The sequence below is a fragment of the Mercenaria mercenaria genome, unplaced genomic scaffold (assembly GCF_021730395.1).
Source record: "Mercenaria mercenaria strain notata unplaced genomic scaffold, MADL_Memer_1 contig_3358, whole genome shotgun sequence".
Taxonomy (NCBI): Eukaryota; Metazoa; Mollusca; class Bivalvia; order Venerida; family Veneridae; genus Mercenaria; species Mercenaria mercenaria.
This window is the reverse complement of record NW_026461487.1, coordinates 1-64,228: the sequence shown is the minus strand read 5'-3', so window position 1 is coordinate 64,228 and position 64,228 is coordinate 1. Positions and strand designations below refer to the sequence as shown.

Genomic DNA, 64,228 nt, shown 5'->3' with positions numbered 1-64,228 from the left:
AATCATTTTAAGTACAGAGTACTAAGAATCGATTTGGCTCGATTGTGAATTGCATCATTTTTTACAACAAAATAATATGACTCACTTATGTCATTTTTATTGTTTTTCCCTCTAAGACGGATAACATTCACAAACCTTAACGCAAGACTCATACCGACTCCATGTTGGTGCGCTTTATCTTCTGTGCCTTCCGAATACCGAGCAAAATGCTCGGTATATCTTCTGAGTAGGCCTTCTGAATTAATCGAGTGTTCAGAATGGTAGGCTGGAGACCATTCCCTTGTTGGAAGGCCTAAATCGAGTCCGTGTACGGTTTGCTTCATGAATATATAATCCTCAGGCTTGGCGGCAAAAATACAAGAAGTCCTAGCATAAATTTGCCACGCTCTCTAACCAGTTTGCTAGGTGAAATCGTCCGAGTCGATAGACAAATGCTGTAAAATGTTTACCTCATGGTATGAAAATTCAGCTGTATCGTTAGTTGGATGTTATTCCGGAGAGGGAATGGTTGCTGAGAGACTTAAATGCAGATAAGTTTTATATAATTTCGTTGTTTTCATGCGTAACAAATTATTACGTAAAAAAATTTATAGAACTATGTTCAGCGTTGCATGACCATTCATTCAAAATTTCATTTATTTGGTTTTTACGCGTTTTATGCTAGAATAACATTAGCGCATGTTATTTTCGTGTAATAACATCTACAGAATCCCTCAGAAATGGTTGGTACCGGGCTCGGGTACCAACCAATCCCTCGGGATTCTGGAGATGTTGTAACACGAAAAACATGCCTTATCCCTACACAATTACTTGATGTTTGAACAAAATGCATTTAATAATAGCCATTAATGAGTGAAACTGTCTGAAATTCCTTTAAATAATTCAAGAAATATTGGTTCGATACCACACTTCAGTCTGTGAAATCTGATCTTAGATGCTGACAGAAAACAAGTTGGATAGCTCTGCATATAGTTTGTACAGACTAGCTAAAAACTTAAAGCTACTCTCCCAGTTTGGGTGAAAGTTTTCAACATCTTCATTTCAAAAAGTTTAGCAGAGAATGTTTGACACAGAAATGTGATTTAAAACAGTGGAGAATAAAATTTAGATATTGGTAAAAATGCAACAGGGGTGTAAATTTTCTGCAATATTTCAAATTTAGTATACAACATTCTGCACAAGATTTATTGTTAGTTAATGGAATATCTATCTTAATCATTTCAATAAGTTTGACTGAACCAATTTCCAACTTCAAAAAAGACCAAAATTTATCCAAACTTGTTGACAGAGTTATCTACTCTTGCCTATAGATGGAAATCATGATAGTAAGTAAGTGTTCAAAGTTTTAAAGCCATATGTCAAATAGTTTTGACAAACACGTACTTGTACGCAAACTGAACCAATTTCTAAGTACAAAAAATGCCATAATTCAGCCAAAATAGTTGACAGAGTTACGAACACTTACTTACAGATGGCGATCATATAATAAACAAGTGTTCAAAGTTTCAAAGCCACACATCAAACAGATTTTACAAAACATAGACTGGTATGAAATTGTACCAATTTCCAAGTCCAGAAAGAATCATAATTCAGCCACAATACTTGTCAGAGTTATGTACTCTTACCTACAGATACAGACTATGATATGAACCGCGCCAAGCAGAAATATGTCTTAACGTACATTATGACGAAATCGAGAAACGACGTCACAAGCTGCAGGTGCGATTTCAAAATGGCGACGCCCATGCTTTGACATGTTTACAATTTAATATTTGACATGGATACGTTTGAGGTATGTTTCAGTCTATAATATTACATTTTGATAATGTTGTAACATATATTTGAAAATTTATTCAGAATTATAAGCAGTTTTATTATGAAAATATGAGAAATCCCTTGCTATAAAAAGTGGTGAAGGTCAAGTGTGTCGTCACTGTCGAATCGATTGTTGTGATGTCATCAAGCTATATTTTGCATTGAAAGAAATATTGAAACAGAATCTAGATCTACATGTAACAATTTTGAAACGACATTTGTTCTCTTAAATTATTAATCAAGATAAGCCCTACAGTATTGCAATTTTCGATTCAACTGTATGCGAATGTTTCTGGCAATGTTTGTAGATTTAGATCTATTTTGTCCATATTTTTTTTATTTATTTATTTAAGTCAAGAAGCTTGCACTGTCGGCTACATCACATTTCTTTTTGTATATAAACATATATGTAAAAAATATCTCCGCCGATGACATCATTGTACAATTTTTAAAGAGGGTATGTGTTAGTTTCATATGGGTAATTATTTAAACAATAAATGCAACCAGTAAAATTGTCTTGGACGGAATGGCGCAGCGCTATCGTACCCGATTTGCAATCTTAAGACTCGCGTTCGAGTCTGTCTCACGTCATGTTTTTTTTAACTATTTATTTTATTTATTATTCAACCTACACATATTCCATTCTTTTTTTTTCTCCATTCAGGATTTAGAAGATTTACTTGAAGTGTTTGGATTGGGAAGTAAATCTAGTACATCAAACAGCCAATGTACACAGGAACTTGCAGAAGATGGAACTAGATCTACAAATGGTAGTGACTATTAAACTATTATTCACTTTTTAAATGTTTTTATGTATAGCTAAGATGCAGGCTATAATAACGATACATATGTTTTTAAAGTTCACTTAAACAATGTTTTTTATAAATTTTCTTTAAAGCTCTATATACATACACACTATGTATGTGCGCGCGTTTGTGTGCATCATGATCATCATCAGTATTTACCTTAGCTAATAATACCAATAAATTAAATCTTACTTAGATGAAAATGATTTATTTAGAAGAAAGAATTAAAATGAACGTCTTAATTATCTCCGATATTTTTCTGTTATGAAATTACATCACTAAGATATAAGTAAGCTTAACATTCTATTTTCCATGATTACTTTAAGATGATGCTGATAATGAAATGTCCGTGGAAAACCTGGTGGAAAATTTCATGGCAGCTAGTGTTCAAACCGATACAGCTGGCGATGAACACAACGATGATACACATCTAAACCAAACAGATGAGTTTGACGAAGATGATCCCCAAAGAGATCTCGCAACTATCAAACATAAACTTCAAGAGGGGTGTGGCTGTAAACTTTATTGTTTCAAGGGTGTTACAGTAGGAGTTGTTCTAGATAATATTCTTAGAATGAGAGAGATGTCAAAAGACAATAAAGAGTTATTTGTCATGGGAAACTTGCGTGAAAAACTTGGTACTGACCGGTGCAAGGAGGGAGAACGACAGCGGGTGCGCTTTGAATACAATTTCCAAGGAAAAACGGTTTGCCAAAAAGCATTTTGTTTGATATATGACATGGGGAAAAGCACTGTGAAGCGTATTCAGAAACACATTTCCACAAAGGGCGTAGGACCGCGGGTTCATGGTCTAGTAGGAAGAAGACCGTCAAATGCATTTTCCTCTGACGTCATCAAAGATGCAGTGCAGTACTTAATAAACTATGCAATCGAAGAGGGACTTCCACAGCCATCACCACCGAGAGGCCGAGATGATACACCGCCCATTTATCTACCTGCATCAAAAACTAAGATCACGATTCATCAAGAATATATGGAAGCTTGTGTACAAAGTGGTAAGGTTCACGTTGGAAGGTCAACATTTAAAAATGTATGGAATCAGTGTGCCCCTCATATAAAAATCATGAATCCGCGAGACGATGTATGCAAGACATGTGAGGACTTTCGCGATACCATATCTATGGCTAGAAGTGAAGATGACAAACTAGACGCCACTGCTAGTTATCACCGACATGTTTTGTCTGCACGTGCAGAGCGAGAGGTGTATCAGCAATGTGTACAAGAATCTACGGCTCGTTTCCGAGGTAGCTCACAAGATCACAGCAAGGTCCATTATACATTTGATTTTAGTCAATATGTGAAATTACCTCATCACGCAAGAGGGAAAGGACCTACCTTCTTTATACAGCCACGCAAGGTGCAGATGTTTGGCTTTAGAATAGATGGATATCGCCAGTACAACTATTTAATAGATGAAGACCAGACAATAGGTGTGTAAGTTCAAATTAACATGATTAAGTACTAGTAACATTTGTTTTGATTGTTAATAAAACGTAAACCATGTTTCTTGATTGACCAGTATTTCTCATTTCTCCGCATGTAACTGACAACTTCCAAACAAACGGTTACTTTTAATTGTAATGCATGCAATTAAAAAATCAGGCAAAAAATATATGCTTTGTTCGGGATTCGAGTCCTTTATCTGTCTGGTTGTTAAAAGTATTTTATTCTTCCTACTAAACGAACCGGACAGGCTCATTGCATGTTACTAGTATATATGCTCGTGATGTCTAGGTCCTGCGCATGCGTTTCATATTGATTTTAACATTATAAACATATTGTAAATTTGTTACAGCTTGTTTTAAATATGATAAATATAATAGTTATAATGAAACTTTGCATTACAAGTTTCCATTTCATTTTCAAGGTGTAGACGGACAATTGGCACATGGACCCGATTCTGTGATCTCCATGTTGGACCACGCCTTTGGTACGTTTTGTCACCAGGGAGGAGATTGCACAATACATGCTGATAATTGTTTTGGTACGTGTCTATTACTGTTCAGATAATAAAAAATTCAGATCGAAAACAGGCCACCCGTTTCATTGAAATATTATAAATTTAGAAATTGTAATTGTTTCTCATTCTCTGACCGCTAATAGTAAAAGTAACCTTTTTCTTTTTTGTGTAGGTATTAGGTTAAAGCATAAATTAACTGGCAGTTACTAGTTAAATAAACAATGGTTATGAATGGAACAATGCAAATGATAATAATGATAAAAATAGTTATAATGATAATTATTCATAATATTAGATAAGTCATACTGATGAGATTATAATGATGATGATCATAATAATAATGTTGATGATAATGATGATGATGATCATAATCATGATCATGATGATAATGATGATGGTGATGATTTGATAATGCGGGTGATGATTGATTTGGTGTGGGTAATAATTGTGAAAATTGTATTTCAGGTCAAAATAAAAACCGCTACGTGATTGCCTACCTCTCATGGAGAACTATGACGAACCGACACGATAATATCAAATATATGGTGCAGTTACCTGGCTATACTAGGTAGTACAATTTACAGATTACCTAACAACTTAGTCAAAGTGACATTCCTTTATACTTAGGGTGATATTCCTTAATAGTGCATAGGAATTCACAAACAGATTTTAAATAAAGAAATACTATTTAAGTTTAAAAAGATGGCTATCTAAATGTATTTACAAAAGAATTTTATTTATTATAAATATACATTTTGGGATTATCCTTGTTACCTTATTAGCTTGATCCGTTGTATATACCCTAGACGGCCTGTTAGTTTATAATGATACACTTTATTATATATGTATGGTTTGTTTAAAGATTAAAGCAGTAACTAAATGATTAACTGCCGCATTTTCCAGATGTTTGATTGACGCCGGTTTTGGTAGAATAAAACAGAGGTATCGTAGGGAGGATGTTGATACGCTTCAACACGTAGCGGATCTTGTTGATCGGTCATCCTGTAGCAACGTCTCAGTTGTGTATGACAGGGATACATGGAAATGGAGGCAGTGGAAGGCTTTCTTCGGCGACAGATACAAAAAAGTTCCGAATATATCCAAGTACCACTACTTCCGGTTCACTTCAACAGACCCCGGAGCCGTATTTATGAAAATGTCTGCGGTTGACACAGAGGAGACAAGGTTTGTCGTGTGCAAAACAAACCTTCTTGCTATGGATTTATACGACATTCCCCAAGAAATAATGCCAGCTGGACTTAGCCGAGAGCGACAGCGCTACCTTTACAGCCAGGTTCGCCCGCTTGTGAGACTTCAGTTTCAGGAAGAATTCTGTGCAGCACCAGCTCAAGAATAGTGGACATGTGAAAAGCAATGTCTTTAAATGGGAGCTTTTTAACGCTAGACGTTTGTCGTCTCGTGAACAAAGTGTTTACAAATGTGTACAAATGAGTTTTTTAATTTGGTTATATATCGTCATAGTAATAAACAGTGTAAATTTGAAAATTGAAGTACATACTGAAATACCGGATGATGGACTTCCTTCACTGCTGTTACCATGGGAACGGATAGATATGTGTGCTATTTCAGATATGGTGTTTGTTATAAGGGACGGCATTTAATGATTTATTGTTCTAAACAAAAATGTTTTGAATTGATTTCTATATGTTGCTTTAAATTTTATGTAAATAATTCCTTTTCACTACCGTTGCATGCTACTGATGTTACTAAGTTTACATAGAAAACTACATTTCTTTCAATCATAACAAATTTGTAATAACTGAAATTTCGTAGGATATTTTTGTAAAAGTGGAAAAAATATTTAAAACTGTAATGTTGTAAGTTTACCGGTGTAAAAAGTACTTAAAATGTCTTGAAAGCCGCATAATTCTATTCGCAAGTCAGTCGTTTCCACGACAACAAATATTTATATAAAAATAAATACTTATATTTTAGAGAAAGTGTTTGTCTTTACATATGATATTAAATGACCGTTGTAAAATCACTATAATACAGTAGATAAACATATAAATCCAACTGAACTGGTACCAAAAACTTATCCAAGGTGTGACGCAAAGCTGATGCCGTATGGAGTAGGATAGCTATTCTTATTGTTCAAATAGTCCAGCTATAAAGGTCCAATTGCGGCATCTTTTATGCAGTTTCTGAAACTGATTTTAATAAAAAAATCTTGCAAAAAAGTTCTATGTAGAACAATCTGAACAAAATACATTTTTTTTTTCATATATAACCTTCAGTCAGGTCATTTTGATTTATGTGACAAATTATTTTAATTATTCTCAAAATCACTACAAATGGATAAAGTCTGCCCATCACTTATCTGAAAATCACATAAATTGGAGATAGGCAACCTAAAACTTTATAAAAATCCGTCGAATAATGAGGAAACATTACAAAGTACCTGTCGCGTATATGGTACCGAAGTTACGTGCGTTGGTTTTAGTTAGGTACACAGTACCAAGAAAACAATGCATTAGCAGTGCAAGTATTGTCTCAGAAAAAAAGGGCAAAGTAACGATCACATATAACACTGACTGTTTTTATTGGATGGTAACTTAAGGTGACGGTATATCATTCTTAATGTTTGACATACTAAATTCTTTATTTTATCACAAAGTTTATACGGCAATATGGTTGGTGGGGTAGTGCCGATGTCGTGAATTCATTTCGGACCTATTGAATTTTCTGTGACAGTATATCATTTTTAATGCATACCATACTAATTTCTTTACTTTATCACACAGTTTATACGGTAATACAGTGGGTGGGGTAGCGCCGATGTCGTGAGTTCATTTCGGACCTATTGAGTTTTTTAAAATTTCTGGAGCCCTGAATACATTGGACGGGTTCATTCGAACGCTAGAATTTCTATTTTTACTAACACCATTCGCACGTAATTATGATGAAATATTATTTCTTAAATATTTACCCTTCTAGATGGAAAACAATGTTGTCGTTTCTTCTCCCAGTTTGCTTTTCCACTGATGTTAACATGGTCATTAGTTTCATTGTCATCAACCTGTGAAACAGAATGAATTTGGTGATAAAAATGTTAAAAAAATGTACAATTTGAATCCATCACTAAAAATTAAATCAATAAGACAAGTATGCCAAGGAGCAGAATGTCGAGCCCACCAGTTGTCGTGTGACCTTGACCTTAGACCTTTGGACCCGGTTTTTGCGCATGACACTCCGTCTCATAATGGTGAACATTCATGCCAAGTTACATCAAAATCCCACCATGCATGAAGAAGAACTGCTCCAAACAAACTTGACTTCAATATGACCTTTGACCTCCAACTGTGACCTTGCCTTTAAGATAGGAACATGGGGTTTACATGACACACCTTTTCACATAGGTAACCATTCATGCCAAATATAAACAAGATTGGTTCATGCATGTATAAGTTACGGTCAGGACAAAATCAGACGGACGCAAGTACATACACCGAAAGTGGCGACTATATCGAGCTCACCGCAAGTGGGCTCAACAAAAACTCGACACAAGATAAATACACAACTCTTGCATAATCATTATTTTTCATTCTCTTAAAGTATTCTTCTAAATTTAAAACATGCACACAAATGCTTGTGAAACGCGATTCTGATGAGTTTCTGTTCAATTAACACATATTTTGTTCAAGAGGAAGTACAAAATAGGTAATTTCTGTATGGAAACTTTATTCTAATATTACTTACTTATCAAACACCATGATATCCTTGTACAGCTAGAAATTGTGCCACAGGCCCATGAGTAAGTGTTGTATATAAGCAGAAGATAAAGATTCTATTCACACTCCCTCAGAGATGTTCTTCCAACAGCAGACAACATGGAAACCTGTAAACAGCAAAAAATTTGAAATTAGAGCTACTTTGTAATAATCTACATTTTAAGCACACACAACAGTAGTACACCCATGCATAAAATAAATTTTGGAAATTTTGACTGTCAAGATTGCATTTTAGATGTAAACAACTTTGAATCATTATCACAACTATTTTACCGTTAGCCTTTAGCCTGCTAGCAACAAGTGATTCTGCCTTTGCGACCAGTGCTGACCAAGATCAGCCTGCACATTCGCTATTCAGTCAGTAAATTTTCAGTGAACACCCCTTTGAAAAATAGATGTACTGTCCAAACTGAACGACGGACCAGTTCATTTTAGAAATTCAGCAGGGTAAAGGTTAATGAAAACTTATGCCTGACTAAATTCGGACATACCAAAGTTTTTGTAAAACAGATCCTAGGTTTTCTGCACGAGGCATATATGTTACCAGTCAAAATAATTCGCCGTTCAGATTGTTTTATATTTGTGACGGGCAATCTAAACATCAAAACTTTGAAGGACCAAAATAATGGAAGATAAATCAGAGTTCACAGTCATGTAAAGTTATTGGTTTCGTTTTCGCATATTTGCATGTAGAGACAGGGTAAACTTTAATCGTGTACAGTACAAGCATAAATCATTGAGGAATTGAATCCCCGTTCAATACATGTAAGTTTATTTGAATTTATGACTAATTTGTGAAAATAATCGGCATTTAAACCTATAGCATGTAAAGCGTTGGCAGCGATGAAAATTTCATCGGAAATTGCTTCAACTATTTTGGTCTTTCGAGCGTTTGACGCAAGTGGGGATACTGCCCATATGAAAAATTATCCCAACATTTCCTTGGATCGCGTCAAATTAGTTGGACTATTATGTTACTTCTGAAGAGAATCATCAGGCGTCAAACGAATGTGAAGCAGTATAATAAATTACATTATATGGAGATGTCCAAATACAACGTAACAGGATGTTTCGGGACAGTGTGATAACTTGACTGTCGCTGTCTCAACATGTCTAAACTTATATGGCACGATTTCTTTCAGGAAATCTCTAAAACATGTGATGTCACGCAATGGCTTCGACTACTAACAAAATGTTAAAACTGTTGATTTTATGTTAGTCAATAAGGTGACAGCGACAAGTAAGCATAGTTCCGGGTATATTTTTGTTAACTTTAAATAATCGAACCACCCGTTCACACTGGCACTTCTGTTTTTTTTTTTTTTTTTTAATTTTCTTGTTGCATGGTGGATGGGGTGTGAATGCATTGCATGTTATTATATAGAATGGGGGTCATCATGGGCGGGGACTTTTTTCATATACAGACTTTTGGTGGCTTGATAGAATTTTGATCAGCATTGATAAAAAAAATATTGATAGAATCTGTGTTTTAAGAACATTTATGCAGTTAGAAAAACATCACTGTTTACAAAAAAAAAACATGGACGACTGGCCGATCACTGTCTTATCAGTTCTAAAAATAGAAACTACAACCGATTTGTATACAAACACGATCTCTCCTATATCATGGCCCGCATAAAATTAGTTTGACTACCAGACTCCTAGCCGCTTCCAAAAAGTAATGCTGTTTGGTGACAGATATCAACATACAAATGGCATGTAACTGTTAGACATTAAGCATGTGAATTTATAGACTAAAAACCCTTTGTCATTTAACCTTTAATTTATGGAAAGTTCGAACTATTTTAGCACTGTAAACAGTAAAAGACTGGAAAATGTTGACAGTCTGATCTTCATCGCAAAGCCAGATATTTAAAGTAAGTCTAAAATGATTAATTATTAATTTGTCCTCATGCAGCTAAATAACAACATATAAATTACCGCGAAAATATATGACAGTATAAGTTAAAGCTATAACTTCAACAGTTTTAAAAACGTCGTGACAAAAAAAAAAAAAAACTACTGTAAAAACTAACAACATACCTGCAGGTGGAGAAGCCATGATTTGACATATAATCTGCACAGGGCGCTTTTTAAATACTTCCAAAGTTTTCAAAACTCCGATCAACAACATGAACGAGTGGGGAAAGGCACCTAGCTAGACCTGTTTTGATTGGTCAATTTCGAACATGTCGGAAATCATGGGACAAAACTCTTTCGAGTTAATGTTACTAAACTCACGAATAACGCTAAACGACAAAAAATGCAATAAAGTATTCACGCAATGAAATTATTTTTGCAGCTTGAAATATTTTAAAGTTACAGTAGATCTAATGACGTTGTTCCAACGTTTTTACAACCTTGGAATAGCGACATCGGATTTTGGTCGCTGTAAAGCCGTTGGAACAACGTCGGGATAGCGACGTCGGACTTTTGTCGTTGTAAAGCCGTTGGAACAACGTCGGATTCTGGTCACCGACGTTGCGACCCCAAAACAACTATAAAAAGACGCCTTTGCGACGTCGTGTGTTTGCTGGGAATGGCGAGGATGATGATGATGATGACGAATTAATGATCTATATAATTGTAATAATGCTCAATATTACTAATTCGTTTTAATGTATTGTAATCATTACGTATTTCAATTGGTGAGCGATACTCAAATACTAGGGGCGATAAATCAGTTAAAATTAAAAAATAGTAAAAAAGGTAAACGACAGGTAAAAGGTAAGATTACGTTTGAGTTGGTTTTGAAGCTCTTTGAAGCCCGTTTACATTGTTAAGTATTTCAGGAACTTAATTCTAAAAGAAATGATAATAATATATTCATGAAAATATTACATATAATGCATTTAAGTACATGTTGGCCGTTGCGGTCGACAAATTATGACACAAGGTACGGATCACTTGTCCTTTTCTGTTGGGTGTTCAAACCACGTTCAGGGTTAAATGCAGCATGTAAGACGCAATCCAGCTTGCTTACAAAAAGAAGGAAAAATCAAATCGATTGCAGCACTCGCTCTTGTCTTTATCCATAAGTTGTTTCTAACACGGACAAGGCTGTTCGATAAAGAATATCTGTGACTTTAGTACGCAGTTATGAAATTGCACGCATTCGGATTTGAGCTTGAGGGGCTTATGATGTTTGGTTTCGTACTATTTGTGTCAGTAACATTAAAATAGAAAAAGTGGACACATTACAGGTCGCTCAAAATGATTAAAACGAAAATGTTGCAGGTTCGGTTTGATTGAGCCTGTTCATGCTACCTTCCAAGCCCTCTAGCCCCAGGTTTAGCAGAATTCAACATTTAAACATGCTTAACGTACAAAAAGCAATATAAAGACATCCGCAGATGTTTTCAAACGGCGGTGCAGATAGAACCTCCAATGATACACGTGTTGTGGCGTGTAATACCATGAAAAGCGGCGTTTGGTCCTCAGATAAAGTAATGCCACAAAAGAGAAAAAAATGGCAGAACTAAACAAACTTGAATTTAGGAAGAGGATCTGAGGTTATGGAGCCTGCATATCACATGAACTGTCGAAAGACAAAATTAAAAGGCAGGTACCATATCCAAGGGGTGATTATACAATACCCAAGACTATGAAAGCGGAAGTATTCGAACCACCAATACCGAAATGGTCATGCTGAGAAACTAAACCTCAATACATATTAGCAGGCCAGGCATTGGAATATGTTTTGAGGACGTCTGCCTCTTTGCGTTGCCTGTAATTCCTGTGCCATTTAACCAGTGATTTTTCTTATGTTCATATTCATTTGTATGCCATAATATCAATGAAGTAAAGTCAAGGCCAATTCTCATCTACAAGTGTGTTTATTGTTTGTGAATGTTAATTAGAATAGTTAAAGATTATTTAGACTGACTTCGTGCAACGACATAGATACATTGAACTTCATAAAATCCCTATGTTCTACCTTGATCTTAACCGGTCTTAAGTTGGTCCTTGCATCAAGACTAAGGCAGCCACCTGCATTTTGCACCTGCATGAGTTCCTTTGTAGTTTTGTACTTGTGCGGATACGAAGGTTTAAAGAGCATCTCATTTGACAAAAATCAGAATAGTACAAGTTGTGTATCTGGTCAAAAGTCTTTGGCAAACGCTGAAGATTACGTATACGTGTAGAAATTTAATTCACATTATGTTTGCGCCTGTGCATGATGTCGCTATCTCTCTACTGCTGCATACTGCATGCTGATCATTATAGGTTCTACCACCGCCAATAAAATAAATCTGGTGGTATAACACTTTTATTGAACGGCAGCAAGAGAACAAATCTGTTCGAAGGGAAGATGTTGTTTGTTCTCAGTATCGAACAGAACATACCTGTTAGATTGATTATTATCTTCAGAAGAAAGATGGCGAACCTGAATGTGAACTATGTCAAGCACCGCTCGAACGACATATTTTAACTGATTGTGAGGACTTTGCTCCACTCTGCAGTTCAACCTTTAGAAAAAAATGTTTTAAAACCGTTTTTATTGACAATACTTAAGCATCTTTAAAACAGACGGCCAATAATAATTATAAAATCTGTTCAAGTAATATATTTTAATTACGTCTACGAAGATACAACTATGTTTACTTAATCACTATATATATGTTAACATAAATGTTTTAGGGATGTTTATTTCAATAAACATTTTAAATATAAATTCTTCTTATTGTGCTGATTTATTGTAAGTTCCAACTCACTCCAACTGGTCATAATAACTATTTGTTTATATACTCCCAAAACGAATTTAGATTTCTTAATATATCAAGTTGACTTTCGGAATGACTTTGGTTCTATACAGCATTTTTAGTTCCCTGCAAGTTGTTATCTATTCCCCTTTGTTGTTGTTGTTGTTTTTCTTGATGTCTTTATAAAATTAAATAGCTCTTTATTTCGCTATCATAAAATCAATTATAAGTTTCATCTGGCTCTGCACATTTTTTCTTACTGAAAATTATGGCCTTAATTTGGAAACCGAAAACACTTGTTTGAACTGGTAAAGGTTATCTCTCTCTTTTTTTTCTATGGAACATGTATTGCTCAATAGACTTGTCCAAATAACATCATAAGTTTAGATTCAGAAGTTTGCATTTTCATGTGATAATATCTGAAGAAATGTCTCATTGGGTTTCTTCAGTTTACGACTATGTAAAATTTCATCAGAGGTATATTATAAGATACTTTCTATACACATAAGTGTTTTCATAAACGTCTTAAAGTAGTTAAGTAAAATAATGAAATAATTATATTCTTGTTCCCTTTGAAAAATTCTAATTGTTAAGGAAAATTAATATATAATTTTTCAAACAATTCAGCAACATTCGGCTGTCAGTCCTCTTATTTCATTCAAAATCAATGTGTGTTCAACGTGTAACGCAAAATTTTATCTGGTCGTGGGAGGAAATTAATCGGATGTTACTTCGGAAACGTGTTTACTTAAATATTACTTGATTTGTCTAAGATGTCTTACATTACTTTCAAACAGAAAATGTTCACTTTCTACCTAAGTTTGCCACCGAATTATTTCATTATTAATTTATAACCTATATTTTGAAAATTAAGTTTTGGTTTCAAATTAAAGATTCATCGATTCAATAGCTCGATCATCAAACCAACTTCAACAAATAACTGCATTTCCATGTGGGAGCTGTTCAAATGCAAGGTAAATAATTTTCAACTTTTCAATTGTATTTGCCTTGTTATGGTTTAGTTTTCATTTGGGTGGGTTGCTTTTGTTTTCAATAATGTACTATCTGTGTTATCCTCTAAAGTCATGTAAAACATGTTGGTAGTTTGTTTCAAGTGCCTAATATAACAATTTGTATTTATTCAATGGTAAATAATGCTACTGCCTTTTTTTTGGCACTGTACAGTCATGGTATAGTTTATTCTTTAAAGCACACGAAATATTTATTTTAACTAATCTATGTTTCAGTCACTGATCACTGTTCTACTTCTTATGAAATATTTGGAGCAACCTCGTTGAAAATATTTCTTCTGAATGCACTTCCTGCATTGGTATAAGGTTCTTTGTTATCCAAAAATATGTCAGAGTTTTATAAAGCTCTGGTAATAGTCACATGTAAATACCATTTAGACCTTTGTGTATTGTTTATATAATGTATGTGGTAGCTTAATCTGCCAGTTTCCTTCAACAGCATGTGCGCATTTTAATCTTTAGCCGCCGTCCACCGTATGAGGAAACCTAATGCAGATCCAGAATAAGATATTCCTAGCAATAAGCACCAGAAAACGTTCCAAGAACGCCATTTATTACAGCAGCGAGTACAGCGATTACAGCAGCAAGTAAGGCAGTCACAGCAGCAAGTACAGCAGCTGCATTTCTGAAAATAGACACAAAAATGTAAGACAGAAATGCAAATCAACTCATTTCATTTTAATCAGGCCACCTGGCATATATGCAATTATAAGTACAATTTAAATGTAGCTTTACTTAAAGCGTCACAAGTTTTGGTGAATGTTTTGAATTTGTTTGTCTCATTTTCAATGCAAATAATAACGAATTCACATAAAGAATATAGAAAGATAAATATATGCACTGGTTTTACATAAAATGCGTGAACCAAGTTGTTTGAAATCTGATTTCCGATATTATACAACTGCTTCTATGCGTCTATCTAAATCATCTCATTAGTTGTTACATATGTAAGCAGCAGTGTAGACTTTTAAAGCTGATTCTGTTAAGTTTCAGTTTTTTACATAATGCAGACACTCGAGTTTTACATTAGTTTCCGTGTATAAAATTTGTTAAAAACACGTGCTTTGAAAACTTTCATATTTACATTAAATAGAATAAAGGAATAAAATATTGTCGTTGCTCTACTTGTTAACATAGGACAAAAGTATGAATAATATATCATAACTCGTCTCAGAACACAATTTTTATATTCGTTTTTGTTAATGTCATAAGAAACATAATGGGCATATTCAATACCTAACAATGAAATAGAAATGCAGCACAGTCGGCTTTTAATAGAATACGAGCAAAATCAAAATGATTTCTGCTTAATGATTTTAAACAGAGTTATGACCCATAGAATTAAAGGATATTTTGGCTTCTTTTCTTTTCAAATACGGCGGGATTTAATCAAATCTTACAGGAGTAATCAGTGGCATGCCTTATGATACATATTATAAGCATAATCCGGTTCAGTGACTTTCAGGGGACATATGGCGCTTTATAAATTTTGTCAAATCTTATATTTTGAAAACGTACTTTACACCATAAAGTAGATTTCCATCAAACCTTACAGGAATTTTCAGCATCGAGTCTTATTATACATCAGCATGTTCACCGGCTCAGTTGATTTGAAAGCTATGGCCTTTGAATTTTAATATTTTACATTAACAAGGCTGAATTCACCAAACCGCACGGTTGATTAGCTTACATGTGCATATTATTGTCATCTTCTGATAAGATTATGATACTTTTTTTTTGTCGAATTCGTGTGATCCCCAATATCACTGGTTGAAATTAAACAAAAGTTGATAATAGGTATCATTGCCAACCATACTTATGAATATAGTTGAAATGTTATGATTCGGTGATTTTCTTTAGAATTATGGCCTTTAATTCGCAGCGATTTACAATTCATGTGTGGTAAGTGGTCGGAGACAAACGGTTTTCGTGAAAAAAAGGTCTGTACTATTGTATTGACATACGTTCAACACGAACCATAGAGTACACGAATGTCTTACCTTTTTACAGCAACATTGTAAGCAGTTTTTGCTCCAATACTCTAGAAAAAATTGCTTTCCGACGTCCTCATTTCCAATGACTTCATATCGAGGATCATGGTCTATTATCATCTTTGCTCGTCTCCATGTTTTAATTGTATTCGCTTTCTCATCTAACAAGGTATGAAAATCTTCCTTTACCTTCTGGAAAAAAAATATTTCACTCTTTAATATATATTTCATATTTATTTTCTATTCTTGTAGAATCAATTATTTTCTTATATAATTGTACATGCTTATTTTAAAGCTGAAACGTAAGTTCATGTGTATTAGAAACAAGACAGTTTTTATTATTTTTGTCATAAAATGATGGACCTACTATATGAGAGTTTATTTTTTTTATTTGATGCGCGGTTTACAAATAACATACATATTTTCACCACATATACAGTTTTGGTTTTGATTTGGATATTGCTATTTGTTAACTCTTTTCATTATACTACATACGATGCGAAACACTTAAACAAACGAATAAAATACATATAAATCAGTCATTTTATGTTACAGAAATATGTTTGTTGTTAACAGTTGTTCGATAACTTTATCTTATCTTGATAACAGATGAAAATAGTATTAAGACGGAAATAGTATAGTTATATTTCACATGTATGTGCAAATAACTTTATTGATACTTTTTACATTATATGTCTAGCTTGCCACATATGTTTCTTGCACAGAATACACATTGTATGAATAATGTTGTTCGTTTTGAAATGAGATATGCATTTTCTTTGAAAAAAAAATGGATAAGACTTATAGGTGTTTTTGTTCTCTTTAAATGACTTTGATGCAAACGGTTTTACTCCTAAACGTATTTAAAAACTTTCGAGAAAAAGAACACTTGCATAGCAACCCGGAGCATAAGGACGCGCACATAATAACTATCGAATGCCGCAGAGCATCTATAAGAATATTCGTACAAATTATTTTATACATAAATGATTTCATTCCTTTCTCGGAAAATCCGGTTTCTGGTGCGTTTTCATGCACTTGGCCGAATCATATAAATACCACAAAATTCGTGCACCTACCACTTGGTTCAATTCCGTCCGGACGAACAAAACAAATCTAGCTTATGCACATATAAAACTTTTTGCCTCCCTCTCACTCGAGTTGTTCTCACACATTGCCGTGTTTTTTTATTCTTCATTGTCTTGTGCTGCTGTGTTTAGCTTTATATTTTCATTTCCTGACCTTAATCAGAGATGCACATGCTTAACCTTTCAAGCCAAGCTGGCAGAACAATGTAACTGTGGAACATAAACTTTCAACGAACAGTGCATGCATATTCCTGATCGTAATACATTTTTGCTAGCACGAAAACACAGTGTCACTGGTTTGATAAACCGGAAGTGATGACATAACGTCATTTATCCGGAAAACGTAGAATAATGCCTGGATTCGGCGTACGGAAACAAAAATCAGTTTTTGAACTAATTGAGTAAATTTATTAAATTGGCACTGTTACCATCTTTCTAAAGTTAAAATATGATATTAAAACACTTTAAATGATTCAAAATAATGTCTTAAAATTAGCTTTTTTATCATAAGCACATGGATTAGTGTGTCAAATGGTCTACTGATGCGTCTAGTGTGGTGTGCTGGGTGTTGTGTGCTTGTCACCTTCCGCTTTCAGCCTCTGCCGCTGGCTAGCCCCTTGGGCAAAAAGGGAGCCGAGTGCGTAAGTCTTCCCTGCCAGTACATAGCCTCTCTGTAGACAAGCCCTATGCAGTGCCTTCTCGTGGCGACACACGGATACTGAGCACCCTGCGGCCTCAGGCAGAACTGTATAGGACTCGGAGGAGGTCTGCCCCCAGACATGCGGCATGCAAGGCCCACCGGTGCGTGGATATGTCCTGCTGCCCATGAACAGATCCCCTGTGATTCCAAGGTAGGTTTTTGGCCAGAATCTAAGGGAGAGGTAACCCCGACACAAAAACCTACAGAGCTGAAGACAGATGTACCAGGCCAGTTGGCGCTCTCTAACAAACCATGGTACAATGCGTTTACTACACCATGACTACACAATCACCTAGATTTAGTTGTGATGGCGCTGGTTCTTTGAGATCCTTCCAGGCAGGATCAGTGCCGGGCTCTGAGCCTCGACAGAGCCCACCTCATACTACTGGAGGTAACTCCCATCGCCTTAGAACTAGGAGACGAGGGAGGAAATCTACTGACCACACGGGAACAAAAAAGAAGCCAGTGCAACCTTTCAAGGTTATGCATTGGAATGCAGAAGGACTCCTCAATAAAAAAATTGACTTAGAGAACATCTTGTTTGATAAGGACATTCAGGTCTGCTGCATCCAAGAGACTCACCTTAGCGAGGAAAAATCCTTCAAGGTTAGAGGCTACCAGTGCTTCCGTTGTGACAGGTTGGGTAGGAGCAAGGGAGGAATCCTAACACTGGTGAGAAACAATATAGCAGCAACGTAGATCACCGTGCGCATGGATGACTCCGAGTATCAGGTGTTACGCCTAAAACTTAGAGATGTGGAGTTAAATGTTGTCAACCTCTACTCCCCAAATGACAAAGCTCTATCCCTTGACACGATCCCAGTGCAGGACTCAAACTTCCTAGTCATTGGCGATTTCAACAGCCACTCACAGAGCTGGGGATATGACCACATAGACAGGCGGGGAGAAGAGGTAGAGTCCTGGCAAGATGATCACAACTTGTTGCTGATCAACTACCCCGACGACCAGGACACTTTCTATTCCAGACGTTGGCACACCACCTCCACTCCCTGATCTTGGTTTCTGCACTGAAGACATCCACAAGAATATTGCAAGAGAAGTAGGACAGCAACTAGGTGGTAGCGATCACCGTCCTGTTTACCTCACCTTGCAATACAGGACCATACAGGAACCAAGCTTACCTCGCTGGAACTACAAAAAGGCTGATTGGAAAAAATACAGAGAGCTTACAGATGAAACCTGCAGACAGATTGGAACTGAAGGCAGGGACATCAACAAAGTCACAAAGGACTTCAATGCAGCCCTACTCCAGGCAGCCAAAAAATTTATTCCTAGAGGTTCCAGGAGAGATTACAAGCCATACTGGAACAAGGATCTAGAGGGTCTTCAGGAAGAGTTGTCAGAAGCCAGGCGAGAGGCTGAAACACAACCGTCCCAAACCAACAACATTAAACTTCAAAAGGTAAGGGCCAAGTTTCTGAGAGCAAAGATCCAGGCCAGAAGAGAGAGCTGGAAAGAAACAACTGCCTCTCTCAGTTTAGAAAGAGACAGTACAAAGCTTTGGAAACTTACACGGCAATTGAATGATGAAGGCGGAAGCGAAAGAGGCACTACATCTGTAGACGAAAATGGTTCTCTGCTGACTGGAAAACAGGCTGCAAATAAGTTTGCTGAAAACTACGAAAAGTAAGCAACATCACAGTCAACAGAGGACGGCAAAGAGAAGTTAGAAGGGAGGAAAGAGAGGGAAGATCCAAAAAGTCCAAGGAAGAAGTGATGGAAACAAGCCTCACACTAAATGAGCTACTTACAGCACTGAAGAAGCTCAAGGCCAAGAAATCACCAGGACCAGACCACATCACCAATGAGATGCTGACCCATATGGGAAGTTTTTGCTACGAAAACACTTCTAGATGTCTTCAATCTTAGCTGGAAGGAGGGAAAACTTCCACAGGTCTGGAGAGAGGCGATCATGGCACCTATCCTAAAACGTGGAAAGGACAAAAAGAAAGTAGCCAGCTATCGCCCTATTAGTCTCACCAGCACAGTGGGGAAGACCATGGAAAGCATCATAAACCAACGCATGAAGTGGTACTTGGAAAGTAACAATATCTTGGCCCACCAACAGGCTGGCTTCAGGTCATTCCGGTCAACAGAGGATCAAACAACATACCTTGCACAAGAAATCGAAAATGCCTTTCAGGCAAAAATGGTTACTCTAGTGACATGGGTAGACCTTCAGAGAGCATTTGACAAGGTATTGGCGGATGGACTTCTGGTGAAACTACAGAGGAATGGTATTAGAGGCACCATCTACAGATGGATAAAGTCCTATCTCTTCAACCGAAGGGCTAGAGTGAACCTTGATGGAACCTCTAGTCATAAGTTTCTGCAGAGAAATGGAGTTCCCCAAGGAGGAATACTCTCTTCTACTCTCTTTCTTCTCTCCATCAATGATCTGGTGGCTGAACTTCCAAGAGGAGTCAAAGCTGCTCTCTACGCGGATGATTTGGTGCTTTGGTGTTAAGAGGAATATGCAACAACTGCTAACTACAGGATGCAAGAAGCCAAAGACAGGCTTTCAGCCTGGGCAGAAGAATGGTGTGTTCAGGTCAACACTGAGAAGTCCTGCACAACCCTGTTTTCACTGTCACCAAAGCAGACAGATGCTGGCTATATTAGGATTTGTGAAACCCCACTTGCAGAAGTGGAGGAGGCAACATATCTGAGGGTAACGTTCGACAGGCGCCTTACATGGAAGGCACATCTAACCAACGCAGAAAGCAAGGCACGAAAAAAGCTTCCCATTCTACGGAAACTTGCTGGTACAAACTGGGGAGCACACGAAAACATACTCAAGACAGTATACCTTGGGACCATCAGACCCATCCTAAAGTATGGCTCCTCAGCTTGGATAACAGCAGCCAAGACAAATCAGCAGAGGTTAGACAATGTGCAAAATCAGGCTCTTAGGATCATTACGGGAGCATTGAAATCAACACCCATTAAGGCCATGGAAGACGCTTCCGCCATCCTTCCACTTGCCAAGAAAAGAGAGTCCAAAACTCTGGTACAAACCAGCAAATACCAATACCTGCCAGATCATCCCATAAAAGCAAAATTAGAAGGGCTTACCAAAAATCGTTTAAAAAGAGGCAGCTTTGCACATGAAGCCTAGAAGCTCAACAAAACCTTAGCAGAGCATCTTGGACAACCCACTACTCCCTTCACCGTTCAAGATCTACCAGAGCCATGGAAACATGACCAATCCAACCTGACTATACGTACCAATGTTCCTGGTCTTCCCCCAGGTACTTCAGATGAAATGACCAAGCTATCCTTTACACAGGCCATGATCGAAGACACATATCCGTCAGAGACATGGACACATGTGTACACAGACGGCTCAGCCTCAGCTGCAATAAAAGACGGAGGAGCTGGCATCTTCGTACTGTATACCTCGGGAAGATCAGAGACAAATAGTCCAACTACAGAGCAGAGGTTGAGGCCATCAAACAAGCTATTAAACTAATTGAGGAGTCTCCAGAGAGCTGTCCCAACGTGGTTATCTTCACGGATGCTCTGTCAGTACTCCAAGCACTGGAAAATTCCAAACAAACATCCATCTCCAGGGCACTGTTCAGTCTATGCAAAACAAGAGTTGTGTCCTTACAATGGATACCTGCACACTGTGTAGTCTACCTGGAAATGAGAATGCAGACAGATTAGCCAAGCTTGGAGCTACAGATAACCAGCCACAAAATGCCATTACTCACGAGGAGAAGGTGACAATGATCAAAGCACTTACAAAGCCAAGGCCAACCAAGGATGACTACCACATACTAGAAAGATGGGAACAAGTCATCATCTTTAGGCTCCGCACAGGACATAACTGGTTAAATGCCCAAATATGCACAAAGCTTAAATTGTCTCCCTCTCCGATGTGCCCCTGTGGTCTGGAACAGCAAACTGCTGAGCACATTCTGCAGAGATGCTCACGTCTGGAAAACCAAAGAAAAAGTGTGTGGCCAAACAGCACCCCAATGAAAACCAAAGTGCACGGCAAGAAGGAGGACCTGAAGAAGACAGCATCCTTCATTGCTGGATCAGTGGTGACAGTGTAGGCGGTGAACGCCAAGAAGAAGAAGAAGAAGAAGAACATGGACCTATACATTTTATTTCACCATATTATAGGCCATATATTTATTAACGACTGTGAGAAGTTTCATTAAAATATACATTGTAGAAAAAAAATATTTGCGAAAGTGTTTTGAAAGTTGTGATTTTCCCATAGACTTCCATTGTAAAAAATTGCGTGAGATCGAAATTTCTCAAATTAATGTAGCAAAAAAATCAAACACACGACCCTATCTTTTTGTTTATTTGCTGAATTTTCTATGTATATTCCGACGTTTTGAAAAATTAGAGTTTAATCTAATTCTACATTGTAGAAAAAAGTCGATCTTAACGTGCAGAACTACCTTAATTATGCAAAGTTCTAAGTTCAAGTATACATATAAACTACGTAAGGATTACTTGTTGAAAATAAGGTAAAGATATAACGTTTCAAGTTACTTTTTTCCTTAAAAAAAATGAACTACAATTATCACTTTTCAAGCGGAAAATGTCTGTCTGTCGAGGATCTAGCAAGCCAGTCTTACAAAATGCGCCGTTCATTATGTTCAAATTCAGTATTTTTGCATTAACCATAACGGTTGTGTCTGCTCAGTAATCGACGTCGAGGCTCCGGATTCATTCCCGTCGGTCATAGGGCAAAGGCGGCTGGTTTCCTTTATTGTAACTCTGTGTTATCGGGTTGACTTTATCTAGATATCTATTGCGTTTGCTCAGTTTCCATGTTGCCTTTCTAGGTTTTGCCCATAAAGTGCTGTCAAACCTAGCTTGCCTGTACTGTTGCCCTTGCCAAATGACGTGCCAAATGGATTTTGTACCTAGGTGTCGCCATAATCGTAACACCGTCGCCTTTGCCTAAATGAATCCGCAACAGTATTTGCTTCTAGATAAGTTAGTTGCCGGTATTTCGTTGTAGGCTTGTTCTCCTCTCGGATGATAGAACTTCTCTTCAGTTGACTGTTGCTTCGGCCTTCCCTGTCATCTGTTAAGCGTTCAGTATCTCCATACTCTTTTGATAATTATGGCAGCTTGCTATTTAGTATTCATAAAGTGTAACGTTACGAAACCTTGGCCAGGAAAAGCCGTAATAAATTATTGAACTTAAAGAAATTTGGTTTTGTGTTGTGCCAATTTTGTCAGCGTCTATTCATCTGTCCGTCCGTTCATATATAAAGATCTGTCGTGAATAATCAAAGGGCTTGACGTCAGTCTTGAAATAATTAAAGCTCTTGTCACAGATTATGTTTACGTTCAATGAAAGATCAAACCCTGCCGGTGGCTGTTGTACGTATGTCGTGTGTCTTTCATCAGGTTTTCGGAATAATGAAATTAAAGGAAAGACGAATGTTTACAAAATGCAGCTGTCTCATAAATCTTAATTGCATTATTTATTATATCTTAATAATATATCATTTTCAATGTTATGTATATGGTAACAAAAACCTTTTTAACTAAATACATAAAGTAACTGAGACACAAACCGCAACTATTTTCAGTGACAAAGTTTATTATGAAAGGTAAAGGTTCAACTACCTTGAAAATTTAACTAGCCGTAACCCTGTGTGGTCATAACAAATCCTTTAGGTTCTGGTAAGTATTCCATAGTTTGATTTAATATTGCACATTGTTCAACAACATAAAGATCATTGGCACATTGTTATATGTATCGTTTATATATTGTGTTGTATATTTTATAATGACATTGATAAGGAATGTGTCATTTACTGTGGTGTACCATTATATAAATGTTTACCTCATATATGTATTCCGTGTACCACTGTGGCACTTTATCAGTAGTGCAAGCGCGTTTATAGCGTGGATCGTCTTCTACAATTGTTTGTGCAATCTCCAGTTTTGTTGATGTTGTAATGTCTTTATTATCCTTGAGAAGTTGAAGGAAATCTTCTTTCAGTTCTTTCAGTTCATTTTCCTGTAAGTCAGCATAAGGCATATAATCCGTAGTAACGTAAAAGTCACTTAATATTTCATATGGGTCTATATTACCTGACAAGTTACCCCTATCTACTGTCTAAGCTTACTGAATTGTACCTTATTTCTTTTCATTCTTCTTAAAGCATAATCGTATTACTTTAAACTAGATATTTTATTTTCAATTTACATTTCTTTATAATTTGTCCCAATATCTAAAATCTAATGCTTTATAGAGGTTCCTTTAAGTTCGTTTCCTAGTCATAGTAGCTAGCCTTTTGATATGTTTTCTGCTATAAAATGTTGACCTTTTAATTGAAACAGTTTCCATATTATTGAAATCCATCTGCAAAATTAATTGTTTATGACACTTGCCTTTCTGACTTGCACTGCAAGCATATATTTCTATATCAAATCAACGGAGACAAAGATCAGAAGCAGTCATATTTACAATGTGTTAACTCTTTTTGCAAGCTAGTTATTGTTCACAAGACAAATAACTATGACGATTTGTAAGTACATTTGTATTGTTCAATATTTCTTTTCAAAGGGTATCGCTTTATAATTTCAGACAGGCTGTAAAAGATTTTACAATGCTAAAGAGAGGTTACTGTATTTTTGTAATTTAGACGAAGTGCCTAGCAGGTAAAAGCCTTTTTAAATATGTTTTTTTTTTCTGTACGATTTTGCGAACTTAGATTATAGAACTTAAATTACAGATATTAATGAAAAAAATGCATTTCGCAAATAACAAAATATTACCAATTTAAATATTTGACATCTTGAAGGATTATTTGAATTTATTTATTTAAATGTGCTTTTAAACATTTTCTTTGAAGAGAGGAACAGGATCAATTCAAATGACTTGTCTACTTTGAATGTAGGTTTTATATGTTTTAAAAAGTAAGTCAACCGTGAGTGAAGAGCATTTCAAGAATGCTCTGGTCCTGACTATATCTCTATATCTAATATAATGGAGCGGTTGTTCGGCTTAAAATAAATAAAAATGAAGACAATGTAAAAATCGTATAAACCCAACTTTCGGGACGTCACACAAAATGTGTTTCGAATGTACCTCTAGGTATCGTGTCTTCAAACAATACAAAACCAGCTTTACACAAATTAATATTTGTTTCACAAAAGCATACTTGACTAAGCAAAAATTTATGGAATTTCCTAGATAATAAAGTAGATATTAGACTTTACAAAATCTTCATCTGAAATATCTAAGCTAAAAAGGTGATGATTCTGAAAATATTGAAATAAAGACACCTCGGAAATGTAATGTAATATTTTACTATGAGCAAGTACAGAAATTTATGCTTTAATATAATAAATGATGGAGATGGTAATTGGCTTAATAAAAACTTTAACCAAACATTGTCACTAAGAGGAACTACAGAATTTTTCTCATCCATATCTGAACCCACCCGCTTAGCTCGGTAGGTAAGAGCGTTGGTCTACGGATCGCGGTGTCGTGAGTTCGATCCTCGGGCGGGGCATATGTTCTCGGTGACTATTTGACAAAAGACATTGTGTCTGAAATCATTTGTCCTCCACCTCTGATTCATGTGGGGAAGTTGGCAGGTACTTGCGGAGAGCAGGTTTGTACTGGTAGAGAATCCAGGAACACTGGTTAGGTTAACTGCCCGCCGTTACATGACTGAAATACTGTTGAACCCAAACCACAAACAAACAAACAAACATCCATATCTGAATATTGTTGTTATATTATCAGGCCCTTTTGGATCATAAAGAACAATCGTGCAACAAAGAATTCCGCTTTAGCCGACGCAAGGGAGCGTTAGAGTTGTTAGAGTCGTTGCACTTTTCACAACCTTTCTTGACAGACTCAAACCAAGTTTCTTATTATATTGTTTGGTTGCGCTCTGGAACAAGTGTAGTGAATTACTGTTCATGAATATAAAGTTAGCGATTTTTATTTAAAATGGTTTTGGATATATACTACAGCACTCACAAGTTTGTTTATTCTGTAAGGATTATATCGTAATATTTTCACTACTGTACTACCTTCTATACTTCCAAAGGATTGTTTTAAAAGTTTAATTTATATGAAAAAAATAACCAACGCAAACTTTGACGCCGATTCCGGCGCTAGAGTGAGTGTAATTGTCCTCTTCGAAAATCGAGCTAATTATAAAATTAAATGATATATTTGCTTTCTAGGGTCAGGAACATCATGAAAAATGCCGTTGCGCAAATCAAGATTCTCTTTTTAAATTTTAAAATTACAAATATATTATCAAGTATAGTTGAAAAAATAAAGTTTCTTGAATTTTTTATTTTAATTCTACAATGATCATCAAGATTTTAGTTTTAAGAATGAAATATTACGGTGGGATTGTACAAGATAAAACAGTATCCTATTGATATACCAAATAAATTGTGTAAAAAGATTCTTTGGAAGCAAATAATGCAATCAAGAAGAAAAATAGCAGACTCGGTTTGACTTAGTCTATTCATGAGAAGTTATGAAGTGTGCAACACTTCTCTCGCCCCCTAGCATCGGCTTAAGCTACTCACACTTTAATGAAAAAGAAATGGCATTTTTTTCTTTAAACTGGATGACCTTATTGATGTAAATCTGGACAATAAACCCACAGAAAAACTCAAGATTAAAAACTCAACATCACCAAACCGCAACCCAGAGCATAAGGACGCGCACATACTAACTTCCCAAGTTTAAGGCAGACTTGTCACGTGTGAACATGCCGGATATTGAAACTGGCAAAAATCGAAATAAGCAAACAAATACTTCACATAAACAATATTCTACATTATATTGTAGAAGTAATTGATAAATAGGAACTACGGAGATCTATCTCTGTAATCAAAATGTACAAACACTTGGATCTGGTTCTATTTGGATAATCGGGTCGTTACTCGGTGCTCTTGACTCGTTCTGTAAAAATAAAAAAAATACATAATGTTGCTTTTCATCCTATCATATTATTTATTCAAATTGTAAAGCTTTTCTTTGTGAGAAAGCCCTCCATATTTTGCGCGCCAAACTTCCTTCTCAAGACAATATACCTCTTTACTAAACATCAAACATGAAAACTTTCTATGGTTCAAACCTTTGAGTATAATTGTACTTCCGGTATTTTTTAATTATTCATAGCATATCTCATGCAATAAGATTTATCTTCTATTCCGTAATAAAAAGGTTACACCGAGCATACAATCATATGAAATGTAAAGTATAGTCAGCGAGCTTTAACCTTTGTAAACAAAAGCGCAATATATTTGATTAGGAAATCTATGTGATAGGAAATGTGATATTCAAACTGTATGCACTGCGAATTTGTACTTCATATACTGGAAATGATTTAATTCCTATTTAACTTTTTACGACATAAGTTACAACCATATACATATTAAAGGTTACATCACATTTCATTTTCTTCAAACAAGATAACCAAATAGATATATTGGTACGATATTATAAAACATTGGAAAATATACTTCTTGAAAGATCTTTAAAGTATTTCTTCATTCAGCGAGACTTTTACAGATCTGGTTATATTTAAACTTGTGTATACGTAGCAAAAACGGGTGCTGATACTTACATTTATGCATATAATCTAACGCAAAATTCAATGTAATGTTTTCCCGTAGTGTATATACTGACTTTCATCAAGGCGTCATAAATAAGGGAATATAAAATTAGGAAGATATTTACAAGAATGTAAAAAAAAAAAAAAAGATAAAAATGAAAAAATAAAGACCGAGATAAAATATATACTTAGTTTCAGCAAACTATCTACCTCACTTGTTCCATCTTGTCTCTGCTGATTCTCAAGAAGTGGCATTTCATCGTCTTTAGTGGATCTTCTTGTTCTTTTAGTCTGCAAAAAGAAGGCTGTTCCTGAAGCTCAAAATCGATATTCATTAATCTAATTTGGTTCATTTTGATAATTTTCCACAAATGCTGTATGAAATTCTGATCTAGTTTGTTTACAAATCAGACAGGCAACGCTGAAGAGGAGCAATACTTATTGTCACATGACATCTACATGATGGATCAATATGGAGACCAGTGCATGTTTAAATTGTCCATATATTACAAATCCGAACATTTACTTGATTGGTTGATTTTGCAGTTTTATTTTTTTGTATTTAATCATTTTCATATATACAAACATAATATACAATACATATGACAACTTGATTTATGTATTACTAAATGGGTTGGGCCACAAATTTTTCCAACATTAATTCCAGTCCTCCCTTTAGGTAAGATAGCTACCAAATGTGTTATGTGAAAAATCAATAGTACTATGTAAATGTTTTACGTGAACTCTATTATAGTTACTTTTGAAACAAAAGAAATGATTTATGATTTAAACTTAGCAATAAAATGGTTAAAAATGATGTTTTGTTCGCTTTTCGCGATCCCAATACAATTTTCTTATCACTTAATATGAATTAATTTGTTTTTCATTTCCGTTTGGATCCTACTGATGCCGTTACTGCTAAATTAATCATTATGCTTGACATAATTGTGTACATGAGGAAACATCTTAGCACTGACTTCATCTTTTCAATTATCCCAGCCAAAAATAGTTTAGTGCATAGAGAGTGAAATAACTGCGTGTTAATCAACAAGTGTCGACGCACTTAATTTTATTCTTCAAAGAAATAAACAAGAGAGCCAAGATGATCCTAGGTCGCTCACCTGAGTAATATACCGTAGCAGTGTAAAGATGTCCTACCTAGTGTTTTCATAAAAACAAATATTCTGACAAATTTTCATCAAGATTGAACCGAAAACGCGGCCTCTTGAGTGCGAACAAGCAGTTTTTTACCCAGTATAACCCAGATTCGACCTTGTCCAAAATTACATGTGAACAAACATTCTAACCAAGGTTTGGGGTTGTTGGAGCAAAATTTGGCCACTATAGTGTATACAAGCTTTTCCTTTAATTTGATCTAGTAACATATTTTTGATGCCATGTGACCAAGATTTAAAATCGTCTAAGACTTTATAACAAACATTCTGACCAAGTTTTATGAAGATAGAACCAGGGTATCCATTGAAAAGCACCTTGTTGATGTATGAATTACTCGCTTTCAAATATGCCTCATCACCCTTTTCCCGTGTTTGTTTCATGATCGGAATCTTTTTTTTTTTTTTTTTGGTTTCCATGATCTCCTTGTTGAATTGTACGCTTATACCGAAAGAAGTACCACTTAGATTCTGTGCCGCTTTTCTAACCCTTTCTCTATCTGGGTAATATGCAAATTTAGCCACTGTTGGTTATGTTTTATTATTGCATTATTTTCCTAATTGATGAGCCCTGTGTAGTTAAATAGTTTCTTTCCATCGTCAATAATTAGCTTTTCCTCAATGACGTTTAATACCTTTCTTATTTTACAATCTCCCTCTTTCTTTTCAAAAATCTTATGAAATAGCAAATTGTCCCTCAGACTTCGGTATTTTAATGTGAAATTCGCAATTTCTGCATGCAACTGTGACAGTCGTCTTTTTTACGATTTTCATCAGTTTTCAGGGTCTGCAGCATCTTCTCGATTTCAGATTGCCGTTTGCTTATATTTTCAATCGACTCGCTGTCAAAGAAGCGACTGTTTTGAATGTTTCATAGCACTGGTCGTTTAATTCATTAAATCCATTTTCACTGGTGTTGACATTTAATTGAATGGTTTCTAAGTGGGTCAGTTTTTCGTCCATTGAATCAAGCCATTATATTATGACAGACAACCAATCACCTTGAACATTTTTATGTTAAAAGCAATGTTCTTGATATTATTTGTCAAGATAAAAGTATTGGTCAAAAAGAAATCATATATGCCAAGAGATATGATGAAACTGATAAAAAAGATAAACCACGTATGGTGCTTATAAAACTTAGTGAATTCATCCTTAAATTAAAACTGTTTAACGGACGTTATGAACTGAGGGAAAATGGCATTCGAATTTCAAATTACCTAAAAATAAGGCAGCGTGCAGTCCAAAAACATGAAAGTATAAACACTAATAACTAGGAATTAGGTCAAGGCTCTATACCTACTACTAATCATAAAAAACTTTCCTTTCTAGAGTGGAATATGTAGAAGATTTATCTAACAAATTGACAGATGCTGATTTCATAAAGTATTGCCAGACGTTTGACACCGTTGGTTTAATTGAAATGTTGCAAACAAATGTGGAGAAAGTGATTCAATATTTTGATAATTTTAAAGCATTTATATTTGCAGCCATAAAATCTAAAAGAGATGGTCGGAATATGGGCGGTGTAATGGTTTTGATTACAGTCTATATGGCCAAATATGTCACACAAGTTAGCCTAGATTTTCAGTATGGTGTTATATTAGAAACAGACAAACATGTAACTGAGGTCGAGAAGAAACTCTCCTATATGTGTGTATATTTTCCACCAGTTGGATCACCTTCCTAAGACAATAAGTCACAGAGCCTCGAAAATGAAATTATTAACATGGAGAATCTGCATGAATTTGAGCTTTTTTGTGTGGTGATTTTAATGCTCGCACTGCAGAAATGGATGATTTTGCATTGTCAAACTAAAATGTACCACTATTCCGAGAATATTTTAATATTCTTAACGATACAATTACAACAAACAGAGTATCATGTGACGGAAGTAATAAACAAACAATGACAAGAATTAATAGCATTTTGCAAAACATATGGCGTTTTAATTCTGAATGGGAGGGACGATAAAGATGCTAATAAAGATAATTTCACATTTATTGAATATGTAGGTTATAGACTATTTTGTTGCATCAAAGGCTATATTTATTAAGGTGGAATGCGCCTAATTTGAAGTTGCTGGGTTCCATTTCGAAATTTTGTTTAATATAAAATTCAGCATATTCCCCATAGAATGCGTATTTTACTTTTTTGATATTTCTGTAACTTTTTTCTCTACAAACCTTCAAACACGACTATTGACGTCCATTTTTGATGAACCATTATTTTCTGTTCAGTCAACAAGTATCGATTTGCTTGTTTCTCATTATATTTCATATAACATACCCCTCGCACAAGGATCAAACTCATGACCGTAGAACATGTAGATCTGCGCTTATCCTGCTGAGCTTAGTAGGTGGGGCAAATAGTGATAAATCAAAAAATAAAGAATACACACCACCATCAATGCTCTTGTGGGAGGTTTCATTCATTTCCTCTTTAAAAGAACATGGCCAACATATCGATCATAGCCACTTAATAAATATTGATATTTGTCATGTGACAATTTTTATTGCACAATCCTTTTATACCCATTTACTTCTAAACAGCTGACCGCCTTTATTTATTTTAAGAAATAATCAAGCTTGATACTGTCGGTATAAGTCTCCCCCGTTCTTAATACACAGGGGAAAATGTGACAACATAATTATTTAGTATGAGTATTTGAAGTTGATTGTGCTATATGTTGGACTTGCATTTTCTGCTATTATTATCGGTATTATTTAAAAGTGATGAACAACCGGCTAATTTAGTAAACAATGTTATATTTAGACAGAGATTTGAATATGAATAATACAACTGAATTCCTGCATATTTTGAATGTATGTTATACCGAAGTGAATGTAAGGTTTTATTATACCAGAATGACCTGTCATTTCAAAATCACCCACGTCTCTATTTCTTGAATCAATTTATTTGAACCGGAACATGCTTCGTGATCTTCTTTTTGCAATTTACTTTCGCCATAAGTGACATTTTAAAAGTATTTTCAAGATGAATAGTTTCAATGTAAATAAGTTAAACTACGTGGCCGTGACCACAGTTAAAATGTGCGTATGACGTCAACTAAGTTATGAGTCATGGAGTCAGCATTTAAAACTACGGTTGTTTATCGGATCTCAACTGATTAACCCCGTATCATGCAACAGTATGCTTATTTTTATAGTCAGGTGCGTTTTACAGGAGAATAAAACCGCATCCCATTGCTATGCTACTTCCATTGGATAAGTTTCTGAAAACTGGATCTGCCCCCCCCCCCCCCCCCACCCCCCTCGACCGTGATTCGCATATTTTTCATCTGAAATAAAAGTTGTGAATACTCTTTTCATGCAGATATTGTTTGTGATATCTTTAACAGAGTGATATTTTGGGTAATATTTAAATCTTTCGATTACAGAAAGTTTGATATACATTGGGACATTTCATTGTCAAAGTGGTGTCATTTTTACAATGCATAGAGACAAGTGATCAAAATACTTACACACTACATTAATGGGATGTAAAGATAACAAAAATATAAAATGATGTAGTTCTAAAGCTATTACTTCTGCCGAAGGGTCTAGCGGCCCAAGTGCAGCGCTTTCGGTATACACATTTTAGTAATGATTTAATATTTCACACTAATCACGTGACGCATGTCTTGAACACACTTTAACACTAGAGTCTATATCGGCAGACAAAAGTAATCTCCTTAAATGCGCATTTGAATTTAGATTTCATTTTCCATGTCGCTAAATTGGTATTTTTCATAAATAATGTAGCCATATAGTTTACAAACCAAAACATCTGAACTACGTATAAGAGGGTCGACGATTTCCTAACGCTGAATTTTGAATAAATGGAAAATTCCATTCCATATTCTTTATTGTTATTATTATAAAAAAAAATATCCTAACTGTAAGTGCACAGTGAGACATAACAGTACTGGCTTCCAGATCGAAAGGCAACAGAAAAGAGAAAGTTTGATTGTACAGTTTTAATGTATCACGAAATTGCTGCTATATTTTGAAACTTAATTACGAAACGCATGAGGCTTAGTTGTTTATGTACTAATATTTTACACCGAAAATTAAATAGCATTTGTAACGCTTTACTCAAGGTAAACCGCTTTAATTAGGTTTATCTACCTTTGTGTTTTGGTAATGACATCAAGAACATTTTTATTCCGGTGAAAGCCGGTGTTCGATTCTAGACTCGGACACTTTTTTTTTCGTGAATGGACATTTTCAAACTAATTTAGAAACAAGACCTCATATTCCATCCATGTTCAAACTGTGACCAAACTTTTAAAGAAAGCTCACGTTTAAGCCAAAATGAGCAGGCAAGTGCTTTTAAAACGCGTTTCATACTCAGCTGAAAAAAAATACAGATACCCACCACACTCCCTCCTGCAAAAAAATAAAAATAAATAATACCTAGAATAGCCACCAGACTGGTAATATATATATTTCTATATTTTTCCCCTTTTTATCGAATTCATTTTCACGGAGACAAAAGCAAGCCTATTTTAGACATTTTCATAGAGGAATGATGTTAAGATTATCAGTCTAGTACAATCCGAAATGCTCTTAGAGAGATGACTGGCACCTACGGCTATTAGATTACCCATTGATAATTTGGTACATCATGCTAGTGGTCAAATGTTACACTACTGATCCTACATCTGTTTATTTAACTGATTTTTAAATTGTGATAACTGAAGAACCGTTCTCATCTAGAATAAACCATTTTTCTACCTTTGAAATCTTGATGGGTCCCTTTGCCAAATATTTCATTTACAATGATATGTTTATTTTATTTAAAGGATTATTATAACCAATTAAATTCTGAGCCTGAAGAATTGATCTTACGGTTTCATACAGCATGTCATTATCAAAAGCAGACTGAAAAAGATATGTTGCTGTCAAGTTTATTCCAATGATAAAGAAATTGTTTTATCTAATATGTGGCAAAAAAAAACACAACTAAATATAAAACTTTCAGAAGTGTTAATAAAACCGAGTTTTGTTGTCCTAATAAATTATGTAAGAATTGACACAAGCATTTTATACTGAGTAGTCTAAACTCATGCATATAAACAAATTTATGAGAAAGCTGTATCATAATTTAAATAAACACACAAGTGTCAACTAAACTTATTTCTATTCAGTGACCAGAACCGTATCGCAGTCACTGCTGTACCAAACAAATAAGAGGTTTTATTTTCTTAATAATAGTGATAAAAAACTATTTAAGGTTGATGCATATATGGAAGGCTGATACGATACACAATTCTAATTGCCAGATATCTAGTGGTAATAGCTCTAGATATCTGACAATATCATAATAAATGCGAACATTTCAAATATCTTATGTTTAATGCTAAAAGATAATGCTAATTGTCCACTGGTTTTAAAAAATAAAGCTCTGCATTATGTCTTTTGAGTCTGATTTGAAGCACTTGCATGTCAAGCCAACATCGGACATGTAAGCATTCAGCTTGGTTTGGACGGCCGGTACGCCATGCTAATTGCTTAATGTCAATTTTAATGTTAAATGCTAATATTTTTATTGTAAATACCAAATTAAAGGGCAGGGACATAATGTTAACCTCCTTATTCTATATATTTTATGCCAAATAGCAAATGATTACTGTATTTAGAGTATATAGAATTTTTGGCGTTAAACTGAAGCATTTGGTATTTTTTGTTTGCCAACTGATATAATGAACAAGCATTTTCTTTTATCAACTAAATAGTTCATAAAGTGGTCTAATAAGACAAGATAATCAGCGCTTTCAAATAATATATTACTTTATAGTATACATAAATCTTCATTCCCTCCAAGTTCTCTCTATACAGGGGATTAATTGAACAAATGTACATGGTCTCAGGTATTAGGTATGGATATAAAATTTTATTTCAGGTAAAGGACATTGGACAGCTGAGAATGTGGTGTGGACAGCTGAAATGGGACGACTGAAATTGGACAGCTGACATTGTGGTTGAAAGAGATGAGGTTGTGGTGAGGACAGCTGAGACTGTGGTGTGGACAACTGATATTGTGAGGTGCAGAGATGATATTGTGGTCTGATGGTTTGAAGTAACAGAGGTATAAAGCATGTATTATATTATTTCATTTCATAAGTTTGACTATACAAATAAAATGTTTTATACTAACCCTGATTTCAACAACATTTAAATCTTATGTAAATACTCTGATACAATTCGCCCATGTCATTTGACTCAATCATAATACCTAATTGACCTAATTGAAAATTTTATTTAAAGACATGGCACAGGAATAGGTAGTAACTAAAACCTTAAAAAACAGTGTTAAATAGTTCTGTCTGATATTAAATTGATAATAACAATTATCATTTAAAGGTAAATTTAGAAAATTAACACTTTTTCAAGAGAAACAAAGTTTACTCAAATTTAAAGATATGACTGACTCAAGAAATTAGAACATCTAAAACAAATCAATTGTCCATACTAATTATGTTAAGAAACTTAAGGATAACTAATAAAGCGGTTCACAGTGTCACTGTCAGTACAGTTGGTTTTTGAGTATATTCAATTTGACAGAATTAACAAAATTATATGTATTTCATATTTGGAGTTTTGAATGCTGCCTTTTTAACATTATTATGTAAAATATTCTATTCAGGTTAATACCTGTTAACATATATGGGTCGTTCCATTTTAAAACCTGTGTTAGTCATATGATACAATTATTGCAGATTAAATACTTTAAAATCTTCTAATTCAGTGTATTACTGCTTCTACGAGAGGTGTTCAAATATGAAGGCAACTTATCAAGCAATGCCAAAATAATTCATCAAAATACTCACCAAATGCAAAGTTTCAGTCTTTTAATCTATATTCATAAAATTTTCGAGGTATACTGTTCAGACCCTGGCCAAACCGAGATTTTTGCACGTCTGATATTTTTTCCAGAAAGGTGTATTTTGAGCCTCGGAAATAGGAAAAAGACACAAGGGACAAGATCTGGCGAATAAGGAGGGTGAGGAAGCTCGATAACTTTTTCCTGTTTCAAATATTCGCATACAATTGCCGCTTTGTGTGATGAAGCATTGCTATGCAGCAACGTGACACCATGAAGACAAGTTGCTTGTTGACGGTTTGTGAAATATTTCTTCATTTTATGAAGAATATTGCCTTAGTAAAACTTGGCATTTACAGATTCACCTTTCTGTATAGCAATTTGAAAAGCAGGACCTTGATTTGTAACGAAAATTACAAACATTACTTTTTCGTTGTTTATGGCGCGTTTTGCTATGCAAGGTGTTTGGCTTCCTTTAGTTTTTAAATCACGTCTAACATTTAGCTATATGCCTAGTTGTAAATCTTGCATCTGTAGTACATTGCTGCAGCAATCAGATCCTTTACTTTTCTCAACTATTTTTGGCGAAGTTGCAGTTTTTGACGGCGTGCATGAGGTGCACCTTTTACTGAATCTTTACCACTAAGTCTTTTAAATTTCTTCGTGTGGTGGATGAAAAAGAAAGTTCATCATTCCAACCACATGAGATATTTGACTTATTATATTTTTCGCCTGTATACCCAGAACACAGTGGTTATTGATATAGGCACGTATTTGGTCAGTGAAACCGTGCCCGCCCGCTTAGCTCAGTAGGTACAGCGTTAGTCTACGGATCGCGGGGTCGTGAATTCAATCCTCGGGCGGGGCGTATGTTCTCCGTGAATATTTGATAAACGACATAATGATTATGTCTGCAATCACTAGTCCTCCACCACTGATTCATGTCGGGAAGTTGGCAGCTACATGCGGAGAACACGTTTGTACTGGTAAAGAATCCAGGAACACCGGTTAGTAAAACTGCCCGTCGTTCTATGACTGAAATACTGTATAAAAACGGCTTTAACCCCCCCCCAAAAAAATAAAAAAATTCACAACCATTTTAGATTTAGTGTACACATGTAGATAGTGATAATCGAGCTTTTGTCAAAGCTAGACTGAACAGATTTGAATATCTATTGTATCGATGGAGAGTTTTCACAACCCTCTATGCGATACAAGTACCCTTTTTTGTGCAAATTGTAGTTAAAAGCGAGATATTGGCCTAGTTGCATTCATAAAACTAAAAACTATTATATTGTTACTTAGTAGAACAAAGCTAATTCTATGATATTTTACATTTAAATGTTTTATGTGTACTCATGACAATTGTGATCAAAATCACAAGTGAACAATGATGACAAACATATTTTATTCAGTTAGATGTTTCAGTCTACTAATAATGAATTGTATGATGTTATAGAGATAAACAATATTTATGGCATAAATGACAACTAATATTCAGTAAGTATTGAAAGAATAAAATGCTCCCAATGCTAATCACATAATTAATCAAACCGTAAAGAAAAGCGATTTGTATATTAAAATTAAGATCGATCTTTTGTTTGACTTAGATACAGCTTTTGATGTAAATTAAGAAAGGAGCTCAAACCAGACTAAGTCTATTGATGAATTGAATGAAGAAAATGAAAAACGTTCCAGTAAAACAACCGAACCTAGAGTATTTTAATTTTGAATGAATACTGAAATCACAGGCATGCCTCTTGATGACATTGTAATGGAAGTTTATTATGATTTAATAAGATTGAATGTAGGAGTAAATAACATTAAGAAAGTCATTTCAAAAGTGTTAAAATTAGTAAATGTTAAAACAAGCAATGTTCCATCTGAATGGATTGTCAGAAATTAACCAAAAAGCAGTTGAGTTAAGTTATGATTAAAAGTGAAAATTCAAAAATACATCCGGATGCAACTACAGAAAAGGGAAGATAGTTTTATTGTGTAGTGATATCTGGGAGTGAAAACGTTAAGAGACGAGTCTGATGCAAAATCTGAGACATGTTAATGTAACCAGTGATAAGTCAAGTCAGTGATAAATCAGTTTACCCTTTTTTGTTTGTTTGTATTTTTGGGGGTTTTTGGCTGTTTTTTTTTTATTATCATTATTTTATTTCTTTTTCTTTTCAAAAGGTAAAGGACTCAATGACTAATAGATGTGCAAGCAAGAGCAGAAACAAGATACTATCAACAGAAAACAATATAACAATAAGTTCTTATAGTGTTCTGTTCATTCTGTGTTACAATACCGAGGCATATATGAAAAAGAAATCATTGTAATAGCAATAGAAAATGGTGAAAATTATAAAATAGACATATCTACTGTAAATTGTATAAAGGGTACATCAAAGATTTTTCTCAAAGATGGTACAGGAGTTCCAAAATTGGCAACAGCTTATATTAAAAGTAAGGGATTTGAGAGAGCACCTATTGACAATATTCGGGGTAGTCGCTTCAACATCTTTTTTTCAATGCTTTAGTTATTTTTTCGCTTAGATTTATTATCTGCACTAAACAAAACTCCATTCAGAAGATTATAGTCGAAGGTTTAAACAATTAGTTAATCATTAACATGGACTGTCCAAAGTGATAACTAAACCTTACATGAAAAAGACAATAAAAATGATTATAGTTCTTTTCAAATGGCTTCATTTTATCAAAGGTTGATTGATGTTTTATTTATTGGAGTAAATGGTCCGAGCTAGAAGAAGGATAACCATTTTTAACAAAGTGACCGCCAACGGAATGTGATGTATGCATTTCAAATGAACTTCTTTTAGTGGTAGTAATTACCTTTTTCCTAAGCAATGTTGTTATTAGATTTTCAAAAGTTTTATTTAACAAGGGTAAAGAATACCTTTGCAGATTACGTAGATGGTGGCAAATTTAAAAACAGTTCAGAAATTGTCATTAAAGAATCTAAAGTTTGTCAAAATATGATATTACAGTTGAGAAGCGTATGAAAAAATTGGATTCATGACTCAATAAGGCACAAACTATGTCATAGAAAATCTAGAAGCAAAGCTAATTTATCACAATAATAAAAAAGAAACGTGAAATGAAAAAAAAATACCGAAATACAAAATTCAATATCATATCAACGAACTGCAGTAAAGACAATCAATCAGATAACAGAAAATAAATTTATGAGGCCTCTATCAACAATTAATGAAAGTGAAAGACAAAACTTAACAGTGAAGGAAGAAAAAGTACAAAGGCAATAAAACTACATTGCGCATGGTATAACAAATGGTGAACAAGAAGTAGAGAAATTAGATACTATTCGAAACTAAAAAGAATAGCTAAATTATTCAAAGACATAAATCAACAATTCAATTTATAGGGCTCTATATTTCTGCAGAATAAAAGCTTAACTCAGTTTAGCAAGGCTTAAAAGGTGCTTAGTGTTGATAAAGTGAAAAATGATATACATCTATTACATCTCTTAAAGAAGAAAGACTCACAATCATAAATATCTGATCCTGTGGAATGTATATGAAAACGTATTTAACACGTTTGCACAGAGGAAAATTGAACTGATAAGGTTTTATTCAGGCAAAATTCTGTCTTAAATATGAAGATCATAGTGTGTTTGAAGTAAACACAGACGAGGTATGTGAGTACCCAAGGGTTATAAACTTACATTCAGATAACTAAAAAAAGCAACGAAACATCAACAATTCTCAAAAGCTACGAGTAAATGTATGGCAATAAAGTAGCCAATGTGTAAAAATAAAGTTATATCGTTTATCTATAGGAGTAACATATTCAAACCAAACTTTAAGAGCATTAAATCAACGATTATTTAAAGAAGCATCATTTCTTTGTGAATTATACTTTGCATATCTTTGATGTGTTTATTTAGTGAGTGTTATTATATTCACTTTCAGATTTTCATTGGTACGATTTTTGACATAGGTTTGAATAGCTGACAACCATGGTAAAAAAATTATTAACCCTTACCGGGCCAAATGTCTGTAATGATCGTATCCATTTTACAATTTGGTTAGTACAATTAACTGAAAGGGATACATACCAAAAAGAAACTGACTGAATGTAAACAAGGCAAATCTTGATCAGTCTGCACGAATGTGCAGGCTGATCATGATGTACACTTGTCTCAAAGGCAGTATAAATCTTATCCAGCATGATAAGGTTTACATCCGTTGTTTTACTACCTCCCTTTTGGCTCTGGATTTTACAGTTACATTTAAAGCATTGAACAATGTGCTTTTCTAACCATTTAATAATGCTAATGAGTGGTTTTCAAAATAAAGAAGCTTCAATTCAGGTCAGTTTTCGAAAAGGTTTTGGGGCAAATTGTATTCAAATTAATTTATTCAATGAATGTCTGCAAGTTCAGCTGAATGGCTCTATCAGTTTTATATTAAATTGTATAGCTAATTGTGTCCCATGTGCACCCAAGAAAGCGTGACATTTTACATGAAGGGTAGCTTTCATCTTTGTTTTATTTTTTTCAAACAAAGCTTTATTGTAAAGGTCTTTTTTTATGTAACCTAAACTCTGCACATTTAAAGCAAAATACATTTTAGCAGAATATTAAAAAAAAATCTAAATGTAAATGTCAACACTACAATTTCCTAAACCCATTGCTTTTCAAACGATCTTATGTTTTTACAAGATCTTAATAAATTTCAGATTGATATGACATTGTTTGCTAAATTAACTTTATCAGTAACTTGATGAAGTCTTTACTCCCTAAAATGTCATCTTTGCACCTTTTCAGTAGTTAAGTGTCAGATTTATCTTTTCTTGAAATGAGATGGTATCTCATATTATTTGCCCTTGAAAAGGAGTTACAATTGACATAAAAGCAAGTTTCAACTTCACATACAAAGGATTGTTATACATTCACAAAGCCAAAGCTGATGATCACATTGCACCCTTTAAAACATTCATAATTTACTTTAACATTATTTGAATATGTGATGGCAGTTCTATATTCTAAGCAACCTGTACTCAAAATTTATGTATAACTTGATGATTTAGCATTATGTTAGAAAGCTGGACAGTTTCGAAATTTTGCCGTTGTTGTCAATTTTCAAGTTCAAAAGTTGTAACATCAATTTTATTGTTTCTGAAGCTGTTTTCTATACAAACATATGTTAATGTTCACTTGTGGCTATTTTGTAGTTGAAAGAATTTTATTTACTGTTAATTATTCCTCCAACACGAGATTAACAAGATGGTCTCCGTTGATCCGTCGATTGCATGTCCGCTCTGATTCTCCTAAATCCCTTGGAGGATTTTCATAAAACGTAAATTAACTGATTATTTCATCAAGACAATGTGCAGAACCTATGAGTTAGCCATGTCGGCTAAATGTCAAGGTCACAACTCAATGTCAAATGTCTGAGCCTTCCATTTCGTGTCCGCTTTGTATCTCATAAACCCTTTGGAGAATAATCATGAAACTTGGATCATTAGCACTCACATTTGAACAATTTTTGAACATTTTTTCGCAGATTTGTTTTTAAATTGTTATGGAAGAGATCTCCAGATGCACAGACACACATTATTACTGCATAAAGTAATACATCACGCTATCTAGCTATGTCTTTAAAGACCTTTTCGGCGTAAATGTATATGTATGCGACTGCAAACACGTATTATGTACTTCGGTCAAACTAAGGGGTTTTCTCAAACATATTTTAGATAATATATTACTATACTAATTCTCATAGTTGGCATATCCGAGTTTGTTTTTTTTTTTTTTTTGTTTTTTTTTTTGTTATAGTTGGGTTCACGTCTCTGCGACACAATATAGGTTGTACGGCGATATTTCAGCTTTGATGGTGGAGGAATACGTCTCCGTGTATTATTTCATCATGTGCACAAGTTTACAGAAGGACTGAATATATGATCGTAAAAATGGATGACAAGTACTAAATGTTCAACGTGTGTAGATAAAAGAGAAACGAATCTGATTAAAAATTGTCATCCCAGGCTCTTCTGATTTCCTACATTTTAATAAATCGTCTCCTTATTGTTGAATTGGAACAGAACTGCCGCCACCAGCGATTTTATGTTTTGTATTTGAGAACCCGTGAGACATACAATATTAGTTGTTTGTCCGTCCTTCACAATACCTTTCGGTTTCATCGTCTTTCACTGTTCTCATTCAATTCAAACATAAAATTATTTCAATCTTTAACATCAGGTAAGCATGCATCCTTTCTCTACACAACGAATAATTTTGTATTTTAAGTATTTGAAGTTAATTATTTAGAAATAAAGAAATCTGACAAATAATATAATAATCAATTTCGTCAAGCTTCTACGCAATTATCTCCCTTAACTATATGGAGATATTTCGTAAGTTGAAGGAAAGCAGTTTGATAGCTCTTAAAAATAGTCAAAATAAGAAAACTCATATTTGAAAAAAATATTTCTTCGTACTGTAAACAGGAACAGTTGATATATTGGGTTGAAATCTATACTTTCCTCTGTTGTTTTTACCCAGACATCTCTTTCAGCTCATTTTCCTTCAGCTTGAAAAATGCACAAAATTCCACTTTAATATTCAAGCCATTTTCGTTATCTTGGCACGGCGGAGATGGGTGTAGACTTGATGTCAGACTTTTATTACGTGCGTGCCGAAAAGGTCTAATACGGATAATCATTTTTTTTTTCTTTGCTCAGTTGTTCTATGCACATTATATGACTCCGGGAGCTCCAATTATACAAAACTATCAATTCGGATACTGCTGCTTTATTTCTAGATATACATCTATCTATTTTAGACGATTATACACGTACCATGACAAGAGTTATGATTTTAATTTTAGTATATTAAAGGTACCCTATTGGAATGGAAATTTTTCACTAGTAACCTCTTACAGGAAGACAATTTCTCCTTATGATTTTAGAGAAAAGAACAACACGACAAAAGCTATTGCATTTGTAAAGTAGAGAATGCCGGTTTTGTACGAAATCATACATGAGCTTCGCCATGAGAAAGCCAACATAGTGGCTTTTCGACCAGTATAGATCCAGACCAGGCTACGCATCCGCAAAGATTCAGACATGACTGCGCGGTATCAATGTATAACGTCAGTAATGTATCTAATCGCTCATAACATAATGATCTCCCTTTTCAGAACATATTTATTTTATATGTATTAAATCCCTCGTAATATAATGATTTCTTTTTTCAGCAGATATCTATTCTATAAAATAGTAAAGATATCTCATTATAAGATATCAATATTATACCAAGCTTGCTCTTAGTTTCAAAATACGTAAGACTTTGATGTATTTTCGGTTTATAAATAAATCAACTTCGGTTCTAATTCTAAGTGAGAGAAACGTTTTGCAAAATTTATATAAAATAGCATGATATAGAGCAGCAGAACTAACCTTTGAAGTACCAACACCTTGCTGTTTTCTTTTATTGCCGCCTTCAGTACTGCTGTGCTCACTGTTTGCCCCAGTTTCCCTTTCTTCCTCTTTATCCTTAAAAACCGATTTGAAGCAATAATAATTATGTTGTCCATAACAGAAGTCGCAGAGTTGTTTTTATATTGTTATAGAAGAAAATTTACGTTGGGCATTCTCCAAATGTATAGGCAAATATTATTACTGCATTTAGTAAAACATCACATTAACAAGATATGATTTTCATATGGAGAGAAATTGATCGATGCATACTGTTTATCCCCGGGATCCCCAGTTATACAAAACAAACAACTCAGATACGGCTGCTTTTGTTTCTAGATTTAAATCTATCTATTGCAGACAATTTTACAAGTATCGAAATTTATGTCAAAAGTGATGATTTCAATTTAAGCAATCTTAATTTTCCCAATTTGAATGCGAATAATCTACATATTACATCTAATAAGAAAATGAGTTTTCCTAATGAATATGTGGAAAGCAAAACAACAAGATAGAACAAATGCATTTGTAATCTAGAGAAGTCGAGTTTTTGTAAGATGAGAGTCGATTCTATAAGTATAACATCTGTAATGTATTTATTCACTCATAATATTATAAGATTCTTCCACTGGTTATAGGTGCAGATGGGAATTTCCGGCCTCGAGTGTAACTGTTTAGGCGGTAACGAGGTTCCTACCGAGTTAACACCTAAACAGTTACCCGAGAGCCGGATATTCCAATCTGCACCTATAACCAGTGACATAATATTTTTCTTGCATACCGATATCAAGATATAATTATAAAAATAAAGTCAGTCAAACGGCTTTCTTTTTACAACTATTTCTTACAACAGCGTTTTAAAACAAAGCGCGGGAAACCAACGTCCTTAAACAGAAATCCGTCATGACGGTTCAAAGACAAATAACAATGTTTAGTTCCGGTTTTGTTTTATCAGTAACAGCGTAACGTTATAGATTTTTGATGAAATAACGTGGTTTGAATCGAGAAATATACTATCAGGAAAGAATGGAACTGTCAACGTATTGGATTTTTATTCCGTTTTTCGAAATAAAATATAAATAACTACATAAATCTTCTACATATATGTATTTCGTAATACGTGATTTAAAGCACGAAAATCATCTTACACACCGGGGGTGTAAGATGGATTTTTCTAGCACCGGTAAAAGTTCCGGAAATCCCCGTCTGGTATGCAAGAAAATGATTTCCTTTTTCAATGCTAAGCAATTAAATAAAATAGTAAATATATTTTAAGTTTCCAAAAACATTAGAACCTGTTGTAATTTCGGTAGAGTAAATAAATCAACTTCGTTTTATTTTCACCTTGAAATATCAAAGTAGCAAAAATGTTTTGCAGAATTAATACAAAATTGCGTGATATAGAGCAGTAGAACTAACCTTTGAAGTACCAACATCTTGCTGTTTTGTTTCATTGCCGCCTTCAGCACCGCTTTGCTCACCGTTTGTCCCAAATTCCCTTTCTTCCCCTCTATCCTTAAAAACGACTTGAAGTAATAGTAGCTATGTTGTCCATAACAGAAGTAACATTATCTTCTCACTATAATAATCGCTTTCTATCGATGATTTGTTTATGTATTGTTATGGAAAAGAGTTTACCTTCAAGTTGGGCTTTTCTCCAGATGTACAGGCAAACATTATAACTGCATTTAGTAATACATCGCGCTATCTATATATGTTTTTAATATGGAAAAAAATCTATGCAAACGATTTATCCCTGGGATCCCCAGTTATACAAAACAAACAACTCGGATAATGCTGCTTTATTTCTAGATTTACATCTATCTGTTGTAGACAATTTTACACGTACCGAAATTTATATCAGGAGTGATGATTTAAATTTTAGTAATGTAAATTTCCCCAACTTAATTGCGAATATTCTACCTGTTACATCTTATCAGATAATGATATTTCCTAATGAATTTGCGGAAAGCAGAACAACAAGATAAAACAATAATTGCATTTGTAAAGTAGAAAAGTCCCGTAAGATGAGACACATTTCTATCAAAGTAAAACGTCTGTAATGTATTTAATCGCTCATAATATAACGATATCCTTTTTCAAGCACATATATGTTATATAAAACAGTAAAGATATCTCATTATAAGAGATCATATATTATACCAAGCGTTTTCTTAGTTTCCAAATACATTAGAACCTGCTGTATTTTCGGTCTGTATATGAATCAACTTCGGTTTGAATTCACCTGGAATCGCAATTAGAAATATCAAAGTGACAACAATATTTTGCAAAATTAATACAAAATTTCATGATGAAGAGCAGCAGAACTAACCTTTGAAGCACCAACATCTTGCTGTTTTCTTTCATTGCCGCCTTCATTAAGGCTTTGCTCACCGTTTGCCCCAATTTCCCTTTCTTCCTCTGTATCCTGTGAAAAAAGACTTGAAGCAATAGTAATTATGTTGTTTATTACAGAAAAAGAATTATCTTCTCACTATAATAATTGTTTTCTATCGCAGATTTGCTTTTATATTGCAATGGAAGAGATTTTACATTGTGCTATGGAAGAGATTTTACATTGGGCTTTTCTCCAGATGTACAGGCAAACAAACAACTCGGATACTGCTGCTTTATTTCTAGATTTACATCTATCTTTTGTAGACAATTTTACACTACCAAAATTTATTTTAAGAGTGATGATTTCAATTTAGGTAATGTAAATACATGTATCCCCAATTTAAATGCGAATATTCTACCTCTTACATCTTATCAGATAATGATTTTTAACTAAAGAACTTGCGGAAAGCAGAACAACAAGATAGAACAATAATTGCATTAGTAAAGTAGAGAAGTGCAGTAAGATGAATCACGTTTCTATCAAAGTATAACGTCTGTAATGTATTTTATCACTCATAATATAACGATATCCTTTTTCAGCACATATATAATATATAAAACAGTAAAGATATTTCATTATAAGAGATCATATATTATACCAAGCGTGTTCTTAGTTTCAAATACATTAGACTCTGCTGTATTTTCGGTCTGTATATAAATAAACTTCGGTTTTAATTCCCCTGGAATCGCAATTAGAAATATCAAAGTAACAGAAATGTTTTGCAAAATTAATACACAATTTCATGATAAAGAGCAGCAAAACTAACCTTTGAAGTACCAACATCTTGCTGTTTTCTTTCATTTCCGCCTTCATTAAGGCTTTGCTCACCGTTTGCCCCAATTTCCCTTTCTTCCTCTGTATCCTGTGAAAAACGACTTGAAGCAATAGTAATTATGTTGTTCATTACAGAAGAAACATTATGTTCTCACTATAATAATTGTTTTCTATCGCAGATTTGCTTTTATATTGCTATGGAAGAGATTTTACACTTGGCTTTTCTCCAGACGACAGGCAAACATTATTACTGCATTTAGTAAAACATCACGTAAACTAGATGTTTTTCATATGGAGAAATATACTGTTTATTCCCGGGAGCTCCAGTTAATTTATACAAAACAAACAACGCGGATAATGCTGCTTTATTTCTAGATTTGCATCTGTCTATTTCAGACAATTTTACACGTACCAAAATTTATAACAAGTGCGATGATTTTAATTTTAGTAATGTAAATTTCCCCCATTTGAATGCGAATATTCTACATCTAACATCTTATAAGATAATATTTTTTCGTGATGATTTTGTGGAAAGCAGAACAAAAAGACAGAAAAAGTGCTTTTGTAAAGTAGAAAAGTAGAAAAGTATAGTTTGTGTGTGTAAGATGAAACATATTTCTATCAAAGTTTAGCGTCTGTAATGTATTTAATCACTCATAATATAATGATTTCCGTTTTCAGCACATATCTATTATATAAAATAGTAAAGATATCTCATTATAGGAGATCTATCTATATTATACAAAGCACGTTGTAAGGTTCTAAATACATTAGACTCTGGTGTATTTTCTGCATTCGTGCTGGACAATATGGAGAGCCAGTCGAGCTCTATAATAATGGAATCTTGTTCAGGATGTCGTAACGATTAACTTTTGCATACGTGCGGAGAGCGTATGCCATATGGAAGGCATATCTGTACGTTTACACTCTAAGGAAATCTTTAGCGGCGCGTTCAATGCTGCCGTCACATCTCCTATGGACCCTTACATTAGATTTTATACAGCCTTAAGGGGCATATAACTGACGATGCGGGAAGGGAGAGTATTACTCACAACCCCGGGTCCCTTTTCCTTTTTGAAAAATAAAAAGAATAAGAAAGGAAGTTGTAACAAAACTAATGATTCTTCTTATAATTTTGTTTGTTTTTACATTAAATACGCAGAAACAAACCGCAAATTCACAATGTATGACCCACGGTCATGTTTACTCATGAAAGGACCATAAAAGACGCGCTAGCATATATTTTTTGACAGGCGGGAGAAAGAAACAATAAACAAATTAATTAAAGCACCGAGAAAAATGTTCGGAATGCTGATTCACTAGTAATTCACGTAAGCACAGGTGTCTTTTATGGTCACAGAGAGACAGTTTTATAAAGGCTGTAAAAAGTCTCCCCGTACATTCAATCAGGGCTGTTATATTTCGATCTTCTCAGATCGTTCAGCACGACTTCTATGTCGTGTTATTGGTACTGTTTAGTTTCTCAACATGACCATTTCGGCCTGGGTGGTTCCAATACTCCCGCTTCCATAGCCTTGGGTATTGTTTAATCACCCCTTGGATATAGTGCCTGCTTTTTAATTTTGTCTTTTGACAGTTCCTGTGACACGCTGGCTCCATAACCTCAGATCCCCTTCCTAAATTCCAGTTTGTTTAGTTCTGCCCATTGTTTTCTCGTTTGGGGCAAACCCTTTATTTTATCTTGGGACCAAACGCCGCTCTTCATGGAATTACACGCCTCAACACGTGTATCATTGAAAGTTCCATGTTGATCGCCGTTTGAATACATCTGCGGATGTCTCTAAATTGTTTTTTTGTACTTTTAGCATGTATAAATGTTGAGTTCTGCTCAACCCGGGGCTAGAAGGCGTGGACGGTAGCATGCATTTCCACTACCGTCCATGAACAGGCTCAATCAAACCGATCCTGCAACATTTTCATTTTTGTTGTGTTGAGCGACCTGTGGAGTTTCCACTTTTTCTATTTTATAAAATAATTTCTAATAATAGTAACTCTAGACAGGATGATTTACATGTTTTTACAAGTTTACTGGGCAATGATATCAATGCTTTGTTATCAATTACATATTCATTATGATTCTATTCAGGAGATGCTTTGTATATTGTTTTGAAATAATATACATTGTACACCTTGATTTCAGTTATGATTTCTAAAGTAGATTGACACATTAAGTCGCCAGTTAATAGTATTATTTTTGCTTGTCATTTTTGCTGGTCAACAGCCTTTTACCGTGCAAAAGTACACAAGCTTAAATGTAGGTAAACGTTTTTTTTTTTATTTCGAATCACTATGAAGACTGCAAAATTGTAGCAAAAACCGTTGGATGGTTAATCCAAACCATTGTTCGACGTTCTACGGAAGTTTCAATAAATAAAATCCATAAAAATTATATGTAATCAAAAGAAATAATAATAACTAATAATAAAAGCCTACCTAGCAATAAACGCTCGTATCAAATGAATTTGTGTAAAATAAAACATAAGAAAAGAATATTGAATGCAAATGTAAAGCACATAAGGCCCGTTTTATCAGAAGATCATTAATATTTCTATCAAATTATTAAGTCTGTGTTTAATATCATCAAGCATAATATCATTATTGTTTACGCCAAATGCAAAACAAGTAAAGATCTGATTATAAGAGATAAATATTATACCAAACATGTTCTAAGGCTGTAAGCGCATTGCACTCTGTATATTATTCAGATTCGATCTCAGTTAAAAAGTAATTCAGTTAGGAATTTCAAAGTAACACAAACATTCTAAATCAAAATAAGATATAACAAGAGCTCGTAGAACACGAAATACACCCCCCCCCCCCCACACCCACCCTTGATGTATTCAGTAATTGCACAAGGAACAGAAATTTGAATGTGTGACGTACTGACTTCTAATCAATAATTATGGGTCATTTACCAATCACAAGTAAATTCTGTACCAAATGTGATCTTAGATCAAAGCATTCTCCAGTTATCTTTGAAAAAATCTTCTACTTTTCTGGGTCAATGTGATATTGATCTTTGACCTACTGACTTCAAAATCAATAGGGATCATATGTTGGTCATGATCAATATCCTTATTACGTTTTGTAAGCCTAGGCCCAATCATTTCTCAAGTTATAGTCCGGAGACTGTGTAATAAAGCATGCTCTAGTTATTTGGGAAAAAAGTTCTACTGTTCTGGGTCAGTGTGATTTTGACCTTCGACCTACTGAACTTAAAATCAATAGGGGTCATTTGCTGGTCATGATCAGTATCCTTACTAAGTTTCGTGATCCTAGGCCCAAGTATTCTCAAGTTAAAATCCGGAAATTGTGTAATTGTTCCGGGTCACTGTGTCCTTGACCTTTGGCCGACTGACCTGAAATCAATAGGGGTCATCAGCTGGCCTATAAACTTTCATGATTCTAGGTCCAATCGTTCTGCAGTTATCATCTGGAATTCGTTTAACTGTTCCGGGTATCTGTGACCTTGACCTTTGAGCAACTGATGTCAAAATCAACAGGGGTATCTGCTGGTTATGACCAACTTCCCTGTCAACTTTCATGATCCTAGGCCCAAGCGTTCTTTAATTATCATGTGGAAACCGTTTAACACTGTGACCTTGACCTATGACCTACTGACCTCAAAAGCAATAGTGGTCATCTGCTGGTCATGGGCAACCTCCCTATCAACTTTCTTGATATTTGGCCAAACTTTCTTCAGTTATTAAACGGAAACCGTTTAACACTGTGACCATGACCTTTGACCTCCTGACCTCAAAATCAATAAGGGTCATTTGCTGGTCATGGCCAACCTCCCTATCAACTTTCATGTTCCTAGGATAAAGCGTTCTTCCGTTATATGGAAACCGTTTAACTGTTCCGGACCACTGTGACCTTCACCTTTGATCTCTTGTCCTCAATATCAATAGGAGTCATATACTGGTCATGACCAAACCACCCCCTTTCAACTTTTACGATCCCAGACCAAAGCGTTCTTGAGTTATCATCCGGAAACCGTTTAACTGTTCCGGGTCACTCTAGCATTGACCTTTGAGCAACTGACCTCAAAATCAAAAGGGTCATCTTCTGGTCATGACCAACCTCCCTATCAACTTTAATGATCCTAGGACCAAGCGTTCTTCAGTTATCATCCGGAAACCAATTGGCCTAAGGATCGACTGACATATAATCTTTAAGACAATTTGAAGCAAATAGTCAATACGTTGTTATAGGAAACAAACTTAGCGCTGGCAGGAATAACCTTTTGTCATTTCTTTACTTCCATCAAACATATTCAGGGAATCGAACATAAAGTTCACCTTCGGAGGTCCATGCTAAGAAAATATTCTCTCCGGATACAACATGGCCGAATTCAGTCAAAATCTAAAACGCGGCAGTTGTTTTAACAGCATATCTGCTGAATTTTGTTTATGGAATGACCTGACTTTAGATATGACCGATGGTATAAAAAATAACCAATAAAAACAAGGTGATTTATAAAATGTATAGATGGGAGAATAAGAGATAACAGAAATAATGACACTTTTTTACATTATGATCAAAACGAATCTTACCATACACGCAGGTTTTAAATGATTCTTGGACCACAGAACAACCAGAAAAGAATAATTGCACTTATAAAACATAGGAGGCCAGTTTTTGTAAAGATGATCTTATAAAGATTATCTTTATTACCCTCCGCCAGAAGGCGGTGGGTTTATTGATATGCTACATTTTTTTCGCGTGTGGGACCCGGAGCAAGTCACGTGACAGGTTTTCGATACTGAGTGTACATATTTTTTATTCGTAGATGTGTGATACACTAATACTTTACTAGTATTTAAATAATAAAAAATATATTTATGTACATATATTTCATCAGTTTTTGAAAATAAGAACTTTTCTCACGTGACACGTTCCGACCATTTTCGTAACACACCGCAAATTACCACGCCTTTCATATAGTACAATTGACTTAGATACAAGAATTTTATATTTTGGTTGTGACGTAGGATTACCACGATTATCGGAGATTTGTAGAATATTGTGTTTTTTTTAATTAAATTGTAACAACGGATTGATGCGTATGATGTCATCAATATCTGTGTACATAACATGTAAACTAATAATCAGCTGTTCAGTGAGATTATAACCTTAGATAGAGGTATGTAAAAGTTGTTGAGTAAATGGAAATGTGTTTACATTACATCTGTATTATTATACCTGATAATACGAGACATATGTTATACCAAACATTTTCTATGTCTTCAATTACGTTGCACTCTGGTATATTTGCTATTGCTATATAATTAGGAATTTCTAAGTTACACAAACATTTTGCAAACTAAGATGAATAAATGATGCAATTGAGCAGTAAAACTAACCTTTGAAGTGTCCACATTTGAGTTTTTTGTTTCATTACCGTCTTTGGTACTTCTTTCCTTTATATGTTCTTGCTTTTTATCCTTTAAAAACGGATTTGGAGCAAAAAGTTATTATGTTGTATTTCTTTTCGGACACAAATTCAGTCAAAATTAAGAATGTCACAACTGCTTCTACAACATGTTTTCCGATTTTTAACAGGAAGTGACACAATATGTCAGCAAGGGTGTAAATAACCCGTAATGTCTATTTGATCATCTTCTCTGACAAAATATGATGAAAAAGATGTTACGACTAGAAAGTCTAGTGTTTAGTAATTGGTGAATGAAACACCCATAGTCTTCATGTTACTCAAAACATTACAATTTACCATGTAGAGATTGTTTGATTAAAGTATTACGCTTGTAATGTATTTCATCACATAAAATACATTTTTGCTTTACAGCACATAATAAGCATGTGAAACTAGTAAAGAGATTAACATTATACCAAGTATGTTTTAAAGATACAAGTGCATTGCACTCTGGCATATTTACGGTTTGTATATCAATCATATTCGTTTTCAATTCAAATGTAATTCAATTAGGAATTTCAAAGTGACACATACATTTTTCTAACTCAAAATACACTGCATTCTTACATATCTAAGGTCTGTCTATTGATCAAACTCGTTTCCAACTTGAATACTGAAAGATATTTCAAAGAAACACAAACATTATGCAAATTAAAATAGTATATGATAAAATGGAACAGAAAAGCTAACCTTTGAAGTGTCCAAATTTGTCTCTTTTGTGTCATCCCCGTCTTCGGTACTGCTTTGCTTTGCCTTTTCCGCCATTTCCATTTCTTCCTCTTTATCCTTTAAAGACGATTCAAAGGAATAGGCATTATGTTCACATTGGAAGATAATTGACCGTTCGAAGGAATACCGTTATAATTTGATGTATGAAGTCCCCGGTAAAAGTTCACAAACTGACTTGTAGGTAAAATATTTGTTGGCGTTATTAGTAAGACGTCGAAACAGTGGTAAAATACAACTCGTGTTGTTTCCTCCCAACCATTGTTAAACCAATAAATAAAATTTATTACGATCACGTTGAAAATAGTTAAACGCAAACAGGCACAAAAAATTACACAGTCACTCGGTTTCACTGGGGCTAATATACAGACTATGTACACTTTGAGCATAAGGACCAGATAAGTTAATGTATACTGAATAATCACTTGCATAAATAACGCTAACAAAAGATTAAATGTTAAACAAAAAAGCAATGATACTTTTGTAAACTTATAATGTGTTTTTAATGATTACCATTCAAAACCGGTTACTGAAGGAGCTCCGATCCTGTTGTAATTAAGGGCCTGTTTTAGCTAATGTCTTGTTGGTATATTAATATACTCGTTGCGATTTAATCTCCTTTTGGGTCATTTCAGTTCTGCACATGGAAGAAGAAGGTCGTTTGCAAATAAATGCCAGGGTTGGTTTTGCTTCTAATCGAAGGAATCCTCGATTGTTTATACTTGCTGATGTTTAATATATCATGATAGATGGACGTAATTAATCTATGCGCATTTAGATATTGTGATGGAATACTTATATAGTATTTTTAGATTTTTGTTAATTGAATTATCAGTTATGCAGTTTATTTATATAGCAGGGAGGTAGGCTGATATAAATTTGCTTACTTTTGATATAGTTTGTATTTATTGTAGGGATATATCTGTGTAATTACCGAATGACTTAATTATTAAATTGATTAATAGATTTTCTGTTATACTTTGCAGTTATCATAATGATTATTTGTTGTTTGACCTGCTACAATTTAATCCTGGAGTATTGAGGTGCTTATTTGTGTATTACTGGAAGGTATACATTTAAACGAAAGGTAAAAGAGCAAGTCGATATTCGAAGGTAATATGAATTATTAAATTGGTAATATGTCTTGCAAATTTCAGCAGGTAATTATGTGGTTTCCCAGCGATTTTTGATAACAATGCATTCCTTTGTAATGCAGGGTTAACAAGAGCTGTCTCCATAGGATGACACATGCCCCCGATGGCACTTTGAATGAATAGTTATGGCCGATGTTAGAGTTTAGGACCTTTGACCTACGGAGCTGGGTCTTGCACGCGACACGTCGTCTTACTGTGTCACACATTCATGCATAGTTATTTTAAAATCCATGCATGAATGACAAAGATATGGACCGGACATGCCCATCAATGCACTATCATGAAAAATGACCTTTAACGTCTAAGTGTGACCTTGACCTTTGAGCTACGGACCTGGGTCTTGCGCACGACACGTCGTCTTACTGTGGTACACATTCATGCCAAGTTATTTGAAAATCCATCCATCGATGACAAAGATTTGGACCGGACACGCCCATCAATGCACTATCCTTTAACGTCTAAGTGTGACCTTGACCTTTGAGCTATGAACTTGGGTCTTGCGCATGACACGTCGTCTTACTGTGGTACACATTCATGCCAAGTTATTTGAAAATCCATCCATCGATGACAAAGATATGGGCCGGACACGCCCATCAATGCACTATCCTTTAACGTCTAAGTGTGACCTTGACCTTTGAGCTACGGACCTGGGTCTTGCGCTCGACACGTCGTCTTACTGTGGTACACATTCATGCCAAGTTATTTGAAAATATATCCATCGATGACAAAGATATGGACCGGACACGCCCATCAATGCACTATCCTTTAACGTCTAAGTGTGACCTTGACCTTTGAGCTACGGACCTGGGTCTTGCGCGCGACACGTCGTCTTACTGTGGTACACATTCATGCCAAGTTATTTGAAAATCCATCCATCGATGACAAAGATATGGACCGGACACGAAAATTGCGGACAGACCGACAGACCGACAGACTGACAGACGGTTCAAAAACTATATGCTTCCCTTCGGGGGCATAAAAATAGACGTGTGTAAACATCCATGATAGCAGTGTAGCAGACGATTTCTGTATACAAAGCGGCGAGTTGTTGATGTAGTCTGTTACACTATATTTATAATATGTAGTATAAACACGTGGAAGTGGCTATTACTCATGATACCTGCTTACAAACAGACTTTATCTCGCTGAAAAGCATTTTCTTATAAAACGAAGTAATTATACTTCCATTTCACATATATTTAACAAGTCGGCAAAGTTAAATTTTCATGAGCACGGATCATGTAATTAAGTGCGCATGTGGGAGTTAACTAAGTAGGTTCGCTTTTCAATATACCGCCGTTCTTGCAGTATGTTTGTTTTCAGTCATGTTTGCTTATGTATATGGTTTGTAAATATAGAATAATATTGCTAATAAAACAATCGAATGTTTGAATAAATATAAAGCAAGTTGTCATTTGTTTTCAGTTCATAATCTGTTGTTAGCTCAATTGGTAATGTCTGATTGTATCAGCCCATATTGGCTTAGAATAAAGGGTGCTATCATTATCCATTGTAGTGAATGGTAACTGGATTTTGAATTTATGTTTACTGCTTAATGATGAACTGTTTTTAGCCCATTTGGCTATGTTCGGTCGTTTCTAATAAATGAAAAAGAAAGTTAAGAAAGTTGCTATTATATTCATTGTGTTGGATGGTAATTTGATTTTTGAATTAAGATTAATGTATATTGACTGTGTTTCGCCCATTTGGCTATGTTCGATCATTTAATAAAAAACAAAAAAAAACAAAAACAAATGGTTGCCGATTATATCCTTTGTGTTGGATGGTAACCCGATTTTGAATTTAAGATTAATGTATATTGATGAACTGTGTTTAGCCCATTTGGCTTCGTTCGATTATTTAAAAAAATAAATAGATAAATAAATAAATAGTAGGTTGCCAATTATATCCATTGTGTTGGATGGTAACCAGATTTTGAATTTATGATTATTGTACATTGATGAACTGTGTTTAGCCCATTTTGCTATGTTCGATCATTTCCAAAAAAAAAAAAAAAAAATAGGTTGCCAATTATCTTCATTGTGTTGGATAGTAACCAGATTTTGAATTTATGATTGTTGTAACCAGATTTTGAATTTATGATTGTTGTACATTGATGAACTGTGTCAGCCCATTTGGCTATGTTCGATCTTTCAAAAAAAAAGAGATAGGTTGCCGATTATATCCATTGTGTTGGATGGTAACCAGATTTTGAATTTATCATTATTGTACATTCATGAACTGTGTCAGCCCACTTGGCTATGTTCGATCTTTCAAAAAAAAAAAAAAAAAAAGGTTGCCGATTATATCCATTGTGTTGGATGGTAACTAGCAGATTTTGAATTTATGTTTATTGTACATTGATGAACTGTGTTTAACCCATTTGGCTATGTTCGATCATTTCAAAAAAAAAAGAAGAAAATTAATAGGTTACCGATTATATCCATTGTGCTGGATAGTAACCTGATTTTGAATTTATGATTAATGTATATTGATGAACTAAGTTTCGCCTATTTGGCTATGTTCGATCATTTCAAAAAAAAAAAAAGATATGATGTCGATTATATCATTGTGTTAGATGGTAACCGGATTTTGAATTTATGATAAATGTATATTGATGAACTGTGTTTCGCCCATTTTGGCTATGTTTGATTACAAAAAAAAAGTGTTACTGAATATATCCATTGTGTTGAATGGTTACCGGATTTTGAATTTATGATTAATGTATAATGATGAACTGTGTTTCGCCCATTTTGGCTATGTTTAATCATTAAACAAAAAAATATATAGGTTGCTGAATATATTCATTGTGCTGGATGGTATCCGGATTTTGAATTTATGATGAATGTATATTGATGAACTGTGTTTCGCCCATTTGGCTATGTTTGATCATTTAAAAAATAAAAATAAAAAATAAAACAGGATGCCGATTTCATCCATTATGTTGGATGGTCACCGGATTTTGAATTTATAATTAATGTATATTGATGAACTGTGTTTGCCCATTTGGCTGTGTTCTATCATAAAACAGAGTTGCTCATTATATTCATTGTGTTGGATGGTAATTAGATTTTGAATTCATGCCTGATGGATATTGATGAACTTATTTTAGCCCATTTGTTAAATGATTGACCATTTCAGCCTAATTGACTGATTGCCCACTATAGATATTGTGTATGCTGGTGACATAATTTCGAATTGATGTGCTATCAATTTGCAAGTTTGTCATATTTTCCTGTCTATCACAAAGTTTGTTCCGGGCTAGTGACAAATTAACATATATTAATATACTTTATGTCAAATCGTCATGTTAATAATTTAATATTTCTAGATAATGTCACGATCAACACGTCAAAAACCCAAGGAGTTCCGCAACACAGTCCAATTGATACAGCCACACCGCAACGTTTCAGCCCCGCAACTGGTGAATCTGAACCCGCAGCAACTTGGGGTTGTGGTGAGCCTTAATTATTGTTGCAGAACACCATTAACCCGTGTTTGCGCAGTGACGGAGCATTTTGGCTTATGATTCGCTGCACTGTCAGATAGCGTTGAACAAAATGGTGAGTTGGCCCTGATGTAGAGTATTTATAACGACTTGGGTGACCACGTTAACATTACGATGGTTAATGGCGAATTCATAGAGTAAACAATAGTGTTACGCTCAGGTCACATTAATAACAGTCAAGGTCAGATATTTCTTGTTACGGAAGCAGACGGATATCTAAAATTTCAGTCAAGGGCTCCAGCCATGACAGATAGATTCATTGCCTGTCCTTAATGTGCATGATATCTATAATGCCCCGCGCGCGCCAAAAAAAAATGACTTTAGTTTTCCTGGTATTTGTACCAAATTGGCTTGTGTACACGCACATTACTGTATGCGTTCTAAATAATCACTTGGATCTCGTGGAAACTTTAGATAGCCAAAACCGGCACCTGCAAGAGGGTCACTTAGACTTCCATTCCCTCACCAAAACCCCTATTAACTTAGCAGTATTACAAGTCTATCTTTCTTTATATCCAAAAACATAAGTATCAGCTGAATTTTTAGAAGGTTCTAACAAAGGAATTTTGATTACACAACCAGCGCCCTAGAGTCCAAACTTTTTGTCAAACTTTAATTTCCGTTAATTTCCGCAAAACCCTGCTGTAGCTAATGAGAAAGTAATGTAAGAAGAACAGTTAAGCAGAATGAATAGCTGTTCCTTTTAAAGAAATGCCTAGACAGGGTGATGGAGCTATTGTTTCATTAGTGCAATATTGCAAAATGGCCAAAGTGGGCATTAAATCTGCCTTTCGCCTTTTGATGGTTCATAATTATGATTTTGAAATTATTAGGCTTCAAATTAGGAGGGGACTATTTTACGGACAAGGCGTTACCTTTGAGTGCGAATCTCTTGCTGCCATTGAAAAAGTTTGCTAATTTATTTCAAAAGCTTGTCCGGTACAAGAGGAAATCCGAAAGGCTGTTTCATTACTTGGATAATTATATTTGTTTGTAACTCGCTCTAATTCAGGGAAAAGTATGGCCAATTTGTCCTGTTTTTATAGATGTATGCAAATACCTTAACATACCCTTAGCCAAAAAGAAAAGAAAAAGAAAAACGTATATCAGATTCCAATAATGATGGTTTTAGGGCTAGAATTGCTGCAGATTCAAAAACTCAGAACAGGAAATAATATCGTTACTAAGTAAGAATAGCTTCGCGAGCTGCAAGCCTTTTAGTTGATCTTTAAATTTCTGTGGCAGAGCCATTTTCTTTCTACACTATTTAGTAGTGGTTTCTATGATATTATGTGCAGTTTGTTAAAGTTTATATCATTTTAAAGTGACCAGTTCAATAACAGATGATTTGAGTGTCTGGTTATCATTTCTTGGCAGTTTTAATGGTTACTGCAGCTTCCACAACTTACAATGAGTGGTTAGTTCACTCCTAAACTTCTTTACGGTTAGCGCTGGCGTACATGAACTAGGACAGCTGTTTTTCGAAGTAGATGGATATTCTTCATTTGGCCTTCTAGGTGGTAAAGACGTTCTTATATGCAATAGCATAACCCTTTTAGAGTTAGTGCCGATCGTGTCAGCTTTCCTTGCATGGACAGACGACTTCCACCTTACTGCACTATTAGCCCATCTTTTAATCAAGAATGTAGTTCGTCATACAAAACGTCTGTATATTTCGGACATTTCTTTTATTGTAAAATTAATACTCTTGAACATCTTACTCAGAGATTTATGATACGTTCAATGCTTATCATTTTTGATAGTTTGCATCGGACAATTGACATCAGGCAACCTGTAACGCTTGATTTACTTCGTAAAATTATACAGGTGACAAATACTGTTTGCTCTTCTATGTTTGAGGCATTACAGTTTTCAGCGGTATTTTCCCTGACCATTTTTGATTTTTAAGGATATGTGGGCTTGTACACACGAACTCAAACTCCTCGAATATAAGTGATAAAGGTCACGCATTACGTGAGTGAGACGTTAGTATTGTAAGTAATGGTGAACTTTGCTTAATTTTTCTTTCATCGAAAACCGATCAGAGAAAGGTGAAGGAGTAGCTATCCATTTACTACTGACCATTGCTCTACTTAACCCGTGGATTAATAGAGAGATAAATGGTTGTTCGACCATCTAGTGCTTCAACCTATTTATCTATGCGTTTAAACGGTCTACCCGTCATACGCTATCAGTTTAGTGTGTTCTAAAGAAATCTTTACTGCGTTTGGAGTTAATCCCCTTCCGTATAAACCACATTCATTTAGAGTAGGTGCTGCAACAGCAGCATGACTGCTGATGATATTTCAGGAAGGGGGCGTAACGCCCCGGATTCAAGTGCATTTAAATCTTACATTAGAATCCCCTCACGTCAGCTGTTGTCACTCAGATCTTAAGCTTGTAAGCAGTTCATTCATTGAACCTGCCATCTATTTGCCTCTTTTTTGTTGACAATTGTTTTAAGCTTTTCAGTGCGTCCTACCCATATTTGGATAATGGGATGTTCAATTATAAAGTCGGTATTTCGTTACGACAAGGAATCAGCTGAGGATTCTCAACTTGTAATGCAGCGTCATGATGCGACCATACTGTGGCAGAGTCAGAGTGGTATGGAATGGCGGCAAGTTAAACCATTAATCTTACACTTGTTTCCTTTTGAAGACAATCAAGGTATCATTGTTATTCACTGTGTAATTCGCTCATTTTTCATTAGAGAGTGCTAGAAACTCGTTAATAATTTCGCTGCTCATTTGTTTTAAACAGCATTGGTAGATACATTCGTTATCCAGAAATCGTCGAATCCGTGACGGGTCTCTTCAACAGGGATGGGTGCAGTTGTCCAATGTTGGAATGTTGGATGCTTTTTATTCACTCTGCAACACAAGCTTCTGTTCTTTCTGGCAGTAAATTATTAAGGCACAGCTTCTCAGGCAGGGTTTGGTTTGCTATACTGGTGGCGGTTGTCAAGAGTTTTCCACGTTGTTCCACAATCTTGACATGTGGCGGTTAGGTCAGCCTCCACCAGTATATCTTAACGTTGTGTAATAATAAGTTTGTTTGTTTCAAGTATACTGTATAAGGACTCTGTTCCCAGGGCCTCGACATCTGCATTTTAACCATATACTTTATATCATATGTATTTGTATATTGACATTTATGTGAAGCTGTGACTAATTTCTGCCAAACATTAATCAAAATAAACGAAATTAGTTATTAATTGCTATAGTAAAACTGTTAATAGTAAAAATAATGTATTCATACAACTGTCTTGGGTTGTTCTTTTATAGTATTATTATTTTCTATGCCAAGCTATCTTCAGTAATGTGTTTTTAATGATTACCATTCAAAACCGGTTACTGAAGGAGCTCCGATCCTGTTGTAATTAAGGGCCTGTTTTAGCTAATGTCTTGTTGGTATATTAATATACTCGTTGCGATTTAATCTCCTTTTGGGTCATTTCAGTTCTGCACATGGAAGAAGAAGGTCGTTTGCAAATAAATGCCAGGGTTGTTTTTGCTTCTAATCGAAGGAATCCTCGATTGTTTATACATGCTGATGTTTAAATACGTACGTGTTAGATGACGTTGAAGAAAACAGAACAACAAGAAAATACCTATTGCATTTGTAAAGCAGAGAAAGCCAATTTGTGTAAAAACAATACATTTTATCATAGTGTTACGTCTGTAATGTATTTCGTCATTCATAATTCAATGATCCCTTTTCAGGACATATTGATCATATCAAAGTAGTATATACATGTATGTCTGATACTAAGAGATCAGTATTTTAAAAAACATGCTCTAAGTCTCCAAATTCATTGGACTCTGGCATATTTGCGATCTGTACATTAATCAATTCGTTTTTAATTCAAATGCTTACACAATAAGAAATATCAAAGTAAAACAAATATTTGGCAAAAATAAAAATAATATTCGATGTAATGGATCTGAAAAAAAAACCTTTAAAGTGTCCACACTTGGCTTTTTAACCTCTTTATCCTTTAAAACGATTCGAAGCAATAGTCCTTATGTTGTCAATGGAAGCCAACTTACCGGTCGCAGGAATAATGTTATATTCTTACTATAAGAATTGTTTTCTATCATTTCTTTACTCAAATTAACATAATAAGGGGATTGGCAATAAAGCTGCACCTTTGGAGGTTAACGCAAGGAAAATATTCTCTTTGGATTCAACATGACCGATTTTGTAAAGAACAGATGGACACTGCATGTAAAGATAATACTTACTTCTTATCAAAATATTGCATCTGCAATGTAATTTATCATACCTAATATAATGATTGCTTTTCAGTACGTCTCTATTATATGAAATTAGTATATATACCTGATACATACCTAATAATACGACATAGATATTATACCAAACATCTATATCTCCAAATACATTGCACTCTGGCAAATGTGCGACGGTGTATAAATCAAATTCGTTTTCAATTTGAATTTCAATATAATTACGAAATTCAAAGGAACACAAACATTTTGCAAAATCAAAATAATACCCGTATGATGAAATGAAGCCGCAAACCTAACCTTTGAAGTATCCAGATTTTGCTGGTTTGTTCCGCTACCGTCTTTGGTACTCTTTTTCTTTGTCTTTTCCACAATCTGCATTTCTTCCTTTTTATGTTTGAAAGAGTATTAGAAGCAAATAGTCATTGCTTTGTCATTGGATGCCAAAAAACATTTAGCAGGAATAATCTTATTTAATACTCTAACAATTGTTTTATGATTTATTTACTCGAATCAAACGTAAATCGGACATAAAGTTGCATATTGGAAGGTGCATATTAGAAAAATCCTTTTCGCATAAAACTCAGTCAAAATTAAGAACGCGACATCTGCTTCTCAGTATCTTTCCTAATCTTTTGAGAAAAAAACCGACACAAGATGTCAACCAGAGTGTATATAACCGCAGTGACTTATTTCATTATCCTCTCTGACAGATTAATGATGAAATACAAGTTTCAATAGAGAATCTATAATACGGTATTTGATGTATGACAAGCCTATAGTCTTCTTGTAGATCTAAATTTCACAAAATGCCTTGTAAGTAAACATATATGTAAAGACGACGGAACGGTGGCAAGAATTATTGTATCTTTAAAGCATAGACGGCCATATTGTGTGAAGATAATATATAATTTTAACAATGTATTTCACTTGCAATGTTTTTCATCACATATGACATAATTATTGCTTTACAGCACCTAATTATCATAAGAAACTAGTGAAGATTTGATAATACTAGATCAATATTATACCAAATGTGGTCTAAGTATCCAAATGCACTGCACTCGTGCATATTTACGGTCTCGTTTTCAATTCAAAGAATTTCAAAGAAACACAAACATTTTGCAAATCAAAATAGTATATGATAAAATGGAGCTAACCTTAGAAGTGTCAAAGTCTGTGCGTTTTGCTTCATCACCATCACATTCTTCGGTACTTCTTTGCTCTGCCTTTTCCACCAATTCTTCCTCTTTATCCTTTAAAAGACGTCATGTTAGAGGTGAAATGACAAGTCTAGAGTAACGTATTTTGTGCATGACAAATCCAAAGCTATCTTCCCGGGAAAAATGTTCATAAACTGTTTTATAGGTAAAATGTTCGTTGGCTTTATTAGTAAGACGTCGAAACAGTGGTAAAATACAACTGGTGTTGTTTCATCCAAACCATTGTTCTATGTGATATTTAATAAATATAATAAGTAAAGATGATTTAAAAATAATTAATTCACAAACAAGCACTAACATAACATTCAATTTTAACGATTAATACATTTAACATTGACGAATCCCTGTCAGGATACTGGTTATATGACCCAGGGAAGTGCCTACGCCTTTAGTATCTTGAACAATGGTGTGAGTCCAATCGCTAAGGTGACTATGTCTTAGACTAGCTGACAAACGATGTAGAATGTCCTTTGTTGAAACGTATAGCCCGTGAGACCAAATATCTCAGATATAGAATTTTCCTCTGGCTACCTTGCCTAAATGATTCGTGTACCAATGATTCGTAAATGATTTTAATTATGAGCTAGACAATTTCAGGGATCAGGCAAATCACTAAATGTTTCAAACAAACAATTTTCAATTGGCTCAAACTTCTATAGGCTGGAGACTCTATACTTGACTGGTCTTTTTGTTGAAGTTCCCGTCAGACAATGTTTTTGAATCAACAACATACGAGTCCTATCGCATAGATGCTCGGTCTCTGTCCTCTCAAGCTCTATATGATTGCGCGCCTATATGCTATCACATGTAGCATTCAACTACCATATAGGTATATCTCCGATGCCTTGGCTGTACTTCGCCAATAATGCTGAACCGTCTATAAACTGGAACTCTCCTAATATCTCAGTAGATTACCAAACTCTGGGTCTCTGTCTCAGCTTCCCGATGCTCAGTCTATATATGCTATTGTATATAGCATTCAACTACCCTTAAGGTAAAACTCCTATGCGCTGACCCTATAGCTCGAAACCTTGTTGAAATTCTACAACTTTTCTTTAGTCTATGAACTTCAAACGTCTTCTTTTTAATAATTTATCAGCCCTGACATGGTAACAGCAATAGTCTCTTCATCAAGGTACTGGGATAAATTATTAGTTGAATCCTCGACGTGTCTTCTTCAACCACTGGATACCAATTGAGCTCTCTGTCATCCATCTACCTATTTATACCCCAGCAGACGCGCTATTTACGAACTTGTTTCTGATTAGTCCAAATTTTAACCTAACGTTTTACAACGAGTGCTTTCTCTATCAAATATCTGGTTTCCCTTAACTTTTGTATATGACATAATGTGCGAAGCTAGGACCCAGCTATCCATATAATGAACCCAAATCACCCATAAATGACCCAAATTGTATTAATAACAGCAATTCAACAAAAAATATAGTAATGGCAACATGAAAAGGGAGTCAAGCACTATCTGTGCTTATGTGTTACTTTATCCATATACAAATTATTTTGACAATCTCGTATTAAATTAAAAACAAATGTATCAAATAAACACCAGCTTCAACGTAAACCTTAATTTTCTTAAATACATCCGATGAAGGTAAGTACTTTTTAGTTCCAGCAGACAATCATCATCCTTTGACACCTACATTATATCAATGTTTTACGAAACGAACTAAATGGCTATAAATGTTATACATAGAGTACTTCTGTTGAACAACATTTGATCACTAATTACATCACTGAAATTTCTAATTTGAAAGTTCGTACAAATGACCAGTATATTAAACTACCAACTATGTACTGG

At 34.7% G+C, this 64,228-nt stretch overlaps 1 protein-coding gene across 1 annotated transcript; it reads right to left on the bottom strand.

The window, feature by feature from the left end:
* Positions 1-12,906: 12,906 nt before the first annotated feature.
* Positions 12,907-62,446, bottom strand: LOC128552990 (cilia- and flagella-associated protein 251-like). The gene is made up of 13 exons (XM_053534089.1): positions 62,350-62,446; positions 61,490-61,576; positions 52,242-52,337; positions 51,481-51,561; positions 46,086-46,181; positions 45,254-45,349; positions 44,341-44,436; positions 42,904-42,999; positions 27,680-27,760; positions 26,758-26,814; positions 23,716-23,892; positions 16,089-16,271; positions 12,907-14,713 (listed from the first exon to the last, which is right to left on the bottom strand). Exons 2-13 carry the CDS (start codon positions 61,568-61,570, stop codon positions 14,540-14,542), a joined length of 1,314 nt encoding a protein of 437 aa, XP_053390064.1. The 5' UTR covers positions 61,571-61,576; positions 62,350-62,446; the 3' UTR covers positions 12,907-14,539.
* Positions 62,447-64,228: the final 1,782 nt, after the last annotated feature.

Coding starts and splice junctions, on each gene's coding strand:
- LOC128552990 (XM_053534089.1), bottom strand. CDS start 61,570: ATGCAGATTGTGGAAAAGACAAAGAAAAAGAGTACCAAAGACGGTAGC. Junction 45,350..46,085: donor AAGATGTTGGTACTTCAAAG/GTTAGTTTTGCT, acceptor CTTTTTTCACAG/GATACAGAGGAAGAAAGGGA. Junction 14,714..16,088: donor TACAATGTTGCTGTAAAAAG/GTAAGACATTCG, acceptor GTCTATTTTCAG/AAATGCAGCTGCTGTACTTG.